Source organism: Phoenix dactylifera, chromosome 12 (genome assembly GCF_051530095.1).
Source record: "Phoenix dactylifera cultivar Ajwa chromosome 12, Ajwa_hap1_PhDact_Kaust_v1.1, whole genome shotgun sequence".
Classification (NCBI taxonomy): Eukaryota; Viridiplantae; Streptophyta; class Magnoliopsida; order Arecales; family Arecaceae; genus Phoenix; species Phoenix dactylifera.
In genome coordinates, this window is record NC_143201.1 from 3771762 (window position 1) to 3829223 (window position 57462).

The window sequence follows — 57462 nt, forward strand, 5'->3', positions numbered from 1 at the left end:
GAATATGTGCATTGAGTAAAAGGGTTTTCAGGATTGGTGTTGTTTGGAAATGTTGTACTGGTTATAATGGCCATTATTACATCAGTTGCCAACAATATAGTAAATTAATGATGGTTAAGGTTAAACCTTAACCTAAACCAACATTTCTATCTTCTTTGACCTAAAGCTAATCTCGCCCTGGGTTGAGATTTTTCTAATTCAGCAGACTGATCTTAAGCTAGATAAAAATTGGGTTTGGTTGGAGTAGGATTTTTAAGCCCCAGTCTAACCGATCCAACCCGACTGTTCTTAATGAGCAGGTTGGACAAGGAGTTTTGGTTGAGCCCAATGCAAGTTTCGTCTAATATTTGCTTGGTTCCAAATATTTCTCAAATTTAATAGACTAATTAACTATCAAAAAAATAATTAATAGGCAAATTTTGTTTCAAATATTCGATAACTAAAAAGAAATTTCAAAGAATTTTTGGAGAGAAAATTTGGGGCCATAATTTTTTTTGACCACTAACATTTTTCCTTCCGAGAGAGAGAGAGAGAGAGAGAGTGATCGATCAAAGACCATCCCCAACCCCAACAACAACAACAACAAAAAATCCCTCATAGATAACTAAAAGTTATATCAGCTAAACAACAATAAATTCCAGGTCTTGTCTTCTTTTTTGTTTCCCTTTCTTCTTTTGTTATGAGAAACTAAATTATTTTTCTTTCGCATTCTCAACAATAATTAGACACTAAAAGTAAAGAGAACTGCGTGAGAAAAATGGGTTGATAGTATAATACATGAAAAATGGAGGACTTCCAACTAAGCACTTACAATTATCAGCCGAAGATGTTTATTCAAGTTAAAATAAATAAAGTACAAGTATATTGTTTTCAACAAATATAGATCATGACAAAAAATGAGGCATATGTGATTTCTTGGCATGTGCAATGCACATGAGTTGATGCATGAGTCAATGTGATTCCTCCATTCAATTTATAATAGATTTATTTTCCAGGGATAGCTAAACATATCCTTACTTTTAATAATTTAATTTGAGGATAAAAGTTAAGCCTTGGTTTAAAATCCATGCACAAAGACTGGCTCAAATTCCAGGTCAGGGTTGGGTCCAAATCAAGTTGGATCCCAGTTAACCACACCACGTACATTCTCACCGGGGGTGATTATAACCTGATAGTTGCGTTAAAAGCCGTCTGCATTTCCGAGAGAGAGAGAGAGATGGCGATCGCGAGCAGGTTACGAGCTCGCGGAGTTCTTTCGAGATGCGAGTCGAGTAATCTTCGATCTCTACTTTGGCCCTTTTTGAATCGAGGGTTCTCCTCGAGTTCCATTCCTTTCCACCTAGAGGCGAGTGATCTTTTCTTGTTTCCTGTATTATTCTTATTTTGTGTTCTGCTTTTAACGGATCAAAGTCTGTAAAAATTTGGTTGATGCTTGAATTGGTTGAAATTTATATGATAACATCTTGCAATAAGAGTACATACCTGACTTTTTTTTTTTAACAAAAAAATGTTAATTTGACAGAAAATAGTTAATTTTTAGTGGGTTTGATCAGTTTCATAAACCATCTATGTCCGAATCGAAGTGGAAGTGGAAATATAGATTGAAAGTTTAGGATGATGAATCGAAGAATCTGAGAAAAATAGTTCCTTTGAGGAAATTAAGCAGCTAATTTGAAAAGGTTATTGAATTTTCTGGATAATCTATTTATCAGTAAATAAAGCTGATCATTGTGCGAGTCAAAGCTGGTGGTTTTGATGATGATAGTATAGATTGAGCATTAGGCTTAATATGTGAACTATTAAAGCCTAAATCGAAGTTGAAAATGTAAAATTGCTGTTTATGTAGTTCTCTTACCATCCAGTATGAGTTTTTGATCTTGTGGGAGAGTATACTGCAAGGACACGGATGAGGTGAAAACCAAATTAGTGTGACTAAGTATGAAAAGCTCTAAATTAGTGTGACTAAGTATGAAAAGCTCTCACCCTCATTACATTTTTCCTTTGGGTAGTCTACTCAGTGCATTGCCACTTATATGATTTCCATGGAGAGTATTATGTGAACGAATAGGTTATTTGTCTGCACTGTAGTTTAGTAATGAATCTACAACCATCAAATATAAACTAAACTAAAACACAACAATTTTTTTTCTTAAAGTTAGCGAGTATTTAATCTTAGTTATTCTAAAAGGTACTTTTCATGGTCTGTAGCACCGGTCCGTACCTGTCGGTACGGGCTGGTACGTACCGGTCCGGCTTGGGACCGGTACCGGATCAACGTGGAATCCGGTACCAGTAGTTTATTGTTGGAGAACCGGTACGGGACCGGTTCAGACCGGTACGGGACCGGTACGGACCGGTCCGGGCCGCCACCGGTACGCCGACCGGTACCGGTACGGCGGACCTTACTACTTTCTTTATTTGTTTTAGAGATATGATTATTTTCCATTGAACAATATTTGGATTACTTTTTTCTTGTCTTTCTATTACCTATTGATATGTTGCAGAGGGTTGGATTCATTGGACTTGGAAATATGGGTTTCCATATGGCAAGTAATCTGATAACTGCTGGATACAAAATCACTGTTCATGACATGTAAATCTCTCTTGTTCTATTCTATTCTATTCTATATTCATGATTATTTCTTTTTTACTTCTGATATTATTTCATTTATTTGTTAAGTTGTACGCAATATACTGTAGCATTTTCTGTTTCTTTATAATCTTTAGTTTTATGTTTGTTTCTGGTTTCCAGCTAGGAACTAAAATTGTACAGAGAATCAAAACTCTCTTAATTGAGCTGACTCTCGTGTTCATAATTCTAATTTTACTATTAATGACTCTATAGTTGTATGATTATTATTAGCCTAGTTTAGTCTGTGAATTTTCATTTATTACTTTTTGAGTTTATTGGATCATACAAAATCTGAGACATTGGATGATTTCTAGTAATTATGATGCCCTGAAAAAGTTCTCGGATAAAGGAATTCCTACAAAAGAAACTCCTTGTGAAGTTGCAGAGTCAAGTGATGTCATAATTACAATGCTACCTTCTTCCTCCAATGTAAGTCATTAATGTTCCATTCTGTTCACATATTTTTCTATCTTTTCTTAATATTGTGTTTTAACCTTTAAAATTCTTAATCTCATTATCGAATCAACTCTATGCACATCCATTTTTTTGCTTATTGCCTTTTAGTTTGCCTATTTTGCTAGATGAAATACGCAAGGCCTGCAAAGAAAGCCAAAATTCCACTTGCACTGCATCTTAGCATGGATGCTAATTACTTTTACTTTGTTAAAACCACCCAATGAGTTTTTTGCATGCCAAATTTGAGAACTTACCTGTTGCATAAGCAGGAGTCATTTGCTCATATTAATATTATTATAACTGAGGAATTCATCAAACATAATGTACAGGGGAATATTTTAGGTTGCCACTCATACACTGATTATATACCTTTAAAGAAGCCAATGGCATGAAAATTAAGGGCTCTCTGAATTTTATCATGTAGGATGGTGATAGTTCTGTCAGAAGTACTTCGATTTCATGCTTTGGTATATTGTCTCTGACACAGTGATTGCATGTTCCTCTGTACCCATTTGCCTTCTCAATTCCCCATTTTGTTGAAGCTTTTTCGTGTCTTTCTTGTGCTGACTAAATAGACTTCCCTGCTGATACATTGGCATCTTGTACTTCTATGTTGGACTACAGTCTATATAGATATTTATACCACTCTATTGGAGCTACCTTCCCTTCTCCATAAATCTCCTTTGAATTTTAAGTATCTGGAGAGCTCTATTATTTATAATAAGAGTACAGTTGGATAAGTGTAACCAAAGTTTGCTTTTCAAAGCATCGTTCATGTGCATTTGGATATTAAGCGAGGTATTTGGTCTTAGTTATCATTGTGTAGGAGTTATTGATTTATGGTTTTGAACACATTCCAGAACCTTAATCCAGTTTCTGCACTTATTCACATTTCGTGTGCATTTGGATATTAAGCAAGGTACTTGGTAATAGTTATCATTATGTAGGGATTACTGAATTATAGTTTTGAAAACATTCCAGAACCATTATCCAGTTTCTGCACCTATTCACATTTCCTGTACCTTTGGACTGTGAGAATTGATATTTGTTCAGTATCATAACTGTTGGCATCATTACGTAGGGATTACAGAATTGATATTCCATTTCGTGTTATTATCCATTTTGGAGTAAGAAGAAGAAGAAGAAGATTGTTATTGTAGATTGAAAAGGACTTCCTACATGTTAACAGAAACCAGTCAGAGTACAAGAAGACGAGATGTGATGTTTTCTTTAAGTTTGAATTTATTTTCTTTACTATGATTGTATATCTGCAGATTTTCTTGTTTTACTAGCTTGGCGTCATTGCACTCCTTCACAAATGGCATAAATCACAGGCATGGCAAGGATTAAAAGACCTTATTTAATAACATAATGTTTAAGAAAATGTTTTGTCAAGATAATATGTGGCTTTTCTGATACTTAATGCTGTCTGGAATTTGCATCCAGACAGATTTCTAGATAGCTGATTGCATAGAGATATAAGTCGCTACATTAACCTCTAGTTGATTCAGTTCTTTGACTAATGTTATGTGGGTTTCTTCACTGTAGTGTTCAATGGAAGTAGCTTTGACATTCTGGAACCATTTTGCAGGTTTTGGATGTCTATACCGGACAAAATGGCTTGCTACATTGCAGGAGTCATCTAAGCCCATGGTTGTTTATAGACTCTTCAACAATTGATCCACAAACTTCAAGAATTCTTTCCACAAACATCTCAAAATGTCTTCTAAAAGAAAAGAAAGGTTCTGTTCAAGCTGAAGTCTTTTAATTTCATGCATACATGATTCTTGGATATCTGACCTATACGGCTCTGCCATCATCTCTTTGAGTGATTTTGTTTATCTGTCTTTTAATTTCATCCATACATGATTCTTGGAATCTGATCTGTACCATCATCTCTTTGAATTGAATTAGAAGCATTAACATTGGGTGTGCAAAAAAAAAGACTCTTTCCTTTGACAGCTGTGTTGTTTGACAATCATATTACGGTCCTCCGACTTAACTGAACATATCATGCTCTGAAGAATATGATAGCTTTCCTGAATGCCAACTAAGCCTGCCTTTATATGGTAACTCTTGCAATTCTGTACATTAGAAGTAGATGAGAATTGTTACATGGAGATGGATGTTAGGACTCAGATCTAACATATCTGCAGGATATTCTTTGAGGACCCATTCTTACAAAACTCTGTTATTTAAATAGATAAATTTGATGATATGACGATGATGAAATCACATTGTATCTTAATAAAAGAAATGTGAAAAGTGAGGAAAGGAAAGAGAAGATGGACCACTTCAAGAGGATCTGGACCTCCTAATAACCACTTTAAAGATTGTTATTTCCCATTAATACATATATTTCTTTATTTTTTCTCCAAAAAAGGCTAGATAGTTCTTTTAGATAGAGATTCTTGACCCTTCTAAATATAGAAACTAGAGATATGACATCCTAGACAATTTGCACAAACCATATTTCAAGCATATGGAATCCTATCTATCCATATCACAACTTTATGGAACATCCTACTGAAATCCCGTATTATCAGAAATCAAAAATACACCATAAGAGAAGAAAATTCTGGGATAACAATGATCTTTCTTAGAATGAAAATAATATTTCGGTCATGTAATAGTCTGTGTTTTCTTTTGGAAGACCTAAGCAATGGATCTTATGTTTTGTTGAGCAGCGACACAATCTAAAATGAAAAATAATTCACTAACGCTTTTAGTTTTTGCCAACTTATTGGCTTACAAAATTTGGTATATTGCTCAAGAAATCACATATTTCTAGCTAATTAGTGCTGCTATTCCTTCATTATATTGAGTTTGATGTGCTAGTAGATGTGAAACAATCATTATGTTATTCCTCCATTATGTTGGGCTTGATGCCCCTACCATATGGCTAACAATCATACCATGATGAGTTGGGCACACTGTTTATCGCTTATCATATGTAAATCTAGGTAGTATATGAATGAACAAGAAACACTGGTGGTAGGGTGGTGATCTTCTAAAGATTGCCAATATTACCATCAACGCATAGTGATTTTGGTCGAGTCCAAAATGAGTTGTTGTAATAATGTTGATAGTCATGTACAAGCTTTTAGGTGCACCTAAAGGAAAAACATGGATACAATTAGCAAGCTAGATGAGCCCCAATATCTAGGTAGTCAAACCAACTTGTCACTTGATTCAATTATCTAAATCGAGTGATTTTTAAATTGATTCAAGTAAGACAGTGGTATTAAATTATTGTCACTTGTTATGGCTTCAGCACTTGAGCAACTAGAGAGCTTCTGGTTTCAGAAAATACTTTAACACTCAGCTAAAAAATGCCAGGAATGACTATTATCATGTTGCTCTTACTTCATGAGGTTGTGAAGATGTATGGTTGGATCTGAGATGAAATCCGGAATCACATGTTGGATGGATAAATGGAATGATCTTTCATGAAAAGCATGGCTAACCTAAAAGGCCATATAGGCAATTTTTAAGTCAATCTGGTTATATATTCTATTCAGTCAAAAATACTTTTTTCATTTCTTTATTATTACTAGACATTAACCTGATGTTATTGTTCAGGGTTTGCAGACAATCCACTCATGTTGGATGCTCCTGTATCTGGAGGCGTTCCTGCCGCAGAAGCAGGGACCCTTACTTTTATGGTACTGCCTTGTGCTCCTCATTAATTACAATAATTATTTGGGAGTCACATAATGATAATTTGGAGGACCATTAGTTTGAACGGTGGGGAAATCCAGTTGAGGATCCTCTCTCACACATATACCTGTATATATTTTATTGACACGTAGATACATGATTATGTCCTGACCTGTAAACAAATCCAATTTTGTGTTGTATAGGTTGGTGGCTTAGAGGAGGCATATCTGGCTGCAAAGCCCTTGTTTCTCTCAATGGGTAAACAGACAATCTACTGTGGCAGTTCTGGCAATGGTGCTGTAAGTTTACTTCTCTTTCTAATTTCCTAAATTCCTTTCTGCTGAATGCCCATGCCTATCTCTACTTGTATGCAAAAAATAGAATGTTTGTACTGGGTTGAAAACTAATTTAAGAACAATCTCAAAGAGGCATCCTACTCATCGTACAACTTTGTTGTAGTGACTGAAATATGTGTTAAGAATGAGGAGCACTATCTTATTTCATTCAAGAGAACTATCTTACATTCTCCACCTGCACAGATGATTAAAATTTTCTTTTCAAAGCCAAATTCCTTGACAATTAATTTAGCTATGGAAAAACTTGAAAATGGTGTTAGTATAACTCCAACTATGAGTTAATTATTTTGGTTTGAAGTATGGTATGGGCCGGTTCAGCCATTACTGAACCGGTACGGTTCCGCCATGAAAACCGGTACGCACTGGAGCCGAGGAAGAAAGGGAGAAACAGTGAGCGAGCGGGAGCGGGAAGGAGAAGCAGCCACCGCGGACGCCTGTGGAGGGCCGTGGGGGCGTGGCGGAGGCTATGGCTGCGGAAAAAAATTTGGAAATTTTTAAGTGAAGTCGGCAAACCACTTACCAACTTCATTTAAAAATTTCTAAATTTTTTTGCGCAGCCCCCCACCCCCCCCCCCCCCTCCGCGGCTCTCCTTCTCCCTCTCTCCCCTGCTCGCTCGTTGTTTCTCTTCTCCTTCCCCGGCTCCGGCTGGGCTCTGCCCGTACGGGCCCGATACCGGGACGGTACCGAACGAGCTGAACCGGTCTGGTCGCCGACCGGTACGGCTTCCGGTACTGGTTCAGCATTACTCTGGTTTGAAATACTGGAAATGTGAAAATTTGTGTCCCACATGTGAGGAAATTGATTTTTGAAAAAAAGGGGCAATTGAAACATAGAAAACCGAGCTTAACTTCACGGAACATGCATAAATTTTGGAAGCCCCAACTGGTGCTTTTGTATTCATAAACTAGAACTTTTAAGTATCCCCTATATCATATGAGTAAGCAGCTAGAATAATTGCAATATTTTCTTTGGTCTAATGGCATGTCATTTTCCTGTTAATTGCTTGGTCATGATAGCATGTCCATCCCATTTCTATTTAGTTAAGTGTAAATATGTTTGATTCAAGTGAGAATTAGTATTCCAGCTGTGATGGCAAGGAGGATGAACAGAGCTGTTGTAAATATGTGCAGTTCCATCACAATTCACAAGATGATGTTCATAATTCTATCAGCTTTGGAACTGACCCTGAGTTCACCTTGAGTGTGGTTTTTGGTCTCAGGCAGCAAAAATTTGCAATAATTTGGCAATGGCTGTTAGCATGCTTGGGGTCTCTGAAGCATTTGTTCTTGGTCAGCATCTAGGGATTACAGCTAGCACGTTAACAAAAATTTTCAATTCATCAAGTGCTCGCTGTTGGAGTAGGTAGTGTACCCTCATCTTATGTCCTAAATGTATTTGTTCAATATTTAGAGAAGCATATGGTACAAAAGTCTCTCCTAATGAAGCCTAAATTTGTCTCTCAAATCTATTTTGTATAATGCTGATATGCCTTTGACTTTCTCTTGATGTTAACTAAAATGCCTCTCAACCTACTTTGCGTAGTGCCAATATGCCTTTGGACAAACAAACAATCCTTCCCATTAATTGTACATGTGAACACTTGGATGACTGGTTTATTGCAATATTGAGAGAGTTCAACTGGTTGTCTGAACCATTTTCTCTTAATTCCCATAAACAAGTATTTTCTTCCTTCTTGGCCATGATATCATCTTCTGCCAACTTGATCTTTTCATCCTTCATAGGAATGGTTCTTGCTGATGATCAACAACTTTCTCTTGTTAATCATGGAAAACTTTCTTTGTGAAGTTTCTTATCTTCACAAGAGTTTCAGGAAACGTTATTATTACTTAATTTCTAGGAAATTGGTTAAACGTAGGTATCCTAGAGTTCCACTACTTTTATAAAAATTTGATGTATCAGGTGGTGCCAACCCAAAATAGTTACCTCAAGCCTTATCCTTTTGTTACATTGCTTGCTTTGAGATCTTGAGATTGATATAGTAACAACAAAAGCTGACAATTTCAGTCCTTGTGATATGCTTTGTCATTGGCTTACAAGGTTACCAACCAGGCTTCCCACATAGCAAAGACTTGACCAAAATTATGCTCATTCATGTTCATTATGTTAGGTGCGTTCAGTTAGAACATCCTATAATACCCTTGTCCATAAAATACTCAGATGTTATTACCAAAAAGAATGAGATCTTAAGTGTTCTGTCCTTTCTATGAATTTATTGACATTGATTAACCCTGGCGAAGTAGATCTTGAACTGTTGTCTAATTTTCACAACATTTGATAGTGACAGTTACAACCCAGTCCCTGGAGTAATGGAAGGGGTGCCTTCATCAAGGAATTATGATGGCGGATTCGCATCTAAACTAATGGTATGCAATATGTGTATATGCTGGCTTTATACAAAGTTTTAATTGATAATATTGGTCTGATCTCTCAAAAATTTCATAACAAAGAACGGGCAATACCCTCAGCTGATGATTATAATTATATGTATCCTCACATTGATTGTCATTACTAACATCCAACTAGGCATTTCTTGTTATCAAGTAATTTATGTATGTTTAATTTACTATGAGGTTGCTCCATGTGTTTAATTCTACTCAGAGAACCCATCTTCCTATTAGATTGCAATTTTTAGTGCTCAATTTCAATCTTACATTGAAAAGACTGCTCCATACGAAACTTAACATTCAACACACCTTGTGGTGTCTCCATTTCTCATTCCCAGATGATGTTTAACCATCATTGAATTTTTGAAATATGAAAAGGCCTTTGCAATATTGATGGGAATACTCCGTTCTATGTAAACTTCAGTTCTGATGATGCATTGATGTGATATAATAAATTCTAGTTTCTCTCTTACTTTCTCTGATAGTATTGCATATTTTGATCCCCCTGATTCATCATTTTTCCCCTAGAAAGAAGCTTATAGTTGCACCAAGGGTATAGTTCCAGGCTAGATGCATGTTGAAATCAATCAGCCGATCATGATACAAGAATAATTTTCATACAGGCTAAAGACTTGACATTGGCCATGACATCTGCAGGAGAGATCGGTCTCAAGTGCCCCCTTACTTCTGAAGCACGTGATATGTGAGTTACCCTCAGAGTAAATTTAAGTGTTTTGAGAAAAAAAGACCTCCTTGTAATCTTCGATATTTTACATTTAATTTTGGTTTTAACACTGCTTCTATAAACAAATTTCTGATTGCAGTTACATGGAATTGTGTGCGAAGGGCTATGACTCTAAGGACTTCTCCTGTGTCTTCCGCCATTTTTACTCCGGTAAGGATGAGAGCTAGGTAGATCTGTGGTCATCACTGTGCACTAGTTCATCAAACATGCTTTGTATAGGATCAAAAATGGATATGTAAGGAGTGAATGTTAAATTGTATCCAAGTAGTTTCTCATAATCATAATCTTTTCTAGCCTTCTTTTTTCCTGATTATTTGAGATTGATTTTATGGATTCTCATTCGCAAGTATTCATATTTAGGATCACCTCTGATGTCATTCCAAATTTCTTCATATTGTTCCTTATAATCTCCATCTATATTAAGTTATGACTTCCTCTTTTTTACAATCTTCAATGTAAACTAAAGTACCTCTCCTTATATGAGCCTTCTCAGATGTTTGTTGTATAAAACCATACAATCTCAATCGGTTTTCTATCACTTTATTCTTAAGTCGTCCAACTCCTACAGCTCCTCTAGTATTTTTTTTTTAAATCTATTCTTCCTACTTTTACCATACATTCATCTCAGTATTCTTATCTCTATCACATTCAATTTTTTTCATGTACTTTCTTAATTATTCAGCACTTTGAACCATATGATGTTGTCGGCCTTGCTATTGTTCTATAAAATTTTCCTTCAAGTCTCCAAAATATGCGCCTATGACATAATATTCCAGATGTATCTCTCTATTTCATACAATCAGCTCTAATTCTATTACACGTATGTTCGTCTATCTTCTTATTATTTTGTATAATAGATCCTAAATAATGAAATGAGTTACTATAGTATCATTTGTCCATTGATCTTAATTGATATAATAACTTTATTTTTATTCTCATTTATTGCATTCCATATACTTTTTCTTGATTCTACCAGTTTTTAAATTTAATATTCAACCTAGTTTTCTTTTCATCAATCAGTACTATATTATCTGCAGGTTACTTGTAATGTGCATCTTTCTGGATATTAGATATGAGTTCGCTCATAATTAATATAAAAAGATATGGTTTTAGTACTAATCCTTGATGTAAGACTACTGTGACTGAAAAAAAACTTACATGTGCCACAACTCCTAGTACTTGTTAATGCTCAGCATGCATGTACTCAGTTATTTCAATATATCATTTATATATAATACCTTTCCTTCCTAGAGTTCGTGTAATCTCTTATCTTGTCATCCTATCATCAATTTTCTGTAAATCAATAAAGATCATATGCAGACTTGTTCCCTTTCTCTATATTTTTCTATCAATTATGTAAACAAAAAGATGGCTTCCCTTGTTGATATTTCAGGTATAAATCCAAGTTGGTTATTTAAAATAGCTATTATTTGTCTTAATGTTTTTCAACTTTCCCATTCTTATTATTTCATAGTGACTCATAAACTATGAATTGTAGTGATGTAGTTTTTGCCTAAAAGAAAGAAAAAGAATCATGTAAGTTAGATGAGAAACACTTTGAGCCTGGCCTCATTTGACATGAGGCTCAATTAAGCTTGACCTCCCTTGGCAACATACAGCTGCCTCAAGAAATTTTGCATCCGACATTATGAAACTCAGGAACTTCCATTGTGAAGAGGGATCAAGGCAGCAATATTATTCCTAGCAGGGATCTTACTTTCTCGCATGCCTCCCTTTACATTGTTATATATTAATTACAATATAATTCAAAGCTCATCAAAACTTAAGAAAAAAAGCTCGTGTCAACGAAAACCCTAATGTAAAATTTGCTATTCATTACAGTAGATCTCTATTTTGCCTTTCATGAAGCGCAGGTGTGATAATTAATTTATTGGAGCTAATTCACTGATATATCATATCTAAATGCAAAGGTATCGATAGGTATGAATTACATAATTCATACTTAACTGGAGAAATAAAGCTCATGATGTAGAAAATCTCAACTGAAAGTTTAAGTGATTGAAGCTAATTCACCAATTCAGCAAGCTAAATTAAGTTCTCAACTGAAATAACACCTCTCTCATCAAGCTCAGGAATGATGATTAAGTGATTGAAGCTAATTCACCAATTCAGCATATCTAAATGCAAAGGTTGGCACCACCTGTGCTTGCTCCGATGGTATCATTCCTCATCACTTGGACATGTCAGCATGGATCGATTTCGGTTGGAGTCGGCTCTTGACAGGTAAAATAGGTGTAGGGTTGAAAGAGATGGGGATTATAGTGATTAACCCCTTCTGATCAGAGAGAGAGAGAGAGAGGTGTTATTAGAGTACATGGCAAAAGCCACCCTAGAATGGATATTCAAAGGCAATCTTCCTCCACCTTGAGCTGTATATCTTGTTCAGAAGCCTAGAACTTCAAACTAACTTCAACTTCGAACTCAGAATCTTCCTCCGCCTTGAGCTGTATATCTTGTGCCAGGGATGACAACTGATTTAGGGCAGGTTGGTTCGGACTTCAAACTCACGGGTAAATATCTTTCACCAGAACAAAATCCATGTAGTTTATATAGAACCAGAGTTGCAGGAAACTGGACTCTATGCCGCTGCAGCTGCATCCGTACAATCCAACAATTTCTCGGGCCTTTGAACATTGGATGTTTACCCTGTTGCAAGCAACGAAGAAATTATATCCTGCACCACGTGCACTATGCGATGGTGCACCACACCAATCATATACGCATGTTTCTGTGGACTTCATTCATCGTGTGCTCATCTCAGTGATTGGTCCATAGGAACATGCCTATGTGATTGTGGTGCATATAATTTCTCGTGAGGACAATCAGCTTTTGACCTAATGAACGATTTTTTATGAGAAAGGGTGCAGGTGGTAATGAGAAGAATTGAATTATTAGAATCACGTGGATTCATGTTGGGTTTGGGTCGAAAACTTTTTATGCTACGATTTAGTTCCACTAGAATGAGCACGGGAATAAGATTCAGATTGGGTTTGGGTCGAAAATTTTTTATGCTACATTTTAGGATGAATACGGAATAAAATGAAAATTTCGATTTTGAACCCAATTCCATGTTTGATATGATGATAAGCAACGGAATTATATTTCTTTTAGAAGGAGCTGATCCCTACCTTTTCTACCGTATATCCATCCTACTCTCAAAGGCTGATTTTAATGAAAATCGAACCTCCATCTCCTTGCCCAAGCCATCGAGTAAATGCTCGTTGGTGGAATCATGTCTTTTGGAATCAGAATTTCTTTAAATAAAACTATGATGTTTTCACTCTTAAATGGGAGAAATAGTTATTTCCATGAAAACATAGACATAAATCAACAAGCATGTATTGTAATATGATATCAGTTTTTTTCTTAAAGGCTCATTGTGTATGATATACTAGCAAATGAGCATTGCGCACTGCATCTTAAAGGAAAAGCTAATCAAAGAAAAATAAAAATATTAAAAAGTTAAATAAAAATAGAGATATATATATATATCAAATAAATATAAAAAATAAATAAAATTCTACGATGAAAAAGATAAAAACATGAAAAACATAAAGTGAAAAAATAAATATAAAATAAAAAAGATAAAATATAAAAATGAAAATTAAGGGTCATGATAGCATTACAACGGATGTTGCTTAATTTTTTTTCTTTTTCAAGAGAAAATTGGTTGCTACTTACAAATTTATCATATAGATGTATAATATAATGGAAGGCCTCATAAAGGATTATAATGATTTTATTATAAAATTAATTTCATTTCTTAGATAACTATATCTTAGAAAATCGATATAAAATTGATTATATTTTGATATATATAACTAGCTAAATTAAATTTCAGAATCAAATCGTTATTTCCTCTTCCATGCATTCATTTTTCATGCCCATATAGCGGAATCAAAATCACGCAGCCTTCCATTCGCATCCCATTCAGATCATTTTCCATTTCCTCTTTGGGCATGAAAATATAAATCAACCACACAAAGAAAAAAAACTGATATGATATTACAAATATAAATCAACCACACAAAGAAAAAAAACTGATCATAGTTATTTTCCAAACAACCACACATAGCTCAATGAACACACAGAGGATCACGGGGAATCAACAACTGGGTGGCTGTAATAGCAAATACACGTGATTCTCACGTGTGGTGCACACATAGAGGAACCCTGGTCCCTAGAAAATTTTCATCCATAAAAGAAAAAAAATATCCTACCTCTCTAATTCTCTCCTCACCCTTCAGTAAAGATAATGTTTGCAACACCAATATCAGGATCAAGGCACAGAGAAAATGCCACGTATCAACAAAAACAATCACTCACTCACTTGGTGTCATTCCAATCTCTGCATATTAAGTTAAGCTATTAGAAAGGAAGGAGAGAGCAGAAGAGCCAAGGGCAGTTTCAGGAACCCCGAGATGGCAACCTGCGTCATGTCTTCCTTGGCCCTGAAGCCTTCTCCATTCCTTGAGAGGTCACAGGCCAAGGGCCTCCCCTCCTTGGCCAGAAACCCTTCTTCTCTCAAGGTTCAGGCTAGTGGTGGCAAGAAGATCAAGACTGCCACACCCTATGGTTAGTATTCAACAGCAACTCTGACTCAAAGCTTCATCTGCTCTCGAATTTAGCAAGCATGTAGTTGCATGCATGACAAACCCATATCATCACCACCATCACCTCCACCACCACCATCAGAAAGCATGCAGGTTTGTATAATATGTATAGCTCCTGATCAACATAGTAGTATGTTCATAACAAGAAGATCAAAGACTGCCAGAGACTATGGTTAGTATTCAACAGCAACTCCAACTCAGAAGTTTCATCTGCTCTAGAATTGAGCAAGCACGTAGTTCCATGCATGACAAACCCATATTATCACCACCACCACCATCGTCAGAAAGCATGCAGGTTTATATAATATGTATAGCTCCTGATCAATATAGTAATACTTTCATACCAAGAAGATCAAAGACTGCCACAGACTATGGTTAGTATTCAACAGCAACTCCCGACTCGAAGCTTCATCTGCTATAGAATTGAGCAAGCACGTAGTTGCATGCATGACGAACAGATTATCACCACCACCACCACCATCAGAAAGTGTGCAAGTTTATATAATATGGATAGCTCCTGACCAACATAGCAATACTTTCATACCCTCCTTAGCATCAACGATTCAAGATCAGTTTTTAGAGACGGCAACGAAAATGTCAGGGGAAAATTCTGGCTTGTTTAGTAGATCGCTAAACCGGAAAGATCAATTATCATTGCTATGAGGTACTGCATCCGCTCTAAAGCCAGATTCTTCTATGGCAATGTGATTACATCACGAGGCTGATTTTAACTTTTCCATCTGTCAATCAATAAAAATAAAATCAACCTATATATTTATTATTTTATGGCATTTAACATATCTCTATAGTCTAGAACTTCCTTTCACAGGAACTGAATTTCTGGTTTTGTTCATGTCAACCTCTTATCTATGAATAGACCAAATTTTCTTTTCCAGTGATTAAAAATTAAAAAACTTGTAGGGACTGGAGGAGGTATGGATCTGAGAAATGGCGTCGATGCATCTGGAAGGAAGCCTAAGGTTGGATTTCTTTCCCCCTAATTCCTCTCATAATTAACTAACTATATGGTTATATTGGAAACCATTAGAGGTGTCGGGTTTCAAGTAACAGTTGCAGCCTCCACTACTGTTTCTGATAGAAGCTTCCATCTCTACTTTGTCTTGCCTATAATGGATACAGGGGAAGGGTGTCTATCAGTTTGTGGACAAATATGGTGCAAATGTCGATGGCTACAGGTAGGCATTTGACAATTTCTTTGCTTTCTGTTATCATTACTTCATCTATTATTACCCAAAGCAAGGAGGGCGAAGAACTAAATGCAGTATGCAGCAAGGGCTATGCGCCTATGAATGTAAAACTTCACCTATAGCATTCTCAAGAAAATAATTGCAAATTGATCATGAAATTGTTGTGGCAGTAATGATTTATTTATCATCACGCGAAGATTATAATTTGGATACTTCTACTTGCAGCCCAATTTACGCACCTGAAGAGTGGTCCCCAAGTGGAGACGTCTATGTTGGAGGTTAGACCAGCAAACAAAAACATATGATATCAAATCTAAATTGGTGCAGGAGCAGCATAATATCTACTCATCAGAAACCTTAGTTTTGAGTCACATTTTCCTTGAACTAATATTGCGATAAATGTGGGTCATGCAGGAACCACAGGGCTTTTGATATGGGCTGTAACCCTGGCTGGACTTCTACTGGGTGGTGCTCTTCTTGTGTACAACACAAGTGCTCTGGCTCCGTAGAATGTTATCACAATGATAATGTAATCTAGCCTACTATTTCTCTCAGAGAGAACTTGTTGTTGATACTCTCCTATATCATTGTTTTGCTATAATGCAAACTAATATTTCCTTAGTCAATAACCGTAAGGATCTCATTTCTGAATGCTAAACTACACTTCTGTCAGTGAGATAGTATTCACTATCTACAGCAACAACATTGCATAGACTAGGAGTTAACAAGGTTGTCCTCAAACATAACATCTCATACTATATATAAAGCAAACGCTGGCCGTAATTGACCATTGCCAAGGATTAGACATTAAACCATCTCACAACCTACAGGGTTAAAAAAAAAATCCTGCAAAGTCTTGAAACTGAACCACCTTGAAAAATCCCAAATCTCTTTTCTGAGGGGGAAAATCCTAAATCAAAAAAAAAAATCATAAAACATTTACCTCAACTTAATCCCAAATCTCTTAGATTGTGATAATTATTATATAATAGATTCTGGAGTACTTTTACAGGACTCCTATGTATAAGAGACGGCTTTTTATTTACAAACATATTCCAAAACTCTCACTGAAATCTTAAAAAGGGAAAAAGACTCCCGAAAGGTGGATCTATTCCAAAACTCTCAAGTTCAATTTCCAATTATCCTCCTCTAAATCCATCAATTCATATAGCATGTTCAAAGAACGTGTTAGTAGCACAAGAACGAGATGCAATTGAAATTAATAGAAGTTTAATATTCCATACATTCTTAGTTGGAATAGGAAACATGAGGGCAGGAGCTGGAGTGCGAACAAAGACAGGAATCTTAATGGCAACAAATTGCTACCATCAACAAACAACACTAAGAAGACTCGGACTGCTTACTTAAAGCTTAGGATCAGTCAGTCAGGAAAAGTACTTAAAATCTGAACTTTTTCCCATCTTCACTGGTTATAAGGTCACACTGCTTCATAAGGAACTGGGTCTTCAATCTAAAAATATGCACTCCAAAAGCGCTCTGACAAGAAGTTGGTCAGACAAGTAACAGATAATCAAGCATTCTATAATAAAATTAATGATGACAACCTAGGAATCTGATCTTCAGCAAATGTAAGTGAGATGCTAGCATAGCAGATAAAAGGAACCACATATATGGAATGAGCATATCCCTCCTTTGGACCTATTGAATATTGAAGTTACTATCATCTTGATTCCATGAATGATTGGTATATAACAAAGTAATCAGCAGATCAATAACCATATATACATAATATAGTGAAGAGACATTAACATAATCAGTAACGTTTAACAATAAAATGTATAAGCGGCATCAAACAACATCAGCCTCTCCTCATAAACACTATAGCCAATAACACGGGGAAATGGTAACCTAATTTGTAGTTCCTTAAATATGCAGACAATGCCGGGCATTCAAATTTCTGGTAAGTACATAACTGATGTTGTTTTGTTTCAAAAAAGAAAACTTCCATAGGAGTGCAAACAGCTTCATTTATGAAAGCAGCTCAATTCAGGAAGCGGTTATGCAAAGTACAATATGAGGGAAGACAATGTACTGTCATCATAAAGGGAATTTTTTTAAAAAAAATCTACAAAAATCAGTGGAGATTTTTAAAGTGATCATCAGCATCCAGATATTTTCAGTTATGGACTTGGTTACTAAAAATTTACTTAACCAGACAATAGAAATATAGTTCTCTGCATTCTGACAGTACTTGATGTGCATATAAGGATCTGCAAGGCTGCACACAAAAATATTATATATGATATTAATCAGCGTCCTTACAATTTTTTCTGGAAGAAATTTTGAATTGCCTCAGGAAGTACAACTTCATTTTGACCCACCTAAGAACATAAATGGCCTCCATCTAGTGAAGCAGAATACATGAAAACGCAATCCAAATGCATGACAGCAAAAGCACAACTAAGAAGCATCTTAGAGAGGGTTAATCACCTTCAAAAAAAAGTTCTCACTTTTTCCCACCACCAGAAACATTGAATTTGAAGAAGATAATGTCACCATCCTGAACAACATAGGTCTTTCCTTCTTGCCTGTACTTCCCAGCAGCCTGAGAACCAAGAGAAAAGATAAAGGGAATTATATTTTCATAATTTTGATGAATAAAATGTAAAGAACGAGAAAAGACCATGCATAGACATGACTAACTAGATAAAACGGTGGAAAAGGCATGCACAATAAAGTGCAGGTATGGTTCTGTACCTTGACTGCAGCTTCACTGCCCAGTTCTTTTAGCTCTTCAAACTTCATTACCTGAAAACAACACGAATTACCAAATAAGCAAGCATTGCATGATAAGTAAAAAATACATCCTAGATCCTACTATTTCCAAATATTTTGATTCAAGCTATGTTCAAGCTAAACATCTTTCTCTATGCAACAAAAGTGAATCACAGCTATTGCACCTTAACTAAAACATAAAGACGCTTCAACATATATACATTGACATAGAGGAATGACAGATATCTGCTTCTGTTGCTTGAAATGTGAAGCAGAAAATGGAGCCAACAGCTCTTGAATATGGAGTCAATATATTTTGGGAGCAACAGCAGATACACAAGATATTGGACCAGATAGTGGAAAAAAATAGCAACCCATATTCTCATTAGCATAAATTGCAAAAGGAGGGTGGACACAAAATACGATATTATCAAGGTCGGCGGAACTGTCCCGAACCGGATGGTTTGGAGAGTACCGAGCCGTATCGGCAGTAAACCGGGATGGTTTTGGCAACCAAAATGAAAAGCATCCGATGGAGGGGGAGAAGAAGAAGGAAAGAGAGAGAGAGAGAGAGAGAGAGAGAGAGAGAGAGAGAGAGCAGGGTGGGGGGAGGGAGAGGGAAAGGAAGGAAGAGCGGAGGCCGGTAAGCGCGCGGAGGGGGAGAAGAAGGAAAGAAAGGAAAAGAGAGAGCGAGCAGGGGAGGGTGGGAGAGGGAGAGGAAGAGCAGAGGCCGGCGAGTGTGAGGAGGGCTGCGGAGGAGGGGCTCCACCTTCAATCTCTTGTTTTGTTTGAAATAGGAGCCTCAAAGGAGGGGCCTTTTTAAATTTGTGACACTAACTTCACTTAAAAATCGCAAATTTAAAAAGAGCCCCCTTCTTGGGCCCCTGTTTCGAATGAAATAGGGGTCAGAGGCGAAGCCCCTCCTTCGCGGCCCCCTGCACGCTCCCCGGCCTCCTCCGGTCCTCCGCCATCCTCTCTCTCTCTCTCTCTCTCTCTCTCTCTCTCTCTCTTTTTCCACCAAGTCGGCTCGATACGGGCCGAACTGAGCGGTTCGGTTTGGTTCGGCCTACCTTGGTCTACAAATCTCAGACAACATGTATGATCTCTAAACTGCACCTATCTGATAATGTGAATTTTTACTCAACAAAAATAAATCAATAAAAGTACATGTCTACTCAATCAAAGAAAGCAGACATACCTCAGCACATATAAAACCTTTTTCAAAATCAGAATGGATGGTACCCGCAGCTTGAGGGGCTTTGGTTTGCCGTCTGATCTGCCAACATTTCACCTAATGACAGCCAAAAATTTGTCACAACAGAGCACATCCAGCCAATGAATATATGAAATTCTACTGCTCTAGTCTTCCAGGTGTCATGCAAATCACTGGGTAAGAGATCGCATTATCGATAATAAATATTATATTGAATGAAACTATGAATGTAGCATGCAGAATAACTTAACATCACAAAGTATTTTTAATCAGAAAGGGCACAGTACAGGTACCAACTGCTAAGAAACACAAATCATCTCAAGTTGGATACAAATGAGCAGATAATAAGAAACCTCCACAATCAGCGAGATTTGATTGAAAATGCATGAGAAGATCAAAAACCTTGACATCATGTTCCATAAACCACGTGATCAAATAAGTAAAATATGGTGGTATGCCTGTTGGGAAAAATATAATACCTCATCTGGTCCAGCAGTGAAAAAGTATATAAGATTGATTGCAGCAAAACCAGTCTTTATGATTTTAGGGATGGCACTGCAGCAACATAAAGCGAATTATTTCAGAAAACTGCCTCTTAAACCTGTACATGAACTTTCATTGAGAATGCATGTGCATGCAATGTTAAGAATGCCCACTCGTATATCCAAGTCATTGGTTTCTTGCATAAACACAAACACAGAAAGCTTCTCATAAAAATTTGTCAATTAAGTGTAGCATTTTGGGGTTAAGAACATATAACACTAATCATTTTGTCAAGCAAATTTTTTTAACCCTATCTTTTAGAACATCTAGATCGGAAGTTTAGGATGACAGGTTTATGATATGAGATATGTTCTAAAATAAAATCACATCCTCAAATTCTATGATTGGACCAAATCATCAAATGATAAAAGCAAACAAGAAATAGTAACCTCCTATCAAACTGTAAAAATTTAACGGGCGTAACATCTCTCTCATTTTCCTGGAAAAAAGGTTTTAGCCAATAGGCCTGTATATTAGCTCTGCCAGTCTCTAGAGTTGCAATATTATATATTATGTGGATGTACTTAAAGAAAAATGAATTTAGGTGATATAAGTAACTATATAAAAAATTTTGTCTACCTAACTTCATCTAGTCCCAAACAATCAAATTAATTCAGTTTTGAATAACTCTATTCCCAGCAACTGATGTATCTTTTTATCTTCATCTAATAAAAAGCAGAAAACTAACAAAATGTCTAGAAAATATGTTTATTTAATAACATTCTTGCTTCTTCTGCTAATATATAGGCATGCATTGGTGATATTCAATTACAGAATACTTTTATTTTAATTAAAAAGATTACATTTTTTCCAGCCAAAAAAAAAAAAAATCAAATGAAGGTCTAAATTACTCGTTGATTAGTTCAATCAAAACTCAGCACAAAGAAAGCAAACATGGTAGCACAAACACATCCTGGAACATGACATGTTTTCTTGACCAAAGAGAGAATCATGTTTTATGCATAAGAAAGAGAAAGAAACCACATTTTGTGCATAATCAAGACAATCTTCAGATAGCATAATCCAAACATAATGTAAAGGAATATAATATATACATGTATACTGATTTACCAGGGTTAGGGGACTGCATGGGAACGATCAAAACCAATTAAAATTACATATTAGGGCATAAACCAATCAGTTCTGATCATCATGTTCAAGCTATGCAACAAATTTCCCTATATATGTGCATAGATCCAATGCCGTTTATTGTCAGTAATCATTTAAGAAAGAGACCAAGAATGCAGTCCATGAAAACTTGCCTCTGTACTTTGTTTTCCTCACAGTATTTAGCAGCTTCATCCTCCGGCATATCTACAAGATTCTTTTCCAGAACACAGCTGAAAGGAATAATAGGCTCACCACCATGATCCTGCACCCTGAAAAATATGACTAATAAAATATCAAACAGTAATATCCTTGATATTTTAAGACAGAATGAATGAAATTACCTAAATATCCTTGGTCTCAAATAAACATAAGGGCACAAGACTGGACTGCCAATTTTATCACAATAGCTGTAAAATGATAAAGCAAGGAACTGTCCAAGAGACTCGTGACATAATGGTGATCAATTTATTAAATCTCCAACTCTGAAACACTGATTTCTTACGAATTTTGTGTTGCAAAAGAAAAAGGTAGGCCAAACACAAGGGTAGTAGAGGGTGGAAGAGCATTAAATCCGTATCAAGCCATGGCCAGATGCTACTGTTACTATGCAGTACCACTGGAGGGAGATATACCATGCATGTATCTTCGGTAGAAACTTGTTCTTCTTTCTTTGATAGTCCTTCTCATTCATATTCACCTGCAAACAAAATACAGCAACAGAGGAGTAATTATTGTTTCCATATATAATATGGAAAAGTGCAAGATGAAGAATGAGGGGAAGAAAGAACAAAAGTACAAACTTTAGTATATGACAAATGATGTAAGTTGATATTTATTTTAATACAGAATTTTAAATAGATAAATTCTGGAAATGCTTGAAGGGTCTGTTATGAAGCACAGATATAGATGCAGGATACAGACAAGACATGATATGGATAAGCCGATAGGTCAAAGACATGATATGGCTAGGATACATCAAGGAAATATATATGTATAATTGTATATATATGTGTGCATATATGTACATATGTATATGTGTGTGTGCGCATGTATGCATTTATAAGTTATACACATACATGCACACACATAAATACATACGTATGTATATAAAATAAGCATTCATAAAGCATAGTAGGCTATCAAAATAACCTAGTCCATACTTTTTGTGGTAGCATTAATTTTTACAAGCTTATCATTTAGTTGTTATTCCATGGACCATAATCCATACTTCATTTTTTAACATAGACTACAAAATCGAACCTTCTCCACGTTTTTGACGTACCAAGAAGTATCTAAAGTGTATCTAGGAAGTATACAGAGTGTTGTTTTAATTCTAAGAATAGGATACATAACATAGAAGGTGAGCCTTGGCGCAATCTCAAGGTTACTCCATTGTGACTTAGACATCACAGGTCTGAAACACGGAAACAGCCTCTCCACATACGGGATAACACTGCATATATCTGATTCTCCCCAAATCCTACAGCAGCAAGAGACTTGTGCATCAGGCCACTGTTTTTCTAAGATACTTAACATAAGTATTGTCCAAAAAGTACTCGATGACTACGGTATCTGATATGGATATGATACAGACATGGCATGCGATTTGAAACACCCATGCTTCCTAGAGGGTCTAACTACATATGCAAGAAAATAGTTTTAAGGCTATTTAAACATAAGCATAGATTTGAGAGCATCTTTAGTTCCAAACAAGTGATAGGCCAGTTCATGCATCATATGAGTCCAAATGGTTCCCAAGTCCCTCCCTTATTCTTGTTAGGCTTTCCACCACCAATAGAACATATTACACTAACAACACTATACGTATTGTAATATAAGGCCTACAAATAATACATTTTGGAAGATTAGCATTATGACCAAAGATTTTGTTTCTAAATAAACATGATATGGAAGCACAAGAGCATGAACTATGCATGTCTATCCTGATCGGAGTGCACCCAACTTTTCAGAAGCTCCTAATGGCCAGGATCAAGTTGTTTCCAACTTATAAGAAAGATTTTGATAGAATTTGATCAAGCAAAGTGCTAATCAACACCCTTGGACAAACAGCATTGGATTCTTTCCTCTTGATTAGAGGAACCTGTCATTATCATCCTTATATAAAGAGATTAGCAAGATTAGACTTACATATTCCACTTCAAGTATTTTATCACACCATTCAAGCAAATGTAATTGGCAGCATTGTTAGTCTCACACTTCTATATAGGGATATAAAGGTGTCTCATATTTGAATACGATTGCATGAGCACAGCTAGAAGTGTTTTAGTAGTTCAACCAAAACTTGTAAGAAGAATGTCACATCTATACACTACATAAAAGGTATATGGTCAAAGGGTCAAATGCATGGTCTGTCGAACCGGTCCATACCGGCCGGTTCGGTCCAGTATCGACCGGTCCAGTCTGGAACCGGTACCCGGACAACGTGGATGCCTGTTCCAACTATTTTCGGGCTGGTACCAACCGGTACGCATGCACACCGGCTGTGTTCCGGTCTCGTACCGGCCCGTATTCGCACCGGTACCATTTTTTTTTAGCTACAACGCACGCACTGTGGATTTTAAACCACAGCGCGCATGCACTGTGGTGTGAGAGTGCCCCGCGCGGGGCAGAGCACCCTCCCGCCTGCGCGGGGCAGAGCGCCCCAGGCCTACGCAGGCGCAGGCCAGTTCATCTGCACGGCGCATAAATGCCATACTGTGGCCAGCTCTAGCGGACGCGAACCAAAAAAAAATTCTTTTTCCGCCCGCATCCGTGAACCAATATATATATATATATATATATATAAACAAAAGACCGGTTCGTAATGGATCGGTTCCGGTACGAACCAGTCTCGAACCGGTCCGGTAGGCGACTGGTACACCTACTGGTTCGGCGTACCTTGGTCAAATGATTCTCGCCTAAGTTGGCTCTGTTGGTTGGGTGCATTTGGGATGCATCGAGTTCGAGTGGTTAAGATGGTTGGGTCGAATTAGATACTAATTGTTCTTCTAGCTTCTCAATGCTCTTCACTTCACCACGCCTCACTACTCCACCACCTCACCTTCCCATGATCCACTTCTAATCTCCAAAGGAAATCCACTGGTGCTTTGATTGAGGCTGGTGAGGTAAGATTGCTCTCTCTACTCTTTCTCCTCTCTCTCCGCTCTCTCTCTATCTCTCTATCTATACAGTCACATGTTTGAGGCGATGATGATTATCTCCGGCACCATGCTAGTGGATTCGAGTTTTTGAGCCACTAATGTAGGCGATGGAAAATCTCCAATTATTGGTGGATGAACTCTAATCCCCAACCCTAAATGTTCATGTTCTTGGTGATGCATACCTTTAATCGTGAGATTCTTGGATTTATGAAACCCTAAAACCTCTATCCTCATTTCTTATTTTCCATCCTAATGGCTTGATGGTGGGGTAGCTTGAATGGCTGCCAAGGCAGCTGCTGCAGTCATCCCTTAGGAGGGTTTGGAAGCAGGCAAAGGGGAGAGGAATTCTATAACAGGTACAAGATCATTTTTCCATATGATTTGATTGATGAAAGAAGAGTCTGAGCCTCTTCCCCCTCTTTCTTTGTTCTATCTTTTCCCCCTTCATTTATTTATTTAACTAAGATTTTCTATTTCTAGGACTAGGATTTGATATTAAGCCTAGGGTTCTATGTTTATTAGCGAAATCGGCAAATTATAAGTTTTTGTTTCTTTAATTTTCTTATATACAAGGGTTACTTTTGCAATAGTATGTTATTTATCTTACCTTTATTTTATACTCTTCCTCTACAAACATTAGGAGTTCGGAGCATAATCTGTGAAATTTGATGAAAAAAGGATTTGTTTTATGCTGAAAATTACAGGAGTTGGTTGATATTTGGAATATTTTTTTTTTTTGTTCTTCATTTTGTTTTTCAATATACTTCATCTTATTGGGGTAGACAATGCATCATATAAGCTGGATTTTGCTTATCTAAAAGCTTATAGATTCTTGGCTATCCAAAATCTTATTAATTAAATTGGAGGTCAGGTTCATTTTGGGGATTCTTTTTTTTTTTAATCGATGAATTTTTCGTCCTTTCAAATGGATGGATATGAGACTATGGTAGGTCCCATCCCTTTCAAGATGCAAGAAATAATTGTTAGGTTATTGTTCTAAGATTTGTTTCAGTAGTTTCTTACTTTGATACATAGAGATGGGAAGAGAAGGATGGGGTTTTTAGGATCCTCTCCCTTGATCTCCAACAGTTTGCCCCATTGAAGGCTGTGAAGGAGAGGTATTACTGTTTAGTTCCATCCCTTTTCATGTTACATTATTTTATAAACATAAAAATTTGATTGCCAACCATTACGTTCTTTCTATCCCATTACTTATAGTGATACTTTCTTACCATCAAATTGTAAGCTAAATGCATGAGCTAGAATATAATAATATCTAGCTGCCAGTAACTACAAATAAAAAACCTCTTAGAATAAATTCTGAAACCAAACTGAGTTTGAGTCAAGCTTTTGTGCAACTTATTGGGTTAACCAAAAACAATAAATAGATAACTTTTGCAATTAATTTTGGATGCATTATTTTTCTAGAAATTGCAAATGAAAAATAAGAAAGTTCAATATCAATCAGATAGGCTAATCCTTGCCTATCAACAAGGCATCCAACAGCCTTTCATTCTGATATTTGTGCTCTTCTTGCAATCGAAAAAATATATGCAATAGTTGAGTCAAATGGTTTAATTATGAGCATTTGTGTAGGTCAAGAGTTTTCGTACCAGTCGGTACCATACCCTACCGTACCGGTACCGAACCAGTATATAGTCTTGTACCATGCCGACACTTAGTACTAGCATACCGTACCATACCGGTACCAAACCGACATGCTATCTCGTACCGTACCGACACTCCGTACACCTCGTCATCTCGTATCGTATTGTGTACCAATGCTGTAATAGAATAGTATCGATATGGGGTTCAATACCGCGACGGTGAACCTTGGTGTAAGTATTTGTGCTCCTCTTGCTATCTAAAAATATATGCAATAGTTGAAAAAAAAATGTTTTAGTAATGTAAAAGTGGAATGCACAAGCTGAATTACTAATTATATAGAAGTAGTTATGTAAGAGATGATCATACCACATCATATGGTCAAATTAGCACATGTTTGATGTTTCCAGTTGTTTATATACTAATAACTCAACTTTTTCTCTATGATGCTAAGAAGAATAAAAATGGTTTCTCATATTAAGAAAATTACTTTGGAAGACAACAAATGCATGATCATATACTAGTAAATAATTAAATTTTAAAAAATAATCATACCAAATAGACAACAGGTTTAGCAGTAAGTAACTGAAGAGTGTTCAAGATCTCAACATCCGCAGCTTTCCAATCACCTCCACGAGCATCTTTTCCATCCTTTAGCCATGCTTTAACCTGCAGTGCGGAAGAGTAATGCCAGACTATTAAAAATTTTATAGGCTCAAACAACTGTCAAAAAACTATGTTACCTGAACTCAAATTTGTGTGTCAAGTATCAACATGAATTTAAGTTTTGGATCATTTCAATATCCAAGAATTTCTTATGAAGCCATGTCAACTTATCATACCAATATCATGTTTAGGTGTCGGGTGTGGCTATTTCAAGCCAAATTAAAGGATCCAGGTCAAGGTTTGCCGAATTGGTACGAGACCTATAGCGGTCGGCAGATGGGTCGGAACGGTACCAGTTCAGTATCGTGCCGACACATGGTACGCTTGGGCGTGCCGGTTCCATATTCCATACTGGCACACCTAATTTGTTTTGGAGTTTTTCAAGTTGATTTAATTGGTAATCAATCTTTTTAAACTTTTTCGATGATTTTAAATCTAATTTGATATTTTTTTTATGCTTCTATGACCCCAGTTTAACCTAAATATGCATCTTGTTGTTTTAAAATGATATAAAATATGAAATGATTAGTAAAAAGTTGCATGCTACAAGAAGCAACATGAAATATCCTCAAATCAAGTAGTGAGGTAAAAAATATAAAATAATATAATCAATTATATATATTTAAAGTACAACATACATACCGATATCTAAATTCTCGTCAAGTGGTGATGCCTCCCGTAGATATCCAAATTATTAGCATAGTCAGAAGACACATCAGCCCATCTCTCTAACCAAGCGATATAGTCTTGTATGTTCACATAAGAAACGCACTTCGGATTATAAGCACTCTCGGATCTCTCGCTAAAACTCTAGCTCTGAGAAGTGTCCTCTGACTGATAAACTGGCTGATAAAACGACTGTAAAGGAACCCATCTGATTAAATCGGCAGTAAAATCCAACTCGTAAGATGCTCCAGATTACGTTGGATAGTAGCCACCGAAAGATGCCTCGGATGCACCATATCCATATGGATCATAGACTATCTGTGGCTGCAGGTAATAGGATCCAGTATACAACTCGAAATCTGATATATCTATGGATCCTCTCTACGTGCAAAGTCATCAGCAGCTGCATCGTATCCTCCTAAATGACCTCGAGAAGCATGTCTCCTATATGCAATCGAATCCTCGTGAGTTTCACCAAATTATATATTATGGTCCCTATCATGTGTAGTATGCATAAACTGAGACTCACCGGTGAATCGAAGACCATCTTGCGGTTGTGTCTCATAAATAGTGATCTCATGTCCTTCACTTCCTTTCTAGCCAGCAGATCCATGACCACCAGAACTATTGTTCTTGGTCTCCGAATCTGAGTGAACTGGCTCATCCTCTACACTCTCCATTGGAGTTGCAGGTGCTTTTTTGTTTTTTCTTTTTTGGCGTGCTAAACAGCTATCTTCTTATCCTTCGTGTCACTCGCTACCTGCTTATCCTTCGTGCCACTTTTTGCCTGCTTATCTTTCATGCCACTTTTTGCCTGCTTACGCTTCATGCCCCTCTCTGTCTGGCTATGTTGGGATGATGTATGTCACCCTCCTGACCGAGTCGATCGGAAAGTACAGTGGCCTCGTCTAAATATCTCTCGATCGTATCTCTTAGAGGATGTCTCGAACAAGAGGTCATATGGTGACCGACTTTTCTGTGGCTGTAATTGATCAACTGAAAGAATGCATGGATATCGCTCTCTGCTCATTGCCCTGCATCGATCCTAGCCTTGCTGGCTACAAAATTCATCAGTCATGGAGGCGATCCTCGCTCATCAAGCTTTGCCTCCTACTGCTGGCCCATAAGCCATCTGATCATAAGATCATCCTCATCATTAACGAAAGCACTATAAATCGGATCTGGCTATGACCCCGTATCTACCCTAGCCTCATTAGCTACGAAATTGGTCGGTCATGAAGGCGATCCTCGTTCATCAAGCTCCGGCTTCTGCTGCTGGCCTACAAGCCATCCGATCATAAGATCATCCTCATCATTAACGAAAGCACTATAAATCGGATCTGTGTACTTTAGCTCCACTTTCTCTTGATACACTTCAGCCTCAACCTCAAATTGTAGTGAACATATAAAAAGTCGTTGAGGCGCTTCTATGTCAGACAATTCCTCTACTTGCTGTGGATGAGGGCGAAACAAGTTGATCGGGTCAATAGCGGAGGTGTGCCTCTCTTGCTGAATCGCCTCCTCGTACTGCTAGTCGTTGTTCTTCCCGCTAACAAGTTACGCTCACAGACACTCGAGGAGACCGTCTGAAAAAAGATCTAGATAGCTAGCTGCTTAAGATTTTTTGTAGACAAACCAAAATGAATCCACCATTCACCTACAAAAATATTGAAGAAAATTATATATAAGATACTATCATATTAGTAACCAACTAACACCAGGTAAATATCCTCCTAATGTGTAATATATTTGGATTCATACTTTTCTTACTTATAACAGCTGTCGAAACTTCAAAGCTATTAGTGCCCTCCCTAAATATTTTGGTTTATGAAAAAAAATCGTGTTAATTGAAAATACCAATTAATCACTTAAGTTAACTTATCTCTTCTAAACATAAGGCCGCGACTTCTGAATCAGGCTCCATCTTGTAAATTACATTATGCAGAGCAGCCAGAAATTCGTCATCCATATCGATTCCAGCTATGGAGTATTAAAATCAAGGTTTTAGATAGTATGCTGCAGATAGAGTTCGTTATTATATTAGTAAAATTGTACAAGTGCAGAGTAATCTAATTTTCAATGATCTTGCTTGCTAGATGCAAGTTTCTACCCAACTGATAGTCCCACCGCTGCTCAATGATGACGATGTATTCCTAGGCATACGTCGGATCTACCTCTTTGATCTGAATCTTTGCCTTCTCCAACATATGATACAAGAAGCCCAACTAGGGGTAGCTCTCCCTGTCTACGGCTTGAAGCACTTCATACAATGGTCTGATAGCCTTCACTATCGTATTGGTCCGCTACCAGAATGCCTGCCTTGTCACCAAGTCTCAGACAATGCTCCCTTCAGTGCTGGCCATCATATATCTACTTTTTCACTACTCGAGACTGAGAAACATCTGACGTAGAACTGCTTTCTTCTCAAGAATGCTATCACATGCAACATAGTTGGCAGCAAACCTTATGACTCCTGATCTTAAGATCTCTCCCCCTGCATACCTCCTCATCAATGAAAGGACTCATACATGGTTATAAATATATTTGGCAATGGTTTGGGCAGTCTCCACTTTCTGCTGCACCCTACGAATCTTCATAATGTCCATCAACATAAAGTCGATACAATGTGCAGCATATGGGGTACAGAAAATGTGGCCGTCGCTCCATCAAGATCCCTTCGGTGGCCTTATATTGTGGCCTATTATCAGTGATGATCTACACAACATTCTCCTATCCTACCTGATCAATCACTTTTGCTATCAATTTGAGGATGTACGTGGCATCGTGCACCTAATCAAAAGCATCAACCGACTTGTAGAACAAAGTCTTCATATCACAATAAGTCAAGAATTTGATAATGTTTCGCCTGGTTGGACCGGTCCAACCATCACACATCACCGTCAGTCCATATGTGGGCTACTTGCTCTTATATAAGGCAATATATTTCTCTAGCTCCTTATTATTATCAAGAAGCTCATTGTAGATGTCCTTCGGCCTTCCCAACACTTCTTTTTAACAAAATAAGCAGAGGGGGAGGGGGCCCGATTCCGAACCAGGTCGACTCGGTGTGAACCGTCCTCGATGCGAACCATCCACCGTTCTCGGTGCGAATCAGATGGTTCGCACCGAATTCAAACGGAACCAGCTAGTTCCGGTCGGTTCGGTCCTGTTCGGGCTTTTTTTAGCCGATTCCGATCGATTCGGAACCCATTCCGGCCGGTTCAGGGCTAGAACCGATTCTAATAGGCAAATCGATCCGATTTTCCACCGGGTCGGCTCGGTACGGGCCAAACCGGGCGATTCGATCCAATTCAGCCTACCTTGATCCAGGTAAGATAGGATAAACAAAAAATTATGAGGACAAATAAGCCAGACACTGTACTAGAAAAATATAACGAATTAATACAGAAAATCTGCATAAAGCTTTCAGGTTTTTCGAATCCCACTAACTGAGAAGAATATTATCTAGTTTCATTTTGCTTAGATTAAGAAAGATGGATAAAATGAAAATCGATGTTCTTCCTTTTTTGTCAAGGACAGAGGAATATAAACAACCCATCATGCTCCTGTAAAGACAGCATGCTCCAACTAGCTGCTAGAACATTATAAGTCAACTATTGGAGTAGAATCTTGAACCACTTCCATATACAGGATATCGCATGAAATTTCTAAGTTTACATAATGTATACAGACATCACAAAATCTCCAACCAATGCGATCTCTCTATTCTCCATTCTCCAACACCTCTTTCCAATTATACTACAGCCGATGTTATCTTATAGTTAAAAAATATGATGTCATAGAATTCAAAGCTTCTATATAGCATGTAAAAGAAACCTGGATTCCCCATATTAGTGGCATCAACATAATAAAATGAAGAGCTACTTAACAAATTGATTTAGTTATTTCCAATGAATAGTTATACTTCTATGTGGAACATAAGGGAGAAGTTGGATGCCTTATATTGGTGACATCGAATGCATGATAAAGTGATGAGCTACGCATCAAACTGATTTGGTCATTTCTACTGATAAATAGGTGAGCAATAATAAACTCAGTTACAAAAAATTTTCCATGCATAAAAGTCTACGAACAAATAGCAGTATAAACACCACTTAGTTTATCCTAAAAGCATTATTACAACATCTAGTTCTCCCTCCTTCACTGAACTCCATAGATAAACTAGATCTAAACCCTGACCTAATAAAAGTGCATGTCTATTAACCACCTTTTACAATATACAGATATCAATCTACAGAATTCATGAATAAAAAGCAACACGAAATATCTTAAACAAGAAAATCAAATATATGAACTAATTGTAAAAGGCATCATGCAAAAAGAACATAGTAATATAGTATAAAGAAATTTATGCATCTGATTAATTAATTTTGAGAAATATATTGTGCCAACCTTCTCACATAATTCATGTTCTATTTTGAGCTGCTTGTCATTGCTCCTTTTCATGCTCTTTTGAAGATCCTCCAACCTTCTCTCAAGGAATTCTACATCCTATGAAGAACAGATGCAATAGATAAGAGGTTAAACACACTTATGCTTCTAGTTCTATAAAACAAAATCTTAAGTATTCTGAGGCAGTATCAATAACAAAATAAATTATAATAAATATACAACCTAGGAAATTGGTAATAAAAGATAAATTAGAGTGCATAACTGTGGAAATTGAAAGTAAAACCCAAATGTGAAATTAAAAATAACAGCAACAACAAAAAAGGGTAAGAGAAACATGGGGCTCTAAATATATGTCCCGTATTTGTCACATTGTCTTGCTATATTTCAAAATTAACCTCATAGCAAATAGGTAGAAAGCAAATAGATTACCTATTTCATTATCAAGGCGATAAATAAGCTGACGAGATCACTACAAAAAAAATAGAAAACAAAAACAGTAGCCATATAAAACAGCCAGTTTTTCCATTTTTATAAAAGCTCAAAATGGCTGAGGGATCCAGAGAATCTAAAACAAGAACCTTGGTCTGTTAGGAAACATGGATAACAAAATATTTTCGCATCAAAACAAATTTTAAGTTGAAAGTAAACTAATCTTTCAATTTAAGATGATTTTAAACTCTAGATCCATAAGAAGAAAACAACGAAAAAAGGCTTCAACCCAAAATATTCTCCCAATAGACATATAATTTTAGCTCGACCTGCAGATAAAGAATTAATGAAGACTAGCAAAATAACATATTATTTTCTTGTGGGGCCACCAACTGCTTCTTATGAGAATAACATATGAAATTTGAAAAAATAAAGCATCTAGCATAAAGGATATGATACTGCATCATCCATCCATGCAATTACATGGTGTTTAAGTTGTTCCACCATTAAACCTAAGTTATTATAAACCATGATTAAATCCTGCGGAATGAAACCCATAGACAACTTTGGACAATCAGAGAGATTCTATTTGAGACATAATATGAATACATATGATATTTATGCTTTAAACTCCATCTCAATAATTTCTCAGAATAGTACTAGTCCATAGTCCATACAGTGCAATGTCAAAGCATTCTTATGATTTTATTTGAGAAAATAAATGCTCCACTACAGATATAAGCCACACAAAATTAATAATTGTAGATGACATGTATTGATTGCATGTGCAGTTAAACAATAGTTTGGTAGAGTCAAGAGGAGGTGAATCTGAAGTTACCTGACAGGTCAAGACAATGAAAGCACTTTGAATGTATCTAATAATCTGGAAATAATCTATATCTACCAAACCTAATGCAGGCAACATATTTCTTAAGGATAAAAGTCAGCAATACCTTAAGTCGTAGTTCCTCACTTATAGTCTCCAAGTCCCTAACAGGATCCACAGAGTCATCGACATGAATTATTTCTGGATCTTCAAATGCTCCTACAAAAGAACATAACATAGGTGTCTTAGCTACTATCTATATATGACAATATCAAAAAGAGAAAAAAAGGGACTGAAACCTAATAAACTCTTCTTACTGTACATAATAAATGAAAATAAGCAACAATAACATAATGGCATAAATTTGTTGCATGTTTTTACTACAATTGTTGAATGATAAACCTATGAAGCTAATGAAAAGCCAAGAATACATAGATATATTGCACAAATGTCAAGGTGAATGAAAGAATGTGACCTGGCAACCTTCAACTTGAAATGGTAACCATGTAAGGTTTGATATTATATATATACACGCACACACATATATATAAACATAATAAACACAATAAACATGGAAGTCTCTTGTCCTACTAGCAGAAAGACTAAAGAAGCTTACTCAATACATGAAAGATGCCATCAACTGCACGTATGTGGGATAGAAAGCTGTTTCCCAGACCCTGTCCCTCATGAGCCCCTCTTACAAGTCCAGCTATGTCATGAATTTCTAAAAAAGCTGATACCTGCATGGAACACCATTCGGTATGGCTCTTACTTAGAATATATGGATTGAATAAAAATATCTATAGATTAAACATGTATTAGAAATAATCCACAGACAGTGCAACATTAAAAAATGACATGGGTTTTTATAACTTGCACGTTGTTCTGCAAAAATATACTCTCATAAATGTGTCTCCTAGATTGAAATTCTTACAAATGGTCAAAGACTCCACGAAGGTTACACTAATAGTAACAAGGAAAAACTATTAAACAAGCATGCAAGATCATTGTAGCTTCAGTAATATAGCACTATCATTAGATAACCATGGGCGAGAACTACAATATAAGGATAGTTACTCGTTATTGTAGTCCTATACTATAGGAGTCAGTCCCTTTGTTTCGGACAACTGCCATTAAAGGTGCCACTAGGAATGGTCTACTCATATGGAACATATTATACCCACTACTCTCCCCCCCCCCCAACTTTTTTCTTATTCACCCTTTATGGTTCTCCCACTTCTTCTTATTAATGCTAGAACCAACAAACCATTACGTGGTATAAGAAAGTTATATCCATTGCCATTCTTTGTTATATATCCACTTTTGCATTCTCCCCAGAAAAAAATCTCCAGAGTTAAGGTTTAAGCATTCTATATTTAGCTGGAAAAGTAGAGCAGGTCATTGATTAGATTCTTTGTATTATCATGTTTACACTATGGTAACTTTTTCGTGCCATATTCATATGTGAAAAAGTAGTGAATATCTGATGCTCGAACTGTTCCATTGACAAATGCACAAATATTAAATCTAGAAATATTTCTAAATGCCAAAAGTACAATAGCAGCAATCCATACTCAAGTAAAAAATGTACATACTAGACCATGTTTTTGTTCAACATGTAAGGAAGCACCTTTGAATCAAAAGACACTGAACATAAATAGGCTAACTGATCTAGTTTTAGAAATCAGGCATTCACTTCATCTGGTATTAGAATTTACAAGGAGCTAAATCCTGCAACTTTCTTCAATTATACATAATGCAAGGAGAAGACAATGATCAAACATCTAATGTGACTGGAGTATGCATGTTTATATTGCTTATACATAAAGGACTTGCTATCTTTCCTTAAGTTACAAACCATGCAGTATAACGTTGCACAAAGCTAAAATTCATCAATGTATCAATCTCAAGAAATGTCCAACTGCACTTCCTAATACCACCATCTCCAGATAGTAGATTCAAAAGGGAGAAAAAGAATAAACTCCAACTATGGAGTCTTTATTTTTTGAGAAGCATAAGCGGAAATATATCAAGATATAAGGAAATTGTTCATAGGAATGACAAGAAAAATTAAGCTTGGAGAGTCTTGTTATGAACCTCGCTCTTTGGCTTGTATAATTGACAAAGCCAATCAAACCGCTCATCAGGGACATTAGTCCGTGCCTCATTGGGTTCTATGGTACAGAAAGGGAAATTCTCTGCTGGGATTGACAACTTTGTAAGCGTGTTGAAAAGGGTTGACTTCCCAACATTTGGTAACCCAACCTGTGAATCAAAATAATGACCTATGTCAGTGATTGGTTAAGCATGATAATTTCTGAATCAATTTTCACGTTATTAATTATAATAAGATAAAATTAGAGAAGCCAAAAAAGAAGTAACCGTACAAAAACTCTGTACTTCAGAAGGTATCAAGATATGAAAAAGCAGAACACGTTAAGATTTTTTCCATTGATCAATGAAGGGGATAAACTTGCCCATGGAGTTACAGATTGAATATTTCAGATTCATTCTTATGGCCTGTAGCATTTCACTTAGCGAAAAAATTGTGGAATTAAATATTACAAAGTGCGAAAATATAGATTCCTAGTCATCCAATAACAACATAATAAATAATTACATGCTGCTAACAAATTTTATTAAAATATTCGATGGATCTAACTTGACCTGATTTTGAGCAAAACCAAACAGTAAAAAGCAATCAAACAAGCAACAGCTGTGCAACTAAATCATACGGCAACAGAACGCATACACAAAATGGAATCTGAAAATGTTTTAAATTTTTAATTGTTTACCAGTAATACGTTACGTAAGCAGATATTTTGTGCAGGTCAAATCAAAACCGAATAGTGAAAACTTAAAAATGAAGCATACGATACCTCCCAAAATCGTAATTTTCTTTGTAAAATCAACTGGAATTACCAATATAGCATGCCATGTGCTCATCAGGAGAAGAAAACCAGCGCAAGGTGCCAAATTAAAACAGAATCCACACTACTATGGGCTGCTTTGCGACCACAGATGATGGAAACCAACTCGACAGGCAAATCTTAGCCGGAAATTTCGAGTGAGAGATGTGGATTCGAAGCTTACGATTCCAATCTTCAAATGGGACGAGAACCGACCCAGAATCGGCCGCTCGGGGGCGGCGTCCTTCGATTTGGCAGCCTTTGGAGGCATCCCTGGAATTCTTGCGAGGAGCTCCTCCGAGATTTCTAGGGTTTTGGAACTCGGAGGCTCTCTCCTCTGTCTAGGGCTGTAACGGTTCTATTTCGTCCCAAGATTGCGCCTTGGTAAGGGAGAGCCAGAGAGGACAAAAAAAGGGACACTTTTATTTATAGCTAACCCTAGAATTGGAATTGGCGTACTGTTTACTCTCACTGCCGTCTTACGATTGCAAGAATGCGGCGGCTCCTATGTTTCCTATGCCCTGATTCATTGAAGGTCCGGTCATTGGAGGGTAAAAAGCTTATCCAAAAAATTATATTTTTTTAGTTAATATTTAAATAAAAATGATTTATTTATAATTTTTTTATGTATTGAAAATAGTTCGGAAACCTATTATCTATATTCGTTTGCATTATTTTTCCGGTAAATTGCCAAGATGTATCCTAATTTCCAATAGTATTCTTTATTATATAAATACTATTATATATAATAATATTATATTATACACAATATAATATATAATAATAAATAATATAATATATAACATAATATATCTTACGATATATATTATATATTGTAATAATATCATTATTATATTATAATATATTGTATATTATATTATATTATAGATTATTCTATAATATTTTAAAATATTATATTATTATATTATTATTATAGAGTTAATGGTATTTTATAAATATAATAAAAAATATTTTTTTTAAAATGACTCATCCATTTTCTAGGTGACTAAAACTTTTCTTCCATTGTATAGGTAAATACTATCTATGAAAAAATAACTTATCTATTTACATAAGCATAAGAATATGGGTAAGTTGATCAATGGAAAAATTGACCAATTTTTATGGACCTTAAAGAAGATGGATGGTTGTGCCTCTATTTGATGGAACCTCTTGTATTTGGGGATTGAAAATAATATATATATATATATATATATATATATATATATATATATATATATATATATATATATATATATAATCAATCTTATGAATGTCTCCAACCATCAAGGGTGCATCTCATCCCCCATTAAAATTAGATGGTGAGAAATTGAATAAGATATGGAGAGACAAAAGAGGTATGGAAAAAACTTAGCTCCACTTTGTTTCTGTCCGGTGTCTTCTTTCTCCCCTCTTTTCTTCCCACCTTCCTATCTGGGTCTCCAATTAGGTAATATGAGGAGATCCCACGATCTTAAGCTTAGACAACCAAATTGATAACCAAAAAATCAAATTACCTACTAGTGATGCTGAAGATGTTGAAATACAAGTCTTGGTAGATGAGGCTAATCCATGATTCGCATGTTTGTTATGATATGCCATCAAGTTTTGCATTTATATAGATAAATTTAAGGGGTGGGAAAAGCACCTCCATAAAGTCCTGCAAGCAAGGTAAGAATATAAAAATATAGCATCCATAAGGTTACAAAAATAATAATCTTAGTATCTATGACTAGAAGTGTGTTTATCCCTATTCCAATTTTTCTCAGTGAATAAGTGCTTCGAAGCATTCATTTCTCATCATGTCATTTAATCATCCTTCTCAATTCAACTCATCATTTGCTTTCTTTTTTTTCCCTTACTCTTTACATTCATCTATGGTATTACTAGTATATGCAAGTATGATACATGAGAAAATATAATATATAAAAAAATAAAAATTGTCAAAAATATACTGCATAGTATAAAATTTTGTAAAAAATTATGGAGTTAAAATGGCTAAATATGACTGGAGCAAATCTTGTATCTCACCGGACTTCAATTTATGACATGCTTAGCTCTCTTGAGACCTAGTTAATGAAATAAATTTTTCTTGCCCTTAGAAGATATTTAGCCATCGTGTAGTGATCACTATACCTACAAAACTTAAATAACATGATTCCTTAGAAGATATTTTTCTTTTTCCTTTGCTGATGAAGCCCTCACTTACCATCCCATGCAACTTTGCTCCACTACTAAACATAAAAACCCTGGCACATAAGAATATTGCCTTTGTTTCATTTGGCATTCTTCAATTGAATATAATCGAGGGTGAAATTGTATATGATAAACATTCTTCCAAGATCAAGTTGATTCAGAACCATAAACTATGTGTGAAATAGATAAATTTTAAAGTGTACTGACTTCTGTAGTTAATTGCATTAGTGTTTAATCTCCCTCATATAATGACCCGTCCTCCAGTTACTTCCACCTATTGAAATGGATGGAATTAATTAAGTCCCAAACTGGGAGCTTCCATAGAAACCTAATACATACACATTATAATAGAGATCACAGCTTATGTGTTCATCGAAAGACTCTGTATCTGTATAGCAGATTAGCAGCAGGTCCCTGTCTCCTAAAAGAGCGTTAACAAAAGCCAAGCTTGAAGCATTTTATGGCAATGGAGACACTAAAGAAGATCTGATATGAATGGAGGTTGTCATTCACAGCCCTTCTTTCACATAGATTAAGAGTATCAGTCAGTGCATAATGCCCATACACTTTGATTAACTGGCATTATGCAAAATCCTGCAAATGTATGATCAAACCACAGACCTCAATGTAATTAGCAAATCAAAACTGTGGTGAAATAAACTGGAGCATTTGATTGCATTAGTTGCGACTTTGGTGTTTCCATTGTATTTGTATACTTTAATCGGCCGCAGTAAAGCATGTGGTGTTGTACTTTCAAATGATCACTAAATTAGCAAAATGAGAGGAAGGTGAAAGGCCTTATATTTTGACTTAGCTAAATTATTATGTCAAATGATAAGAGCTTTTTTACCACTTGTACGAGCAAAAGTTATATGTAGATTTGCAGCAATTAACAAGAATATGAGCCACGCAACCAAGCTACAAAAGAGTGGTGGAGAAGAATATAAAAAGTAACAAGAATTTTTACAAACAAAAATGGCTATCCACCATTCTTCCACAAAGAAACTATCAGAAGCTTGTTGTGAAAAGAGTAGAGGTTTTGACATAATGGTCCTTCTCTTGTAATGAATACAAAATAAGTCCTACAATTTAGCTTAGTGGACAGACAAGTCCCAAATGTCTGCCTTCCGACTGTGTCAAAAAATAGTGAATACCCAACATATCCCTTAGGGCTCGTTTGGTTCGCGGAAGCATTTTTCCTTCTAGGAATATGATTCCTGAGAAACAAATTCCTAGGAAGAGGATACCTAGGAAAGTACTTTTGGTATATTTGGTTGACCATGGGAAAGTGACAAATTTCCAAAGTGCTTATATTTGATTAGCCATCCACTTTCCTAGAAAGGTTATGTATAAGTCCTATTATGCTCTTAATAAAAATTAGGCATTTAATGCCTCTTTAATGCTTTTTTAATGCTGAAGGGTCTTTTTGAGAAAAAAAAAATGGAGTGATTCCTGCCTCATGGAAAAGTCTTTACCATGAAATGTGGAAATTGTATTCCCATAGGAATACAACTTTTGCGTCTCTCTCCTTTGAAAACTCCAAGCAAATAAGAGTCATCTCATTATTTTCCTGTTGACCATACTTTCCTCCCTTCATTTTCCGCGAACCAAACGAGCCCTTAGTTTGTAAGGAACAAGATGCTATTGCTGTGGAACTTTTTCTTTCTTTTTCTCTTCCCAACTCACCCTTGACCCATCCAGCATTGCCTCCCTCGGCCACCACTTGCTGGGTGTTAAAGCAGCATGAAGCTTCACTGAGTAGCAAAATTGCAAAAGGAAAAGAGGTCTCTCTTCTTCTCATTCCCTCCCTCCTCACTCAAATGCACCTTCATCAGTTTCATTTGGCTTCCTGATATTTTCTTCCATGTGGTCTCTGTTCTTTTCTTCCATTTAGTCCTCGCATGGCAGCCTGTTGGAATATTTTCTTCTCTCTGGAATTTTATTTCTGGTCCTGAATCTTTTCTTTTGATTTTAACCAATCTGCAAACCGTTAGCAATAAATTAAGAATCATGGCAGTATCCATCTTTCCAGAATTAAGGTGGTAAACTTAACCTCTTCATTCCATTATGACTCATGAATTTTATTCTTTTTTTTTGTTAAAATTTTGACTAGTGATTTGTCCAACTTTGAAGGATTTATGCTTGCTTAGCAACTATATATTAGTGCAGTGCATGGTTAGCAGTTTTACGGAGCTCGGACAAAAGGCTGCAACAGCTAAATGGTTCAATGATTCTTTTATGGATGTACTCAGTGACACCTTGTTCTACCATGAGCCCGACGTAGATATGGCATATGCTGATGGTAACAGAGCCATTACTCAGAAAGAAGTCATTCAGAAGGCAAAGGACGAACTGTAGATGCTGAATGCCTTGAAAGATCAAGGAGAACTACCAAATATGTTACATTAAATTGATTGTCTCCTAAATCAGACACAACAAAGCAACTCTGATAAACTGTCATCGTTCCTATACTCTTCAATATCAATAAATGATCCCATTGTCACATTTTGATGCTCAAAAGCTATCTCGAACTTTTTCGTTGACATCTTGTAGGGCCATTTTGGCCATGGTACATATTCTTCATGAAATAATATTAATATATCCACTGTTTTATTGGAAAAGAAAAGTAGCTCTGATTCTACTGTGGTATATGGAATTGAAACAGTAGCAGTATAATTTCCTTCAACAGAAGCACTGCACCTTTCAAATAACTTCTGCACATCTTTTGCTGCCTTCAAGGTCATGCACATCCATGGCAAAGTAAATCAACCAGCTGACTTCCTTGCAAAATATACCACCTCCCTTGCTGCTGCTCCTACATAGTGGAACTTGATTTTCCCCATCTCATGTTGTTTGTTTCTGCTTGCCTCCAGGCAGGCTTTCATATATTTGGAATTGGGGTTCTCCCCCCTTCTCTAATGAATTAAAAAGAAAAGGAAAAAAAACACACACTATATCATTGCATGCTGGTTGTGCTTGCTGTCAAAGTACATACCAGTATTCATAATAGATTTTGATTAACATATCTAATGTAATTTGGTTTAGTTAGCACCGAGCACTCGACAAAACATGCAATCTATTATGTTAGTTAAATAGCACCAGTGCATAATATGCTAATAGTGCAATGTTGCTAATTCTTGTTTCCCATATGGTATTACTAGTTAATTAGGATATCCCAAAGAAGCACCAGAACACGAGGAGACAAAAAAAAAAGTGGCCCCAAACAAAGTAAATGAAAGTATAACAGAGGTATAATTCACATATCCCAAGGTTGGAATACATGGATGGGAAAGCTTCACAAAATGACATCAATTTGTTCGTCAAGAATAATTGATTATTCTCAACTCATCTATTCCAAAGATTTTCTTAAACAACCAGCTATTTCTTCTCGCATCTGCTGATCTATTCTTCTGTTAAGTATGCAACAGCAGAACCTTGAGGAGCAAGGTCTAATTCCAACCTTATCTCTTTTTGAAGAGTGCTAGTGAAGGTTCGCATTGCTTTCTTACCCAGCAGCACAATTAGGGGTAGGGGGGGACGAGCAGTGCCGGATCAGGTCAACAGAGAGGTGAGGAGGAAAAATACATGAAGTTGCAACTTGCTCCTTGAAAGCCTCAACTTGTACATGAGGTATTTACTATTTTATGCTTGATGGAATCATAACCTAAGGGTCCAATTAAACCAGATTATAGGATTTAGTTGTATTAATTGTGAAAAGAGGGAATATCTTGGTATTCAAGGCAAATAAAGGATTTTTATGTCAAGATCCCAAAATAAAATCATACATGGCTATTATTGATGATGAAATGATACAATATGGAAGCATAGAGAGAATTTGGTTTGTTAGAGAAGAAAGGTGCACTGAAAAATTATTTTTTGATGATTAGGAATATGTAAAAAGAGCAAGAACGAGTCATGAGCTTCGTAAGATTATCTCCTTGAGCATGCCATGGATAAAAATATAGTAGATGTTATTTATAGAAGACACAGAATGATAACTGGTACAAAGAATAGGGATAAATACTAAATCCAAATCATGAGAGAGAAACTTTGGATGATTTTAATCAAAAATAGTAAAGTCACAAAAACACGAAGCTGACATACTGTTGAAATGCTGTTCCCAGAGGTGGAACTGGTATATCCATCCTTCTCATTATATGCTTTTACCTTAGTTTTAATTAAATAGACATTGAGGAATTAACTGTATCTTTGTGTCAGTTTCCATCTCTGGCATATTTCTATGAATGCACCTTCATAATCGCCATGTGTCCAGTTCATTAGATTCAGAAAATTCTTTCTAAGCAGTTAAGGTTTCAATTCTGACCACAGTAGGACTAATGAGAAGATGGTATGGGGCATAGATGGGGTGGGATTTATCCAAACCCACCCTATCTTCTGTCCATTTATTTGTGGTGGTTGCAATGACTAGCAACCTAATCTTTTCATTTTTATAATCTGATATACTAATCACATGCATCAACAAGCATTTGAATGAACTCAAAATTCTAATTGTTCCACATTATACATAGTACCTTTATACTAAATAATTCTCATGTCCCCTCCCTCTCAAGCAAGAAAATAAGAGTAATTGAAAGCCACCATCTAAGCACAACTTAGTTATGGAGAGTTTGTCACTATAAAATTTTATATAAAGCTCAGAAATCGATGAAGTTCAGCAATTGTACTGTGAAATTTTTACTTATTTCCATGACATCAACTCCATCAAATAGTAGTCTTAGAGTGCTTTAATATGTATAGACATGAAAAATAAGTGGAAATCATCACTGAAGTTGGCATCAGCAATGCCACTAATAAAATCTATGTGCTCATGCAAGCAGACAAGTCCTTCCTATTGCCAGATAAATTATGAAGTGGTAAGGATGGCCGCTTTCCAAATTTACGTTGGTTTGAAATTCAAAATAATTCACAATGAGCCGAGACCACATTGCATTATCCTATCTGGAGAGGGATGATGATTAGGTGCTCTTTTTGCTCTGTCTCTATCATGGTAATTTTACATTTTCTTGTCACCAAAAGCATATCCTTTACATCGCAAACACAGGTGTACGTAGTCCGATTAATTGAATAAACTGCACAAAACTAGAAGCAAAGGATGAAAAAAATATTGCTGTAGATAACTGTTTAACATTCCGTGATTATAAAAGGTTAGACAAAAATTTCTCGAATTAAAAAAAAATAAAAGATGGACAAATGCAGAAACATATATTTATAGAGTTAAGCCATGAAGACTCTTGTAAACATTGGGATGCAACTGAACCCAAGTATGTAAATGCATATAAAATTATAGCTTTTTAACCCGTAATGAGTTTACAACAATGTAAAACCACAGACCAAAACATGTTGATAAATAAGTGGAATTTTACCGAGGGTAGGAAGCAAAATGATATGCATTGTAGAAATTATAACCAAAATGTGTTTTTCATGATAATCAAAGAATTTTGGCACTTTTTAAGTCAATCATCAAGCAAGGGGCGTTCGTTAGTCATCATTCTTTCAGGAAACATTGTAATCATTCTTCCATCTCGCTTTTTAACCTGCTTACTTCCGAAAGTAATAATTAGTTTCAAAGGATGATGCCACAGCAAGACTGGTTTGCTGGCCTTATAAATCATGACTCTGATTCAGCAGTTGAAACAAAGTTTGCCCCCTTTGTGCTTGGGAACATGATCAGATAAAGAAATAATATTCTTCCCTTCTTGAGGAAAGAAACATTGCATCTCTGAAAAGGAAGAATAGTGAGAATGTGGTTTTGGTTTTCATCAAAAGGATGGTGGTTCCATGGGATTAAAAGCTTTAATTGGAATTGGAGGTCTTCTGAGTGTTTTTCCAGATTATGGACCTTGGTCTTATTAATTGAACATCCAATCCATTCTTTCTAAAGGCAAAAATCCCATTCCAATGACCGGAAGAATATTCTGTCTAAACAATCTGAAAATAAACATCTGGTACTAAAATTGTTTACTTTCTAGAGTTATCATGGCAATTCTAGCAATAAGCAGGAGCATAAATAACTCAGCGGACCAAATTCAGAAAGGAGAAGAAAAACTATTGAAAACAGCTGAATTCTATTTAGAGACCATTATCTGGGTCAGAAGTTAGCATGCATTTGTTGAGTACACGAAATACTAGTTCAAGAGAAATAAATAATGTATGTTATTAGCATCCTTTGCACGTGACTCCAATAAACATACAATACCTTTCAAACCACTAAACGAATGAATCACATAATATAATTACATTCACCAAAATGAAAATAAACTTTATGATCTCCACAGTTGATTATATCAAGCAGAAGAGATTTCAAAAATGTAAAGATCCCCACAGTTGATTATATCAAGCAGAAGAGATTTCGAAAATGTAACTTTGCTCGAACACAATGGAACATGAAACCTTTATAACAAGAAATTACAAGTATGGGATATCAGGCACAGATCGTTTCTAGTATTAGGAATATTGTAGCACTCACCTTCCCTGAGGGTTAACCAGCTGGGAGCAATCAACAACTCTAATGGTGTCTTCCAAACAATGATCCTCTCCTATTGACTCTACAGCATTTTCTTTGATGTTCAATGGTTTTGAACAAGCATCATCTACTTGCTCTATAATATGTGGGAGACCGAAAGACAAATCAGCAAATCCCAGCTCACTGCTTCCAAAAGACTCCTGATCTCCACTTCGCTTGTATGCTTCATTTAGTTGCAAGACATATTCTAGATGCCACAATACCTCGCCCATTGTAGGCCGGTTCTTCCCCTCATCAGCAAGGCATTTCTCCGCAATCTCCCCAAACTTCTTCAGGGATTCCAATGAGTAAGCTCCTTCCAACCGGGGGTCCACAATCGTCTCAAGCGACCGCTGACGTTGCCATCGGAGTGACCATTCAGCTAAGTTTATTTGATCCTTGGGCAAGCTTGGGTTTATTACAGGCCTTGCACATACAACTTCAAATAACACCACCCCAAAAGAATAGACATCTGATTTTTGAGTTAGCTGCTGCCTTCGAAAGTACTCAGGATCCAGGTATCCAAAGCTTCCTTTCACAGCAGTACTGACATGGGTATGGTCAAATGCCGGACCATCTTTAGACAACCCAAAGTCTGCCATCTTTGCAACAAAGTTCTCATCCAATAAAATGTTAGTTGTCTTAACATCCCTGTGTATAATACCTCTCTCTGCCCCAGTGTGAAGATAGTGAAGTCCACGAGCAGCACCAATGCATGCTTCCACCCGCTGCTTCCAGGTAAGTGCTGGGAGAGCACTTCCATAGAGATGGCTTCTTAGTGTGCCGTTTGCCATATACTCATAAACCAAGATCATCTCTTGTTGCTCTTCACAATATCCAATCATTGAGACAAGATGTCGGTGCCGGAGCTTTGAAAGCATTTCAATTTCTGTTTCAAATTCTGCTAGGCCCTGCTCAGATTGTGGATGGGCCCGCTTGATTGCTACCATATTCCCCTCCTCAATCTCACCCTTGTAGACCTTGCCAAAACCTCCAGTTCCAATGACCAAGGACTCATCAAAGTTCCTCGTCGCTGCTCTAATCTCTGACAATGCAAATCTTCTTCCAATTCTATTAGAAGCTGATGGAACAATATTGGTTACAGGCAATTTAGATACCCGGGCATCAGTGGTGCTTCCCATAGTCTCATGAAGGAAAAGTGGGTGCCACCCGGGAGGATTCTCCTTAACAGAAGTTGCTTTCTTCTTCTGAATGCAGAAAAAGAAAAGTGTACACACTATAGAGATGGTAACAACAGAGACGCCACCGACACCGATGGCTTCCCAAAGACCTTTCTCTGGCTGCTTATCAGACAAACCTTCCTCACCGGTGATCCTTTCTGAAGCATGAGCCAAATTCCCATTCCTGCTCAGCTTGAAGATCTCCACTCCATTCAAAAGTGCATCAGTACCTGAAGCAGTAGTCGACAAATCAGGACCAAGCTGAAGCCAAAGAGTGTCTACCTGTTGTGGAACCAGATCAGCATAGTCTTCATGGTAAGCTTTGTTCGTCCCCCCTGCCCTCAGAAAGACATCATAGTTCTCAGCTGCTGTCTTGTTATTAATGTAGATTCTAAAAACTCTCTCATTTGCTCTATCATATAACAGCTCGCAGAAGTGTAGCCGGACAAGGTAGTCAAAGTTGGGGTCCACATCGAATCTCCATGATACATTGAATCTTTTCTCAACAACTTCACTATTGGTCATCATCCTTGCTGTTTCATAAACCATGAGGGGTGCAATGAGAGAATCATTGCTCGAGACATAGCTTATATTTGAAGCATTACTGATTGTGGTTGCCGCGTTCAAAGAAAACACAAATTTCTCATCAGACTCCCACTTTCTCCACAAGCCTTGGTCTTCGCTTGAATTAAGTCCATGTCCCCCCACATTCAACCTATACATAGTCTCAATTCCTCGGTCGTTCATACTCAGAGAGGTCTTTAAACCATTGCTTCCTACTTTGTTCACCAAGTCAACAAACAAGTTATCACCAACCGGGATGACCTCGATTGCATTCACAAAGGCAAACGATTCAGAGTTGGGAACAAACTCAATATTCAGCTCATTCGAACTGACATTAAGAAAATACTCTTTAACTAGAGAAGCGACCACCGAATTGCTCTTCATGTTCTTCCAAGAGATCTCTCCAGGGACATTGAACTTGGAAACCAACTTCAGCTCATTAGCTGTTACATCAAATACTGACTCATTGACATTAAAATTTTCAAATGAGAAGGGATAGAAATGAAGCCTTATGCAATAATTCCCTGAAAATACACTGAAGTTGTAGTACGATGTCATGTTAAATATCCTGGCAGTTCTATACAAAGATTGGTAGCCAGATTCCTCATTGACTGTGGTAGTTGATGCAATAATTCCAGGAAAACTCAGCGTGAAATTATTACCAAAGGTCAAGTCTCCAACCCAATTCCTATTGTCGACATCTGTGCTAGAATTATAACCGCAGTTAATCAGAAACGGCTTCGCCTGAGCTTGTGCGATTTGTAGCAAAGTAGATGCAAGTCCCATAAGAAGCAGCCTGAGAAACTTCATCTTCAAGGAATACAATTTTAGCTGTCACTCGGCATCCACAGGAATTTCCCACTATAATTAGCAAGCAAGCTTCTAAGGCCCTTTAAAATGTCTCCAGAATTCTTCAAAGAAGCACCATTAAACCAGAAAAACAAGGACCCTACTCTTCCGAACTTCAACTTTTCCACAAAGCTTTCAGAGCTGAACAATGCAGCAATAGAAAGGAAAGGAAAACCCCTGAATTACCTCCCAGTAGTTCATCAGTTCTGCTGTTGTTCAAAACAAAGCCAACCCAAACAGCAACACCCATGCAAAAAAAAAATGAGGAATTTTTAAACAACAAAAGAGATCGAGGTCTGGAATGTAAACAAGATCTAAGAAGATGAAAACCCTTTCCACCACAACCTTGAACAAAATTCCACCTTTTAGGGACGTATATCCTTACGGATTCCCCTTCTCTCTTATGGCCACTGAACAAGGCACAAGATCAACACAAAGAAAAGCCCAACAATCACAAAAGCACATTCCAAAGCTCTAGAAAGCAGTTCATTTCGGAATCCCAAGCAAAACTTACAGATCTAGCAGGTGACAATGTTCCGAAAAACAAGTAAAATCACAGCAAAAACTGCAAAAAGAATAGATCTTTGCTGAAAAGAACGAATTTTTCCCCCTCCATCTCAACTTACTTGGCGATGAAGAAATGCCCTCCAAATATAGAGCACTGCTTGGAGCTTTAGCAGAAGGGTAGGTCTTTCTAGGACAGGAGAGACAAGGAGCTTGGCCAGAAACAATGGAGTTGAGTTCTCGAGTGGAGCATTTGGCCTCAAGAGCACCAAACAAAAAAAAAAAAAGGAGCTTGGCCATCACTTTGTCTGTACTTTTTGTTTATGGTCTCTCTCTGTTTTTAATATACTATTATTTCTGAATGGAGAGTGTGGTGGTCGACATTTGTGAATGATGGAGAATCCAATACATGGATGGTAGGCACATGCTGTTGTCTATGGGTTAGATACTCAGATTAGATCACAAGACTTATCTCCTTTGTGTATATTTTTGCAGGATTTTACCTCATGGGAGAAAGTGAAAACTACCTACCCCTACCTTTTCCCTTTCTTTTTTTTTTTGGTGAAATACCTTTTCCCTTCACCAAGCACCACTGCTCCAACCTTCAACAAGGTACCAACCAATGCCCATGATGTAATTAATTATTCCCTTTCTTCCCACCATGAAAGAGTAATAATTGTAATATATTTATGCATATTTTTAGCCGCACCAAAGACCATTTAATATATGGGAATTGGAATTCTTGTAAATAAAATAGAAGATATTGTGATGCTTTCCAGTTTACTTAGAAAAATTATTAGACGCGGATGGCTTGAAGGGGCCAAAAGTGATAGCTGACGTGTGGTTGTAGCATGTGCATGCTTGGGTACGTTGATTTAATGTTAGTAGCATGAGGTAGGAATGGGCTGGGCCCTTGTGTTTTGATTGATGTATAAGTCATTGTTTTGCATGCATATCCAACATGAGTTAAAAGTGAACAAAAAAAAAAAAAAAATCCAACAACGTCATACTATTGAACCTAGTATATTTTGGGCTGGCGGATCTTTGATACTTTTGTTATTGGAACTGCGCTGAGAACGGCGTGAGAGGACATCTCCTATACGAGGCACACTCTGGGTGCAGCCTGCATCCACCTTGAAAGAAACTCGGCTATGGTGATCGAATGAGTTTGAAGACGACATAGCGTGACGGGTGGGCAGCATTACTCCACGACATTCGGAGACTTGCGAGAGGATGTGGCTCCTTCCAGGCAATCCGTGTTTATCGAGAGACGAACAGTACGGCTGACTGAGTGATCTTTTTTGCGGTGCATCACTCTAAAGGATTCTTTTGGAAGAACCAAACTTTGCATATTTTGAAATAATTTGATGTCATTTTGGAGTCCAGGACACTACAAACTTGCAAGGTAGGTAACAGAGGGGAAGCCAATGTAGTTCCCTTTTGCCAAAATAAAATAAAAATGGTGGTTGCTAATACTTACACTCAACATGTAAATTGCTAATAATAGAAAGGGGACAATGGTTTGTAGTATGGTGAGGAGACAATTGCTATATGGATTGTTGGAAGAGTAGATTTAAGATTACAATACTCTGTTTTTGGTAATGCCACTTGATTTTTTATGTTTGCACATGACAACGAGATGACTAATCATGCACTAACTCATGAGACAGAATCTTTATAGCTTGCATTTTTATTGGTATAACGTGCAGATGAGCATGTGAAGTGTCTAGTTGTAGAAAACATATGATTAAAAGTTTGGATGGAACTATATTCTATCGGTTTGAAAGATTATTGCTGCAATTGAATTTGGATCCACTTAATTTTGGATCTTGAGTTGCAGTCAAAGTCGGCAATATATATTGCAGGATAGCTTATGATACATCCAGCCCTATATATTGTAGGGGCCTATAAAATATATAGCATGGACTCCAGTGCATCACAGGCCATTCTATAGTGCATGGACGATCAAGATTTGCAGATCTGGGCTGTTAAATTCATTTATAAACTTGAGAGGACTTGGACTCACCATGGTCTGCTCTGTTAAACCCTCCTTTGGAAGAAATTATACTCTATATCCATAGGAGCAATCCAAAATAAGCTTAGTGAGATGACAATATGAGAAGAACTGAACGATGAATTAAGCTCACAAAAATAGAAATTTGATGGGCTTGATCTACCAATGTTATGGTGCAGTACAGGGTATAATTTGCCCTATCTTTGGAGATTTTTTTAATAGTTATTTTATTATTTTTTTATTTTGATGGACTTAGTTTTTTGAAATTTATGAAATAATGAATTAAGGAAGAAAAAAAATGCCCATACCGACTATAATAAAAGGTCTTATAGTGGTTCATCAATCTATGGTGTTCTTTGGCTGATTATTTTTTTTTTTTATAGTAATTATTTTTATTATTTTATTAATATTAATTATAATTATATAATTTTAACATATAAAATACGACCAAAACTTTTGCTTTAGAAATGAAACTTGAATTTCTTCCTGCAAACTGAGCAGTCTGAGCGGTAGGTAACATCAGGTGGCAGCAATTCATATGTCCCACCATGTCAACGTCCGATAGCAATGAAGTGAACCCAGCAGCAACATTTAATATTTTTCCCAAGAATATTTTACTCCTTAAAGTTATCAAATCGTATGTGAAAGACACTGAAAGCGAAATAAAAAAATACAGAAAAGTATGATGTGACTAGAGTGGCAGATGCCTGTGTCTACAGGCTGTGTCTACAGCACCATGATCCTGGGTGTAACATAAAAAACTGGGAAATATCCTTGTTAAAAATAAAAATCTACAAGATAGTGCAACTTCCATAATTTGGGATGGAAAATTCTTTTTAAATAAATTTACTGCTTGCGGAAAGTGCCTCACAAGGTGCTCAAACAACAGCTACCCCGGTTGGACCTCTTATTTGGCCGAAAATTATTGTTAAGTTCCATATTACATGTAATAGTGGTCAGACGCAGACTGTGGTGCTACCATGATTATAGATTATCGGAGTTGTCAATTGTTAGAACTCTCGGTCCTCGTCGACATGTGCTGAATGTTCTCCTCGGATAATTAGCTTCTCGACTGGTGGCTCTTACTGGTCGGCTCTTCGGCTGGGTGCTCCTCAATCGATTGTATTTTCGGTCGGGACCGAAATTATTCTTCTTGGCTTATGTCTGAGATAAAGAAGATCGGTCTGGTTAAGATCGTGGTGGTCAATATTTTTTTCATTACTTATCCCTTATTTTCGAGGCTAAACTATATTTCAATTTGTGCGACAGAAATCAAGTCAACACTTTGATCTAGGGCGAAATCTGACCAAGGGGCGATAAAGATTCGAGCCTACAGTAGGAGTCATATACATTTTGACAAACATGTGATCAGCAGCCATCTGACAAACTAATAAACTGATTCGGTTACCACTCCTCTTCTCTGATGCATCTTTTTTGCCAGTGCCTTGGCCAGCTTCAAATTAATATATGCATCGGTGCATGCCCAAGTGATTAATCGTGAGAAACTCTGCCCAACTGCGAGATATACAGAGATTATCATGTCTCGGATTAGCATTTTATTTGTATGGATCTCTACATGTTCTTGCTTGGAACTGGTTATCTCTGAATGAAGGCTACCATACCCTAGGTTGGGGTTGAGTCCTTGTATTGTTGGGACATTAAGCTGCAAGCTCCCACCAGAAGAAAAAGGAAATCATGTATGGATCTCTACATGTTCTTGCTTGGAACTGGTTCTCTCTGCATGAAGGCTGCCATACCCTAGAGGTTGGGGTTGAGTCCTTGTATTGTTGGGACATTAAGCTGCAAGCTCCCACCAGAAAGAGGAAATCATTGCTTCCCGACCATTCTTAAATGCCACCGTTACAATCATTAGATCTCAGATTTCACAAAGCTCAAATGCCACATCATTGTGTTTTTTTTTATATCTAAAAGAATCTAATCTTCTGCTTTTTAGAGCTCAAACTAGTCGGATTATAAGTTTATAACCCATTGGTGACCTTGGATATTACGCATTCTGTCAACAATCCCCGGGTATCCAAGGCCAAAATCTTAAAGTCCATGAATTATATGCCAACTTCGAGGAACGCCATTAAAGACAGCATCTGAAGCCCTGGAAGTATCGAATCAAAAGACTCGGATGCATAGCAGTAAGTGGAAGAAAATCTAACAATAATGAGGCTCAATTAGGTGCTTACAAAACACCAGCCAAGATTACTAGGAATGCAGAATTCATTCCTAATCTAGCCAAGGAAATTGAGGATAGCCGACCAGAGTTCACCTTCTTGAACCCTCTGAAGGCTGCGTATCTTGCAGCAGAACCATCAAAACTGGCTCCAAAAACCAGTCCGTCACAACAAAAAGAATGAATCCACCCAGCAAAGACACCAATATCACCAATGAACTGCAGGTTCTCGGTGGCCAGAATTCTACGGTGGAAATGCGCAAGATTCGGGCAGAGGATTCGTGCTGCAACCCAAACCCACCAGTCCAGAAGCCCAAATGACCTTGCTGCAGGTTTGTGGTAGCAGTCATAAACCAAAAACAGACGTCCGACACCACAACCTTCGAACCATTCCCCGAAACTGATGAAAGTGTGCCAAAAACCAAATCTCAGAAACAGAAGGTAATCCCAGACAAACTAATGACTCAGTTCACCAACTACTTTGCACTACATTTAGACCATTACGAGGATATCTCAGACTGCCAGGAGAAAACAGTAAGAAAAGCTTGTAACAAAAAGAAAGGGCTATTGACGATCTGTATTAAGTAAAGGCAACATCAAATTACAGCAGCAAACTAGAAAGAAGAGATTCAAGTTAAAGAAAGCACTACATGCTAAGCTGAAACTAAAAGACTTAAGTATCATTCTACAACTTTCAGTGAAATGAGTGTTTTTTTGAAATTGAAGTGAGAGGTTGAAATCCCTCTCTCTAGGCCTTGAGCTTCCCGCTCACGCCGCGCTTACTATGCCAAATACCGTTCCGGTCCCCGTTCAACTGATTCCTCTTAGCTGCAACCGAACACTGATCAGTTCGCCCAGTGTTGCCATTCATTTCAATCTGAGCCTTGCGCCGCCTCATCCGGTTCTCCTGCCTGATGCTTCGCAGAGCTTGAACCCTTCTCTCAATCTCCAGTGCCTGCGAGAAGTTCCAGACCCTAACCACACCTTCCTCACCACCACATACGATCCTATCAGCACCAATATCCACCGAGAAAAGATTGCACCCAAATCCATGCAGCATTCTCTGGGGAGGTTCCACCACATCTGGAGCAGACTGCTTAACCCTGACGCATTGCCTTGATAAGGAACACTGGCTTGACTTCAACAGTTTCCTCACATCAATCAGTGCAAGTCTACCATCACTTGAAGAGGACACGAGCCAAGGAAACTCGAAAGCAAGAGAATGTACAGGACCAGTATGGGGAATCCAAGTAGCAGCTGGCCCGATGTCTTCATCATCACAGTTTTCAGTGATCTCAAACATGTGAACGACACCATCTTCCCCTCCTGTGAACAAAAGATCCCCCAAGTGGCTCCGGGCTAAACAATGTGCATTGCCCACATGAGCATTACTGATTACAGTTATCGGGTCTCCATGCTCAATGTCCCAAACATAGACATCTTTACCAGCTGTGCTAGCAATAGTGCCTCCACGAGGAGCAAGAGCCCACACCCAGTCTCCATGCCTCAATGTCCTCAAGCATTTCAATCGAGCCCGGTCCCATACACGAACACTCATATCCCATGAGCCACTGTAAATTCTGGCAGAATCCAACGCGAGGCAAGTTACAGGACCTTCATGCCCCCAAAGACGGAAGTCATAATTCTGGTTCATGGTGGAACCTGTGATGTTAAACAGATGGGGATTCCCTTCAATTGCCCTCCAGCACTGGAGAAAAGCATCTGTTCCCCCAGCTACCAAAAGCCCAGAATCAGCTGCAATAGCTCGGATGGTACAACCAAGGGGACGAGACACTGCAATGGAGAAGCCTTCTTCCATGTCCCACATACGAATCACAGAGTCATACCCTCCAGTGAATATGAGCTTTGCCGACCGCAGAAGAAATACAGCACGAACAGCCTCTGTGTGACCATGGAGTGCATCAATGCTGAAACGCCCCATGAACGACTTGCTCCTGAACTCCCTCTCTACAAAGAGCTCTTTCCAAGATTTCTGGTTCGGGGAGCCTGACACTGGAGGAGCATTCAAATCCAGAGGTGGGCCCCACCTGTTGCAATAGAAATCCCTCCAGCCCTGATGATCCGATGCTAAGCTGTGGAGAAGGGGAGAGACACAGGAGACAATTCCAAGCTCTTTGGCATCAAGACGCCGGAGGATCTCGGACACCAAAGCAGAAGGAAGATCGGTGAAAGACCGATGGTCTCCATTAGGACTCGCATGATCAGTTCCTTTGCTTCCAGACTTCGTTTCAGCTTTCTTCGAAGGTAAACCACAAACAAGTTTTGGTATGACAGATTTGTTCGGGGATTTCTTATTGGAATTGGGGTTTGAACTGGCGGAAGGAAAATAGTCTCTGGTGCTGGGTCGAGTGATTTCTTTGCCCCACGGATTACTGAAAGAATTCTTTGGTGATGCCTCTCCAACCTCCTGGCATTCCAGGGCCATAAAAGACAGAAACCCGGGACCGAGTAGCCTCTAGAGCAGTCTCCCTTTACAGCAAATTGTAGCGCAAAATCCCTAAAAGATACCTTTTTTATTACAGATTCAGTAATTTGCAACCTAAATATTGTGTTTGGAGTTATGAAAAGCCAAAAATAACACCTTGCTCCCTTCTTCAAATATAATTTAAAGCAATATATCAAGAAGTTTTAACTTCTTCTTCTAAAACAAAAGAAGCTAAACCGAGCCCCAGAAAAAAACCTAATTCGTGAACTTAGAAACCGTAAAATTTCAATCGAAGAGCCCGACAATCTCAAGCCCACCAAATCTTTTCAATAAAATCCCAAATTTGGAATCCCTTAGGAGCTCCGAATCAACTTCGGTACACTGCAGGCCTCGAAACCCTAATTCCCCCAGCGAACCGCCAAAAACAAACGGAAATCCTAACCCTAGCCTCCGAAGAAGTCAACAAAACAAGGAAACCCTAACCCTAGAAATCGTAATGTCAAGGAAAACTAAACTCTCCTATCGGAAACCTACCCTAGTCTGATTCATAGATCCAAAGCTACGTAATAAAATAGAAATCCAACAAAGGGAAGGAACACGCTGGGAGAAATACCTCGAAATCCGAAGCCTGGATCCGATTTCCAAACGATGGAAACCCTAAGAATCACGGAAGAAACCCTAGAAATCCTTTGATCGGACCTCAAAGATCTCTCGAGCGCTCGTCCTTGGCGAATTCTGGGGCAGAGAAAAATGGAGGTTCTTTTCATTCCCGATCGATTCGGTAAGAATCCTTGGATATATATACCGCCCCAACAACCGCCGGTGCTCCCAGAAATCGACGGCTAGATTTCGTCATCTCTCGAGAAGAGGTGATTTCTGGCCTTTGGTTGGAGGTTACACGTGGGGGAGGTGTTCAAAATGGTTCGGCCGGGTCTCATCATGAAATCCGGTTTGGTTTGGAAATGGCCGGACGGGTCAGGCCGGTTCGATCAAATTTTTACTCGGTTCAGCCCCACCCCCATATTTTTAATTAAAAATAAAATAAAATATTTTTCCTTATTAAAAAAAAAATAGATCTTTAGGCAAATGCTGGCCTCTACTTGCTGTTGTACTTGGAAATATTTAGTTCTTAAGCTCTTGGTGCCAACAATCTTTATTTGAGGCTCACATACATACATGTGAATGGAAGACAACTCCTCCTTTTTTGTTATAAAAAAAAAATATAGTGGCCGAAGTATCAATTTTGGTGGTTATGCATGAACCTAATCTCAATCTTCTCATTCAGTACTTCATTAAATTGGTGGCAACATGAGAAGGACCGAAAATAGCAAATGTAAAACTAGTTATGGATAGTTAGAAGGAGATTTACAAATGGTTAATGGATATTGGCTATAGTGAAAATCTACTTAATACCAATAAAATATCCTAGGATGAGCATAAAGAAAACTTTAATATTAAATTATAAAATAAAATTTATAACATTTAAAAATATAAAATATAAAAATAACTCCAAGTCTAGTCCTAACTTTATTAGACTTATATCACCATTTAAGATAAACTTATGGATAAAGCATAGGTCTCAATTAAGACTCAACCTCATCAATATAAGTTAAGTATCTCATCAAATTAGAATTAACCTAATTGGTTCTCAATAGCATAATTTGGTACAATAAAAATTTGTTAAGAAATGTTAACCTACCTTGGTTGTGGTCTAATCAAACTTTAAAGTAGAGTTGACATGACTAAACTTATTAACTAATAGGTCAAAAGTTAGAGTTTCTTATGGATTGAAGCTATATTTGGCCGATACTCGAAGCTCAGACTTTTGGTTCGAGTTAGATTCTCGATCAAGTATTGATAACAAGCAAAAACAACCCAAATAAACTAAATCAAATTTGATTATATCTAATAAAAACTAACCAAAGCACCACATGCATATTAATAAATTTAGCTTTAACTTAAAGTGAAGCAAACAAAAGATTATTTCAAGTTTGGATTTAGCTGACGAAGCATAGATCATACTCAACCCAAAGTCAAAACCAACCACAAGCATTAATTGATGTTCATAATATTGTATTTATGTGAATACATAGCAGACTATAGATGAAATAATAGTATATTATAAAATTGAATACTAAACAAATAATAGAAAAATAATTTATCATGCAAAAAGAAATAAGAATATCTATTCTTCTATCTAGTGGTGCATGAGTCTCCAATCTTTTTTGCATCTTCATGTTATGCATGTATAAAATCCTGGTATTATGTAAATTAAAATAATAATTTTTTTCTTATTAAAGAACTACTGAAATAGACTTATAGTTCTCAACAAAAGTATAAAAAAAGAAATGAGAAGTATATTATGGATCCAAGTTTTACACAATGAATTTCACCCCAACCCTTATTCTATATGTTATGATATTTTCAATGCATATGCTCTCCATAATAACCAATTCCAATGATGCATACTATTATATCAAATTTGCATCCTCAACTTTTACACTAAAATGAATAACAATAGTAATAGAATAAAATTGTTCATCTACCACCAAAACGATAAAGAAGGTAAACTCTACAGGTGGAGGAGATTCATTTTATAAAGGACATAAAAGAAATTGCACAATAATAAGTA

At 37.0% G+C, this 57462-nt stretch overlaps 5 protein-coding genes across 27 annotated transcripts; 2 read left to right on the plus strand and 3 right to left on the minus strand.

The window, feature by feature from the left end:
• Positions 1 to 1062: 1062 nt before the first annotated feature.
• LOC103713826 (6-phosphogluconate dehydrogenase family protein) lies at positions 1063 to 12705 on the plus strand. 10 transcript variants are annotated; one of them, XM_039118286.3, is made up of 11 exons: positions 1065 to 1345; positions 2505 to 2593; positions 2947 to 3061; positions 4680 to 4830; positions 6671 to 6753; positions 6952 to 7047; positions 8325 to 8467; positions 9411 to 9489; positions 10168 to 10213; positions 10335 to 10405; positions 12187 to 12237. In XM_039118286.3, the coding sequence occupies exons 1-11, from the start codon at positions 1067 to 1069 to the stop codon at positions 12220 to 12222; spliced, it is 1188 nt and encodes a 395-aa protein (XP_038974214.3). In that variant the 5' UTR covers positions 1065 to 1066; the 3' UTR covers positions 12223 to 12237. The 10 variants fall into 10 exon arrangements, with proteins under 10 accessions (XP_038974216.3, XP_038974214.3, XP_038974209.3 ...); XM_039118281.3 differs by lacking the exon at positions 12187 to 12237 and adding an exon at positions 12389 to 12704 and having other exon boundaries at positions 1066 to 1345; positions 10134 to 10213; XM_039118284.3 differs by having other exon boundaries at positions 1069 to 1345; positions 9405 to 9489.
• Positions 12706 to 14263: 1558 nt separating this feature from the next.
• LOC103713824 (obg-like ATPase 1) lies at positions 14264 to 36940 on the minus strand. Of its 6 annotated transcripts, XR_605113.5 has the most exons (14): positions 36559 to 36940; positions 35563 to 35730; positions 34082 to 34205; positions 33593 to 33684; positions 32211 to 32309; positions 27021 to 27134; positions 22332 to 22396; positions 21852 to 21968; positions 20526 to 20601; positions 20032 to 20124; positions 18816 to 18866; positions 18549 to 18663; positions 18381 to 18439; positions 17286 to 17594 (listed from the first exon to the last, which is right to left on the minus strand). XR_605113.5 is itself a non-coding variant. In XM_088708633.2 (13 exons), the coding sequence occupies exons 1-12, from the start codon at positions 36643 to 36645 to the stop codon at positions 18565 to 18567; spliced, it is 1185 nt and encodes a 394-aa protein (XP_088564759.2). In that variant the 5' UTR covers positions 36646 to 36940; the 3' UTR covers positions 14264 to 15629; positions 18549 to 18564. The 6 variants fall into 6 exon arrangements, 5 of the variants coding, with proteins under 5 accessions (XP_088564759.2, XP_008799075.3, XP_008799076.3 ...); XM_088708633.2 differs by lacking the exons at positions 17286 to 17594; positions 18381 to 18439 and adding an exon at positions 14264 to 15629; XM_008800853.6 differs by lacking the exon at positions 18381 to 18439.
• Positions 14698 to 16726, plus strand: LOC103713825 (photosystem II 10 kDa polypeptide, chloroplastic-like). The gene is made up of 5 exons (XM_008800856.6): positions 14698 to 14851; positions 15811 to 15869; positions 16030 to 16085; positions 16323 to 16375; positions 16512 to 16726. The coding sequence occupies exons 1-5, from the start codon at positions 14698 to 14700 to the stop codon at positions 16604 to 16606; spliced, it is 417 nt and encodes a 138-aa protein (XP_008799078.3). The 3' UTR covers positions 16607 to 16726.
• Positions 36941 to 40920: 3980 nt separating the features above from the next.
• LOC103713827 (putative receptor-like protein kinase At1g30570) lies at positions 40921 to 48567 on the minus strand. 8 transcript variants are annotated; one of them, XM_039118293.3, is made up of 4 exons: positions 48311 to 48567; positions 48030 to 48094; positions 45055 to 47890; positions 40921 to 41482 (listed from the first exon to the last, which is right to left on the minus strand). In XM_039118293.3, exons 3-4 carry the CDS (start codon positions 47643 to 47645, stop codon positions 41449 to 41451), a joined length of 2625 nt encoding a protein of 874 aa, XP_038974221.3. In that variant the 5' UTR covers positions 47646 to 47890; positions 48030 to 48094; positions 48311 to 48567; the 3' UTR covers positions 40921 to 41448. The 8 variants fall into 8 exon arrangements, with proteins under 8 accessions (XP_038974221.3, XP_038974220.3, XP_038974222.3 ...); XM_039118292.3 differs by having other exon boundaries at positions 48199 to 48434; XM_039118294.3 differs by lacking the exon at positions 48030 to 48094 and having other exon boundaries at positions 48311 to 48505.
• A 4365-nt stretch (positions 48568 to 52932) lies between these two features.
• Positions 52933 to 56217, minus strand: FBX2 (F-box protein 2). 2 transcript variants are annotated; one of them, XM_039118298.3, is made up of 2 exons: positions 55444 to 56217; positions 52933 to 54913 (listed from the first exon to the last, which is right to left on the minus strand). In XM_039118298.3, exon 2 carries the CDS (start codon positions 54828 to 54830, stop codon positions 53133 to 53135), a length of 1698 nt encoding a protein of 565 aa, XP_038974226.3. In that variant the 5' UTR covers positions 54831 to 54913; positions 55444 to 56217; the 3' UTR covers positions 52933 to 53132. The 2 variants fall into 2 exon arrangements, with proteins under 2 accessions (XP_038974226.3, XP_026663023.4); XM_026807222.4 differs by having other exon boundaries at positions 52933 to 54902; positions 55444 to 56214.
• Positions 56218 to 57462: the final 1245 nt, after the last annotated feature.

Excerpts from the sequence above, each read along its gene's own strand:
- LOC103713826 (XM_039118281.3), top strand. The coding sequence starts at position 1,067 with ATGCACAAAGACTGGCTCAAATTCCAGGTCAGGGTTGGGTCCAAATCA. Across the intron at positions 2,594-2,946 it reads AAAATCACTGTTCATGACAT|TAATTATGATGCCCTGAAAA; the intron begins GTAAATCTCTCT and ends GATGATTTCTAG. Across the intron at positions 8,468-9,410 it reads AGTGCTCGCTGTTGGAGTAG|TTACAACCCAGTCCCTGGAG; the intron begins GTAGTGTACCCT and ends TGATAGTGACAG.
- LOC103713825 (XM_008800856.6), top strand. The coding sequence starts at position 14,698 with ATGGCAACCTGCGTCATGTCTTCCTTGGCCCTGAAGCCTTCTCCATTC. Across the intron at positions 16,086-16,322 it reads GCAAATGTCGATGGCTACAG|CCCAATTTACGCACCTGAAG; the intron begins GTAGGCATTTGA and ends TTCTACTTGCAG. Across the intron at positions 16,376-16,511 it reads TGGAGACGTCTATGTTGGAG|GAACCACAGGGCTTTTGATA; the intron begins GTTAGACCAGCA and ends TGGGTCATGCAG.
- LOC103713824 (XM_088708633.2), bottom strand. The coding sequence starts at position 36,645 with ATGCCTCCAAAGGCTGCCAAATCGAAGGACGCCGCCCCCGAGCGGCCG. Across the intron at positions 27,135-32,210 it reads AACATGAATTATGTGAGAAG|GTTAAAGCATGGCTAAAGGA; the intron begins GTTGGCACAATA and ends TCCGCACTGCAG. Across the intron at positions 21,969-22,331 it reads CTACCGAAGATACATGCATG|GGTGCAGGATCATGGTGGTG; the intron begins GTATATCTCCCT and ends CATATTTTTCAG.
- LOC103713827 (XM_039118293.3), bottom strand. The coding sequence starts at position 47,645 with ATGAAGTTTCTCAGGCTGCTTCTTATGGGACTTGCATCTACTTTGCTA. Across the intron at positions 41,483-45,054 it reads CTGGTTAACCCTCAGGGAAG|AGAAGGGGGGAGAACCCCAA; the intron begins GTGAGTGCTACA and ends TTAATTCATTAG.
- FBX2 (XM_039118298.3), bottom strand. The coding sequence starts at position 54,830 with ATGGCCCTGGAATGCCAGGAGGTTGGAGAGGCATCACCAAAGAATTCT.